At 44.6% G+C, this 60,948-nt stretch overlaps 1 pseudogene; it reads right to left on the reverse strand.

The window, feature by feature from the left end:
* Positions 1-21,775: 21,775 nt before the first annotated feature.
* Positions 21,776-60,534, reverse strand: LOC135510174 (Fc receptor-like protein 5; annotated as a pseudogene).
* Between the last annotated feature and the right edge of the window lie 414 nt (positions 60,535-60,948).

Consider the following 60,948-nt stretch of genomic DNA (forward strand, 5'->3'; position numbering starts at 1 on the left):
TTCTTTGAGCTTCACCAATTGTACATTGTACGATTTCTCTTAAATTACGATAGATATTTGAAAAACACCCTGAGGAATGATTATAAAAAATGTTTGACATGTTTCTGTGGAGATTATGGATATTATTTGGAATTTTGTCTGCGTTGACGTGACCGCTCTTTCCTGTGGATTCCTGGGCACCAAACTAACGGAGGTATTTGGATATAAAAAAATATCTTTATGGAACAAAAGGAACATTTGTTGTCTAACTGGGAGTCTCATGAGTGAAAACATCCGAAGATCATCAAAGGTAAACAATTCATTTGATTGCTTTTCTGATTTTCGTGACCAAGTTACCTGATGCTAAGTGTACATTATGTTATATAGGAAAAATTACCAAAATCAGAACATTTTATAAAACGGAAACCGAATGTCCGAAAGACTTCTTTCGATGACTTCCCGGAAGATCTGGCCCTGGTGCACGGCCCGCTGCATCGGGCAAATTTTACAAACATTCACGGACATCTAGTAAGGGACCGTACATTTGCAATATGGAGTTTCTCATCAATCATACAGCAAATACCAAAAGGTGCCCTTCATGTATGTAAACTTCCGACTTCAACTGAAACCAAACTACCTTTAGTTTCGGTAATCCTCTCAGCTCCGGCTCATTTTCAAGTTCTCTGGTGGTTACAGTCCTAACCTTGGAACGGGTAACACCATAGATAGAAGCTGTTGGTTACAGTCCTAACCTTGGAACGGGAAACACCATAGAAATAAGCTGGTGGTTACAGTCCTAACCCTGTAACGGGTAGCACCATAGAAAGAAAACAATGTTAATTTCATCTGTTCCCTTTGGTCACAATTGTTTAGACAAACAGCTCGTTTTTGAATGGTAACTGTGCTAAGGGTGGAGTTTGGGGCGAGGTGAGGAGTACTGGAAAGGTGTGACTTTCAGGTTACAATAGGCCATAAGTATACAACAGATCGCTGATTGTCCTCACTTTGATCATGCTGTAACAACAAACTGTAGCACCATGACCAGGATCTCTATTCATTCTAGATGAGCAGATCTGGGCTTTCAGGATGAACTGAAAATCTACTGGAGACATTTAAAAAATACTGGTGGACTTGGGGATTACTGTCACAGACAGGGAATACAATGCACGTTGGGGGGATTTTCACACCTACAGTAGCCAGACTATGAAGAGTCTTTTGTCCTGCTAATAGGAAACATTGTTTGATGGACTACACCTGCTACGGTACTACAGTACTACACCTGCTACAGTACTACAGTACTAAACCTGCTACAGTACTACAGTACTACACCTGCTACAGTACTACAGTACAACAGTACTACACCTGCTACAGTACTACATCTGCTACAGTACTACAGTACTACACCTGCTACAGTACTACAGTACAACAGTACTACACCTGCTACAGTACTACACCTGCTACAGTACAACAGTACTACAGTACTACACCTGCTACAGTACTACATTACTACACCTGCTACAGTACTGCAGTACTACATGTGCTACAGTACTACAGTACTACACCTGCTACAGTACTACAGTACTACACCTGCTACAGTAAAACAGTACAACAGTACTACACCTGCTACAGTACTACATCTGCTACAGTACTACAGTACTACACCTGCTACAGTACTACAGTACAACAGTACAGTACAGTACACACTGCTACAGTACAACAGTACAGTACTACACCTGCTACAGTAAAACAGTACTACACAGTACTACACCTGCTACAGTACTACAGTACTACACCTGCTACAGTACAGTACTACAGTACTACACCTGCTACAGTACTACAGTACTACACCTGCTACAGTACTACAGTACTGCACCTGCTACAGTACTACAGTACTACACCTGCTACAGTACTACAGTACTACACCTGCTACAGTACTACAGTACTACACCTGCTACAGTACTACAGTACTACACCTGCTACAGTACTACAGTACTACACCTGCTGCAGTATTACAATACTACAGTACTACACCTGCTGCAGTATTACAGTACTACAGTAGTCCAACGGCTGCAGTACTACAGTACACTTGTGAAAACTTTTCAAAATGACTCCAGTTGTCCATCATTGCTGTAAATAAAAACACAGGATCTTGTTTACATCTTGTTTACATTCTTTATTGAAACCACAACGTCACAAATCATTTGTATCTACCTTTACAATTACTTTTAGAGATTGGGATTTACAAATGTGTGCTTTTCTTGTCAATTTCCGTTAGGGCAAATCGGGTCTGTGATATAATTATGTATTTTATATAATTATCATCCAAATGTTTAAAGTGAGCGTGGATCTGTGACATAATTATGTCCTTTATATAATTATCATCCACATGTTTAAAGTCAGCGTGAGTGACAGAGAGAAACAAAATGGTGCTCCTTGGGACCCAAAAGCATAATCAGTGCTCTAACTTTGTTTGAGGTAATAATTTAGCTGTTGGAACACCAACTAATCCAGAAGTCTGCTTAAACTCTCTAGGGTATGTGGGACGGTAGCATCCCACCTCGCCAACAGCCAGTGAAACTGCAGGGCGCCAAATTCAAAGCAACAGAAATCCCATCATTTAAATTCCTCAAGCATACAAGTATTTTACACCATTGTAAAGCTACACTTGTTGTAAATCCAGCTAAAGTGTCCGATTTCAAAAAGGTTTTACGAGGAAAGCACACCAAACGATTATGTTAGGTCACAGAAAAAGTCACAGAAAAAGACAAAATGCATAAATAGAAATGCATAAATAGAGATAAAATTAATCACTAACCTTTCATAATCTTCATCAGATGACACTCATAGGACTTCATGTTACACAATACATGTATTTTTTGTTCGGTAAAGTTAATATTTACATCCATCAAATCTGAGTTTAGGCATGACACTTCTGTATCAATTGGCCAGAAGCCTGAGAAAATGCAGAGCGCCAAATTAAAATGATTTACTATGAAAATTACTATAAAATCAAACTTCCATAAAAATCACACTTGAAAACTAACAAATTAAAGCTACACTGGTTGTGAATTTAGCCAACATGTCAGAATTAAAATCAGCAAAACATATGATGCTATTATCTGAGCATAGCTCTTATAGTAAACAAGAGAGAAAACATTTCAACCCAGCAGGCGCGACACAAAACGCAGAAATAAAAATATAATTCACACCTTACCTTTGACGAGCTTCTGTTGTTGGCACTCCAATATCTCCCATAAACATCACAAATGGTTCTTTTGTTCGATTAATTCCATTGATATATATCCAAAATGTCCATTTATTTGGCGTGTTTGATCCAGAAAAACACAGTATCCAAACATGATGACAAAATATCTCAAAGGTTACCTGTAAATGTTGCCAAAAAATGTCAAACTACTTTTGTAATATAAATAAGGTATTTTTTAACGTTAATAATCGATAAAATTGAAGACTGGTTGATCTGTGTTCAATACAGGATTAAAACGAAATGTAGCATGCCTTCTGTTTGATTGAAGCGCATGTCCAGGACACGTGGAGTGCCTCGACTTCAAGATGGCCATATTTCTTCATTCCACAAAGGACCTCAACCTATTTCTCAAGACTGTTGACATCCAGTGGAAGCCATAGGAACTGGAAGCAATTTGCTGAGAAATCTGTATAAATCCATAGTGCCATTGTGTGGTAGGCTACTACACATATCATCAGACTTCTAGTCAGGTCTTGACTGATACCCAGTCTAATGTTGAATCTTATCTCTGAAATATGCTGTATGTGGAGGAAAGTTCACATAGGTTTGCTGGAGGTAGGATATATCAGGCCATCAATTGTGGAGAAAAGCACTCTCTAATTATTCTGATTATTAGTGATCAAGTTGTTAAAATGAGCCCATCTGGCATTTCTAATGGCCTTGTTATATATGATGCTCTCTCATTTCTAATGGCCTTGTTATATATGATGCTCTCCCATTTCTAATGGCCTTGTTATATATAATGCTCTCTCATTTCTAATGGCCTTGTTGTATATGATGCTCTCTCATTTCTAATGGCCTTGTTATATATGATGCTCTCTCATTTCTAATGGCCTTGTTATATATGATGCTCTATTCATTTCTAATGGCCTTGTTATATATGATGCTCTCTCATTTCTAATGGCCTTGTTATATATGATGCTCTCTCATTTCTAATGGCCTTGTTGTATATGATGCTCTCTCATTTCTAATGGCCTTGTTATATGTGATGCTCTCTCATTTCTAATGGTCTTGTTATATATGATGCTCTCTCATTGCTAACGGCCTTGTTGTATATGATGCTCTCTCATTTCTAATGGCCTTGTTATATATGATGCTCTCTCATTTCTAATGGCCTTGGTAAATATGATGCTCTCTCAGAATATCATAATGGACCTGCAACTTTGACTTCATCCACTTTTACTCTGCCTTTCTGCAGTTTCTCTTTACTTTATTAGTTTCCTCAGTCATCAAGGGAGTCTGTTTGGATGTGTCATTTTTCAACTTTACTGGATCTATGGCATCAATGGTTGCCATTGATTTACTATTAAAGTTCAACTTAATCAACTAAATCACCACAAGAAGAAGGCAGAATAGGAGGTGGAGGGAGGTAGTATGAATCCCCAGTGGTGATCAGAGATAAAGCAACATCAACGATAGAGGATATGTCAATATAAAACCCCTTGGTAATAACCAGGTCCAGAGTATGGCTGTGGTTATGGATGGGCCCAGTAGAAAGCCCCTTGGTAATAACCAGGTCCAGAGTATGGCTGTGGTTATAGTTGGGCCCAGTAGAAAGTCCCTTGGTAATAACCAGGTCCAGAGTATGGCTGTGGTTATGGGTGGGCCCAGTAGAAAGCCCCTTGGTAATAACCAGGTCCAGAGTATGGCTGTGGTTATGGGTGGGCCCAGTAGAAAGCCCCTTGGTAATAACCAGGTCCAGAGTATGGCTGTGGTTATGGGTGGGCCCAGTAGAAAGCCCCTTGGTAATAACCAGGTCCAGAGTATGGCTATGGTTATGGGTGGGCCCAGTAGAAAGCCCCTTGGTAATAACCAGGTCCAGAGTATGGCTATGGTTATGTGAGGGCCCAGTAGAAAGCCCCTTGGTAATAACCAGGTCCAGAGTATGGCTGTGGTTATGGGTGGGCCAAGTAGAAAGCCCCTTGGTAATAACCAGGTCCAGAGTATGGCTATGGTTATGGGTGGGCCCAGTAGAAAGCCCCTTGGTAATAACCAGGTCCAGAGTATGGCTGTGGTTATGGGTGGGCCCAGTAGAAAGCCCCTTGGTAATAACCAGGTCCAGAGTATGGCTTTGGTTATGGGTGGGCTATACAAGGTTATGGCCAGCACTGGTGGCTGACCTTTAAACAGTATAACATGATGCTCTGGTCTGGTGTCTGACATTTAAACAGTATAACATGATGGTCTGGTGGCTGACATTTAAACAGTATAACACGATGCTCTGGTCTGGTGGCTGACATTTAAACAGTATAACATGATGCTCTGGTCTGGTGGCTGACATTTGATGCTCTGGTCTGGTGTCTGACATTTAAACAGTATAACATGATGGTCTGGTGGCTGACATTTAAACAGTATAACACGATGCTCTGGTCTGGTGGCTGACATTTAAACAGTATAACATGATGCTCTGGTCTGGTAGCTGACATTTAAACAGTATAACGTGATGCTCTGGTCTGGTGGCTAACGTTTAAACAGTATAACATGATGCTCTGGTCTGGTGGCTAACGTTTAAACAGTATAACATGATGCTCTGGTCTGGTGGCTGACATTTAAACAGTATAACATGATGCTCAAAAGACCCAAAGTCATCAAATGAAACTTCTTTACAACTGACAGCATTAAAAATAGAGGCTGTTCAGAGCAGGAGATCTGTGGCTGATTGAGGTTAGAGCTCTTTGTGAACAACATCACCCCCCCCCGCACATATATACATATATCCGTCTGCCTCCCCCTCCTCCTCTGTGTTGCTGCAGCGACAGGGTCTATTTTAGTCTCCATGAGAACCTATTTATTCTGATTGTTGTACATTCAGAGTTCTAAACACTTAAAACACCAGTCAAACACCTGGTTGAATCAGTCATTATAATTGGACTGTATGTTGGGGTGTATACATGTATCTAACTACACATTAAACACTGAGACCTGTTGGGTGTATAAATGTATCTAACTACACATTAAACACTGAGACCTGTTGGGGTGTATACATGTATCTAACTACACATTAAACACTGAGACCTGTTGGGGTCTATAAATGTATCTAACTACACATTAAACACTGAGACCTGTTGGGGTGTATACATGTATCTAACTACACATTAAACTCTGAGACCTGTTGGGGTCTATAACTGTTCCTGTGGTGTTGGAGGTCTTCACTGCAGTAGACTGGATCAGCTCCTCTGTCCCTCACTAATCTGTCTCTCCTCTCTCTTTACCTAGTGACCCTGTTCATCAGAACGTCATGGTGTTGGAGGTCTTCACTGTAGTAGACTGGATCAGCTCCTCTGTCCCTCACTCATCTCTCTCTCCTCTCTCTTTACCTAGTGACCCTGTTCATCAGAACGTCATGGTGTTGGAGGTCTTCACTGTAGTAGACTGGATCAGCTCCTCTGTCCCTCACTCATCTCTCTCTCCTCTCTCTTTACCTAGTGACCCTGTTCATCAGAACGTCATGGTGTTGGAGGTCTTCACTGTAGTAGACTGGATCAGCTCCTCTGTCCCTCACTCATCTCTCTCTCCTCTCTCTTTACCTAGTGACCCTGTTCATCAGAACGTCATGGTGTTGGAGGTCTTCACTGTAGTAGACTGGATCAGCTCCTCTGTCCCTCACTCATCTCTCTCTCCTCTCTCTTTATCTAGTGACCCTGTTCATCAGAACGTCATGGTGGATAGAAAAAGAGGCTCTCTTCAGCAGCGGTGAATAACCACAACCCTGTCAGTCCATCTCTTCACTTCTCCTTTCTCTTATCTTTAGACGCTGCAGCCTTGACCGCCACCAACAACTTCAGCAACAGAGAGGTGTGAAGTTTCCACAACATAGTTAGAGTTAGTTTATCATAAGAACATACAGACACCACTGACTAGAACCAGCTGACAGTATCAGTTGTAAAGACTTCATTACTACTAGCAGAAGGAAAGTTGTAGTGTTGTGTCCATGATGAATGATGTAAAGGTTTCAATGTGTTTTATATTCTAAATGTGTATGTAAAATTCTAAATTATATTTTACTAGAATGTTATTGTGTGTGTTTATCTTGAGCAGCACCAGTTTATGGTGCCAACTTGCCAAATAAAGCTTCCAAGACCTGGAGGTTCCATGTGTTGTATCCTAATATGTCCACTTGTTGGCAGTGCTCCATGTGTTGTATCCTGAACTGTCCTCTAGATGGCAGTGTTCCATGTGTTGTATCCTGATTTGTCCACTAGATGGCAGTGCTTCATGGGTCCACTAGATGGCAGTGTTACATGTGTTGTAATGGTGTAAGGGAACTCCCCCCTCAAATGGACAAAAATGAATGGGAACATATTGGCACCGTATGAACCATATACACGTTGTCCAATTCGGCGTCGTTTCATTCAAAGTTGATTGCAATGCCATATGGCAAATGCCAGGTGTAACACTTTAAAAATCCAACAGGTGGCGAGCGCGCTCCACCGTGGTTTTTCATATTGCAATTGTAACACAAGTCAAGACCCAAGAGTAAAATTTTGAAAATATTTCAAAAACTTCTCACCTCCTTAAAAAAGTGCTTTCTGGACCGTTTTTCGAAATTCTTTAGATATTTTTGTCAATTACACGTATAAGAACTGTATGAATATACTTTTGTCCAATTTTATTATCATCATCATTTTTTTTTTTACTTGTGCATAAGGCATATGTTTTGTCCATTTGCAATATGATTTCATAGGAAGTCAAAAGTCAAAAAAGCAAAACATTTGAAAAAACTTATCACCTCTTACAAAAGTGCTTTTTGGACCGTTTTTCGAAATTCTTTTGATTTTTTTTGTCAATTACACATGTGTAAGAACTGTATGGATATACTTTGTCAAATTTTATTATCATTATTTATTTTTTTACTTGTACATAAGGCACATGTTTTGTCCATTTGCAATATGATTTCGTAGGAAGTCAAAAGTCAAAAAAACATTTGAAAAATGTGCTCCTGGTAACCCCTTCCAATCACCAGGTGCACGGCTGTGCATTTGCAGTATGTTTCAATGTGCATTTACCATCACAAATTTGTCATGCTCAAAAATCCTACAGAAATGCAAAATTGAACGGCCTGATGAACTCGGGATGGCCGGGCAGTGATAGTGGTTCCTCTCCATCGCTCGTTGTGTTGTTTTCATCATGTCCATTTGCTGAAGTTTTTTCACTGTTGAATCATATTGCAAATGCACGTGCATTTGCAATATGTTTCAATGGGCATTTACCATCACAAATTTGGCATGCACAAAAATATTGCAGGAATCTGAAATTGACTGGCCCGATGAACTCTGGATGGCTGGGCAGTGTTTCTGGTTCCTCTCCATCGCTCGTTGGGATTGATTTCAAAATGTCACTTTAGTGATGGTACCTTACTGTTTAAACATATTGCAAATGGACAAAAGTCACCAGCAAGTCACCGTCCATCAGTCAAGTAGATATCATTGTGACACCAAACTGATACAAACTGACACCACACCCACTTTTTCCTACCCGTTTAGGAGCCAACTATCACATACTTCAGGGTTGGCCCAAAATTCACAACGACTTCTGTTCAAACCAAAATAAAAACGTAAAACACATAGTTACATTCTAGCTGCGGGTCCAGTTCTGACATTATGTGTAGGCGTAGCTGAGGCGACCCCGAATCCCAAGTTTCGGCTGGATAGGACATTTGGTGCCCGAGCAAGACACTAATTGGTGCTGAAAATCCACTTTTTTTCCATGCCTTGCTACAGGGTCTTTGAATGAGCTATCAGACAGAAACATTGGGGTCCATCTATATTGGCCGAGGTGGTTGCAATGCACCTAGTCTTGTGACTCTGGGACATTTCTAAATGTCGTCATTTCCGTGATGTAAAAATTAATTGAAGTCATTGCAAATGTACAAGGCTGTTTCTCGGTCCGAGAACCTTCTAGAGCCACATAACTCACCACGCACTATCGACCTGAGCTCTAGAATATGTTTCTAAAGTTTCAGAACTCTAGGTCTTAACCTGTTGGAACTCTAGGGGCGCAATTTCATTTTTGGATGAAAAACGTTCCCGTTTTAAACAAGATATTTTGTCACAAAAAGATGCTCGACTATGCATATAATTGCTACTGTTCGAAAGAAAACACTCTGACGTGTCCAGAAATACAAAGATCTTCTCTGTGCGTGCCCTTTAACGTGAGCTTCAGGCAAAACCAAGATGAGATGGCATCCAGGAAATGACAAGGATTTTTGAGGCTCTGTTTGTCATGATCTCCTTATATGGCTGCGAACGCAAGAGGAATGAGTCTGCCCTTTCTGTCGTTTCCCCAAGGTGTCTGCAGCATTGTGACGTATTTGTAGGCAGATCATTGGAAGATTGACCATAAGAGACCACATTTACCACGTGTCCGCCCGGTGTCCTGCGCCGAAATTGGTGCGCAAAAGTCACCTGCCAGTATTTTTCCAAACAATACAGAGAGTAAAGCAAGCTTCCACGAACTGCATGTCAATGAAGAGATATGTGAAAAAACACCTTGAGGACTGATTCCAAACAACGTTTGCCATGTTTCGGTCGATATTATGTAGTTAATCCGGAAAAAGTTTTACGTTGTAGGTGACTGCATTTTCGGTTTGTTTCAGTAGCCAGGTGCAATGTAGAAAACGGAACGATTTCTCCTACACACAGACGCTTTCAGGAAACACTGCGCATTTGGTGTGTAACTGAGAGAATCCTCATTGAAAACATCAGAAGCTCTTCAAAGGTAAATGATTTTATTTATTTGGTTATCTGGTTTTTGTGAAAATGTTGCGTGCTACATGTTATTCAAAATGCATTGCTAGCTTTGCATACTCTTACACAAATTAGTCAATTTCTATGGTTCAAAAGCATATTTTGAAAATCTGAGATGACAGTGTTGTTAAGAAAAGGCTAAGCTTGAGAGCAGATGCATTATTTTCATTTTATTTGCGATTTTCAGAAATCGTTAACGTTACATTATGCTAATGAGCTTCAGACTATAACTGTTTACAGGGTTTTTTCATAGCCAAACGTGAACAAAACGGAGCGATTTGTCCTACACAAATAATATTTTTTTGAAAAACTGCACATTTGCTATGTAACTGAGAGTCTCCTCATTGAAAACATCCGAAGCTCTTCAAAGTTAATGATTTTATTTATTTGGTTATCTGGCTTTTGTGAAAATGTTGCGTGCTACATGCTACACAAAATGCTATGCTAGCTTTGCATACTCTTACACAAATTAGTCCATTTCTATGGTTCAAAAGCATATTTTGAAAATCTGAGATGACAGTGTAGTTAAGAAAAGGCTAAGCTTGAGAGCAAACGCATTATTTTAATTTTATTTGCGATTTTCAGAAATCGTTAACGTTGCGTTATGCTAATGAGCCTGAGGCTTTAGTCACGATCCCGGATCCGGGATGGGGAGTTTCAAGAGTTAAGGTTCTTTTTTAGTTCTAACAAAGTTAACTATTGCAGGCACTGTCTGTCTCTACGCACCCCAATGTGTCCCACATATCCTCATTGGAGTATGCTTTTACATAATCCTGTGTTTTAAGTCTTTACGTTAAGAACTGACTGATTTACACAGGGTTGAATGCACTATTTCCATCAAACTGCAGGTTGGGTATGGAAAAACATTTTAGGGTGATTTTAACAACTTCCAGTTACTTCGGGGAGCTTAGAATCAACACAGGTAGACCTCATAGTGGCCTGATGGACTGTCATCGAAGACAGGTTCATAAGGCCTTCATAACCCACATAGGCTTCAGGTTTAGAGGAGCAGGCAATGTATTCCTATGGGGAGAGATGTCATTGTAATCTGTGAGATTTACTATGGGGAGAGATGTCATTGTAATCTGAAAAACTGATTTAGTATCAAGGGTTAATGCCACATGGTGAGGCATCGGGAGGACCTCAGATTGTGCTTCTCCCCCTAACGGTTCTCTCACTGTCACCCAAAAGCAAATTACATTTAGGGCCAGGCTTCAATTTGGGCCTTCTTTTTCTCATGGTCGATGTGCTTAGACCGAGCGAGCTGCGTTGAACTCGGCACAGCCTAGAGATTATGGTAATCCCATTGCAGGCTCTGAGTGTCTTTTAGCACCGCCATCCTTGCTGTGTGTGTGTGTGTGTGTGTGTGTGTGTGTGTGTGTGTGTGTGTGTGTGTGTGTGTGTGTGTGTGTGTGTGTGTGTGTGTGTGTGTGTGTGTGTGTGTGTGTGTGTGTGTGTGTGTGTGTGTGTGTGTGTGTTTGAGAGAGAGCTTTTCTTTTACATCTGTTGGCAAAAATGACTGATTTACAGTTCAGGAGGGTTACCTAGTCACACATATGAAGTTTTAAAAATATCTGACCTTTTTAACCCTTCGAAACAGCAACTATGACACCATTTTAAGGCACAGGAAGCTGAAAGGGAACACATATCCCCCTTGGGGTAGGCACTTTTGGAATATTGAATTTTAAGTCTTTATGTTAAGAACTGACTTATTTTACAGAGGGTTGAATAAGTGTGTTATTTCAGAAAATCACAGAAAATCACAGAAATCTCGCAGAGCTCCAAAGCACACTTTAAAAAGATTCATATGAACACGCTGTTACTGGATCTGTAACTGTTTGTTTTTTTAAACTATTTTTGAACATCAACAATTTGACATTGTACGATTTCTCTTAAATGACAATGGATAAATGGCTGGTTATTTTTTTATTGACACAGTAGGTTCACTTACTTTAACGTGAAATTATTTTTCTATTTTCATTTTTGACCTTTAACCTGTTGAAACTCTGGGGGCGCTATTTCATTTTTGGATAAAAAGACATGCCCGTTTTAAGCGCAATATTTTGTCACAAAAAGATGCTCGACTATGCATATAATTGGTAGCTTTGGAAAGAAAACACTCTGACGTGTCCAGAACTGCAAAGATATTCTCTGTGCGTGCCCTAGAACGTGAGCTACAGGCAAAACCAAGATGAGACGGCATCCAGGAAATGAGCAGGATTTTTGAGGCTCTGTTTTCCATTGTCTCCTTATATGGCTGTGAATGCGAGAGGAGTGAGTCTGCCCTTTCTGTCGTTTCCCCAAGGTGTCTGCAGCATTGTGACGTATTTGTAGGCATATCATTGGAAGATTGACCATAAGAGACCACATTTACCAGGTGTCCGCCCGGTGTCCTGCGCCGAAATTGGTGCGCAAAACTCAGCTGCAAGTATTTTTCCATGGAATTCAGAGAAGAAAGCAGGCTTCCACGAACGATATATCAATGAAGAGATATGTGAAAAAACACCTTGAGGATTGATTCCAAACAACGTTTGCCATGTTTCGGTCGATATTATGGAGTTAATTCGGAAAAAGTTTGACGTTGTAGGTGACTGAATTGTCGGTTCGTTTCGGTAGCCAAATGTGATGTGCAAAACAGAGCGATTTCTCCTACACAAAGACGCTTTCAAGAAAAACTGCACATTTGCTATGTAACTGAGAGTCTCCTCATTGAAAACATCCGAAGCTCTTCAAAGGTAAATGATTTTATTTATTTGGTTATCTGGTTTTTGTGAAAATGTTGCGTGCTAAATGCTACTCAAAATGCTAAGCTAGCTTAGCATACTCTTACACAAATTAGTGAATTGCTATGGTTCAAAAGCATATTTTGAAAATCTGAGATGACAGTGTTGTTAAGAAAAGGCTAAGCTTGAGAGTAGGCGCATTATTTTCATTTTATTTGCGATTTTCAGAAATCGTTAACGTTGCGTTATGCTAATGAGCCTGAGGCTTTAGTCACGATCCCGGATCCGGGATGGGGAGTTTCAAGAGGAAAAATGGCCATAACTCAAAAAACCGTTGAGGTCTAGATGCCATCTTGTTTGGGGCCAACTGCCCATTATGCCAAACCTATGCTCACCAAGTTCCGTCTTCAAAATATTTTCAGTTTTGGAGATAAGGCCACTTCGTGATTGGTGATGTTTTGTACATTTGCAATATGATTCCATTCGCCCTCTTGTGGGATTTACCGGGACAGCGGAAAAATGACCAAAATTTGAATATTTTATAAAATGCAAACCGAAAGTCCGAGAGAGTTCGTTTGACGACTTCCTTGAAGATCCGGCCCTGCCGCACGGCCCGACACCATCCGTGAATTTTACAAACGTTTTCGGACGTCTATTAACCTCTTACACTTATGGTGGCGCTATTTCATTTTTGGAAGAAAAACGTTCCCGTTTTAAACAAGATATTTTGTCACAAAAAGATGCTCGACTATGCATATAATTGCTACTGTTCGAAAGAAAACACTCTGACGTGTCCAGAAATACAAATATCTTCTCTGTGCGTGCCCTTTAACGTGAGCTTCAGGCAAAACCAAGATGACTTGGCATCCAGGAAATGACAAGGATTTTTGAGGCTCTGTCTTTCATGATCTCCTTATATGGCTGTGAACGCAAGAGGAATGAGTCTGCCCTTTCTGTCGTTTCCCCAAGGTGTCTGCAGCATTGTGACGTATTTGTAGGCAGATCGTTGGAAGATTGACCATAAGAGACCACATTTACCACGTGTCCGCCCGGTGTCCTGCGCCGAAATTGGTGCGCAAAAGTCACCTGCCAGTATTTTTCCATGGGGCACAGAGAGAGAAGCAAGCTTCCATGAACTGCATGTCAATGAAGAGATATGTGAAAAAACACCTTGAGGATTGATTCCAAACAACGTTTGCCATGTTTCGGTCGATATTATGTAGTTAATCCGGAAAAAGTTTCACGTTGTAGGTGACTGCATTTTCGGTTCGTTTCGGTAGCCAGGCGCAATGTAGAAAACGGAACGATTTCTCCTACACACAGACGCTTTCAGGAAACACTGCGCATTTGGTATGTGGCTGGGAGTCTCCTCATTGAAAACATCAGAAGCTCTTCAAAGGTAAATGATTTTATTTATTTGGTTATCTGGCTTTTGTGAAAATGTTGCGTGCTACATGCTACACAAAATGCTATGCTAGCTTTGCATACTCTTACACAAATTAGTCAATTTCTATGGTTCAAAAGCATATTTTGAAAATCTGAGATGACAGTGTTGTTAAGAAAAGGCTAAGCTTGAGAGCAAACGCATTATTTTAATTTTATTTGCGATTTTCAGAAATCGTTAACGTTGCGTTATGCTAATGAGCCTGAGGCTTAGTCACAATCCCGGATCCGGGATGGGACCGTACATTTGCAATATGGACTTTCTCACTAACCATATGGCAAGCGTAAAAATGTTCCCTTAAGGTATGTTATACTGTACACGCTAGTATAAGATGACAGTGTTCCATGTGTTGTATCCTGATTTGTTGAGAAGATGGCAGTGCTCCATGTGTTGTATCCTGATCTGTCCACTAGATGGCAGTGTTCCATGTGTTGTAATGCTGATTTGTCCAGTAGATGACAGTGCTCCATGTGTTGTATCCTGATCTGTCCACTAGATGGCAGTGTTCCATGTGTTGTATCCTGATTTGTCCACTAGACGGCAGTGTTCCATGTGTTTATACTGTAGGTAGGGGTAAAGAGACTATGATATATAGATAATAAACAGTAGTGCAGGTTAGACCAGGTAATTTATACTGTAGGTAGGGGTAAAGAGACTATGATGTATAGATAATAAACAGTAGTACAGGTTAGACCAGGTAATTTATACTGTAGGTAGTGGTAAAGAGACTATGATATATAGATAATAAACAGTAGTACAGGTTAGACCAGGTAATTTATACTGTAGGTATGTAAGGGTTTTCCTGTGGTGAAGTAGAGGAGGACCAAAACGCGGCGTGGTTATTTTGATTCATATTTAATTAAACACAGATAAACATGAACACTACAAAACAACAAACGTGGAAAACCAAAAACAGCCCTATCTGGTGCAAAACACAGAGACAGGAACAATCACCCACAAACACACAGTGAAACCCAAGCTACCTAAGTATGATTCTCAATCAGAGACAACTAATGACACCTGCCTCTGATTGAGAAGCATACAAGGCCGAAACATAGAAAAACCCCAAAACATAGAAAAACAAACATAGACTGCCCACCCAACTTACGCCCTGACCATACTAAATAAATACAAAACAAAGGAAATAAAGGTCAGAACGTGACAGTACCCCCCCCCCCAAAGGTGCAGACTCCGGCCGCAAAACCTTGACCTATAGGGGATGGTCTGGGTGGGCGTCTGTCTGCGGTGGCGGCTCTGGCGCGGGACGCGGACCCCACTTCACCATTGTCTTTGTCCGCTTTATTGTCCGCCTCCGTGGCTTCCTAACCATGGCAACTCTTCTCAATGGACAGAGGGGCAGAAGCTCTGGACAGAGGGGCAGAAGCTCTGGACAGAGGGGCAGAAGCTCGGGGCAGAAGCTCGGGACAAAGGGGCAGCTGCTCGGGACAGAAGGGCAGAAGCTCTGGACAGAGGGGCAGAAGCTCTGGACAGGGGCAGCTGCTCGGGACGAGGGGCTCTGGCGCCTCTGGGCCGAGGGGCTCTGGCGCCTCTGGGCCGAGGGGCTCTGGCGCCTCTGAGACGGGAGACTCCGGCAGCAGCGCCGGACAGGCGGGAGACTCCGGCAGCAGCACCGGACAGGCGGGAGACTCCGGCAGCAGCGCCGGACAGGCGGGAGACTCCGGCAGCAGCGCCGGACAGGCGGGAGACTCCGGCAGCAGCGCCGGACAGGCGGGAGGCTCCGGCAGCAGCGCCGGACAGGCGGGAGGCTCCGGCAGCAGCGCCGGACAGGCGGGAGGCTCCGGCAGCAGCGCCGGACAGGCGGGAGGCTCCGGCAGCAGCGCCGGGCAGGCGGGAGACTCCGGCAGCAGCGCCGGGCAGGCGGGAGACTCCGGCAGCAGCGCCGGGCAAGCGGGAGGCTCCGGCAGCAGCGCCGGGCAGGCGGGACCACCTGTAGGGAGGAGACAGAGAGACAGCCTGGTGCGTGGGGCTGCCACAGGAACCAGGCTGGAGAGACCTTCAGGAGGCTTGGTGTTACGAGGAGGCACCTGAAGGACCGGGCTGTGGGGGAGCACTGGAGCTCTGGTGCGCAACCTTGGCACCACTTTCCCATGCTGGACAACCACTCTAGCCCGGACCCTCCAGAGTGCAGGCACAGGTTGAACCGGGCTGTGGGTAAGCACGGGAGATCTCGTGCTTACTACGCGCACCTCTCCCCTTGGCTCCACTCCCACATTTGCCTGGCACGAGCGGAGCGCAGGCAGAGGACGCACTGCACCTTCCCAGTGCCCCGGAGACACAGCACGCAGAGCCGGCGCAGGATACCCTGGACCAAAACTGCGTACCGGCGACCAGACCCGCTGAGCAGGCACCATACGCCCTGGCTCGATGCCCGCACTCGCATGACACTCTCGGGGGGCTGCCCTATAGCGCACCGGGCTATGGACACGTACTGGCGACACCGTGCGCTTAACCGCATAACACGGTGCCTGACCAGTAACACGCTGCTTATAATAAGCACGAGGAGTGAGCTCAGGTCTGCTACCTGGCTTAGCTCCACACCTCGTGTGCTCCCCCCAAAAATTTTTTGGGGCTGCCTCTCGTACCTGTTGCACTGCCGTGCTGGCTTCGCCAACCTCATTCTCCTGTAACCTTCCTTGCACTGCTCCATCGAATCCCATGCGGGCTCCGGCACTTTCCCCGGGTCGACCGCCCACCTGTCTATCTCCTCCCAAGTTGTGTAGTCCAGACTCTGCTCCCATGTCCCGAAATCCTGACCTCGCTGTTGCTGTTCCTGCTGCTGCTGCCTCTGTTCCTTCTCCTGCTGCTGCTCTTGCTGCAGCTGCTGTTGATCACGCCGCTTGGTCCTGTTGTGGTGGGTGATTCTGTAAGGGTTTTCCTGTGGTGAAGTAGAGGAGGACCAAAACGCGGCGTGGTTATTTTGATTCATATTTAATTAACACAGATAAACATGAACACTACAAAACAACAAACGTGGAAAACCAAAAACAGCCCTATCTGGTGCAAAACACAGAGACAGGAACAATCACCCACAAACACACAGTGAAACCCAAGCTACCTAAGTATGATTCTCAATCAGAGACAACTAATGACACCTGCCTCTGATTGAGAACCATACAAGGCCGAAACATAGGAATACCCCAAAACATAGAAAAACAAACATAGACTGCCCACCCAACTTACGCCCTGACCATACTAAATAAATACAAAACAAAGGAAATAAAGGTCAGAACGTGACAAGGTAGGGGTAAAGAGACTATGATATATAGATAATAAACAGTAGTACAGGTTAGACCAGGTAATATACTGTAGGTAGGGGTAAAGAGACTATGATATATAGATAATAAACAGTAGTACAGGTTAGACCAGGTAATATACTGTAGGTAGGGGTAAAGAGACTATGATATATAGATAATAAACAGTAGTACAGGTTAGACCAGGTAATTTACACTGTAGGTAGGGGTAAAGAGACTATGATATATAGATAATATACAGTAGTACAGGTTAGACCAGGTAATTTATACTGTAGGTAGGGGTAAAGTGACTATGCATATGTAATAAACAGTGAATAGCAGCAGTCCAAAAACAAATGTAAAAACAAACGTAATTGTCCAGGTTGCCGTTTTATAAATTTTTTCAGCAGTCTTATAGCTTGGGGGTAAAAGCTTTTAGGGACCCTTTTGGACCCAGACTTGGCGCTCCGGTACTGCTTGCCGTGTGGTAGCAGGGAGAACAGTCTATGACTTAATGACTAGAGCGTTGGACCTTCCTCTGACAACAGCTGGTATATAGGTCCTGGATGCAGGAAGCTTTCCCCCCAGTGATGTACTGGGCCGTACGCACTACCCTCTGTAGTGCCTTGCGATCGGAGGCCGATCAGCTGCCATACTAGGCGGTGATGCAACCGGTCAGGATGCTCTGGATGGTTAACCTGTAGAACGTTTTGAGGATCTGGGGACCCATGCCAAATATTTTCAGTCTCCTGAGGGGGAAAAGCTATTGCCGTGCCCTCTTCACGACTGTCTTGGTGTGTTTGGACCAGACAGTTTATTGGTGATGTGGACACCAAGGAACTTGAAACTCTCCACCCGCTGCACTACAGCCCCGTCAATGTTAATGGGGGCCTGTTCGGCCCTCCTTTTCCGGTAGTCTATGTTCATCTCCTTTGTCTTGATCACATTGAGAGAGGGGTTGTTGTCCTGGCACCACACTGCAGGTCTCTCCTACCTACAGGTTGTCTCATAGTTGTCGGTGATCAGGCCTACCACCGTTGTGTCGTCAGCAAACTTAATGATGGTGGTTAGGGGACCGTAAAACAGCAGCCGTTCTCCTCTCCTGGCACCGACAATAGTGTCTGCTCAGTGTTTATGGAAACAGTGTTGATTGTTGTGTTGTGACAAGGTAGGAGTGGTGTTCAACCTTGTTGTCTTCAGAGTTCCCAGTTGTCTTGAAAGCACCATAAATCCAGAGAATGATAGACTTTGATAACAAAGTTTGATGAGAAAATTTGCCCCCAAGAAGGACCGCTGTGCCACCCCCAAAAATGTTTTGTATACTGCTGCATAAATTATGTAACATGCCAGGAACTAGATATGTATACTGTAGCTAAGAAAGTCATCCTACGTGTATGTTGGGTAGAAAGCTGTTAGTAGCCCATGTTCCTCACCCAAATATTTTGATCTCTTTCTCCATCATATTTTAGCCAACTGTTCTGACTTGGTGGTGCACATGTAGCCTATATCCTGTTTAAGAGAAATACCATCATCAAATATAGTAAGATCTTTCATTGTCTGCTTATATGCCCCCCGTTTATATGCTATAGTTCTGATTTGGTGTACAGGTAGAATACTGTAAGAAAAGTTCTGAATTCTGTCGCTGTACATTTTAAAAGTGCAAATAGTTATATTGACTACGTCCGTCTCAGCTCACTCATTGTCTTAATCAAAATTACGACTGCCTCTTATCCACTCAGCCTTCCCTTATGCCATAGTTTGTTCATCTCAATTGTCAGTAGTAACCATAATGGTTTAAGCAAGTCAGCCATATCAGCTATGTTGTTTTAAAGGCAATAAAATGAGGCTGAATGGTGCTGAAAAGAAAGCTCTGCTGTTGGGACAGCTTTATGTAGGCCCTAAATAGTTTGTCATGATGTTGCCCTCTTTGAGTACATGGAGCACCATCCCCCGCTCTCTGCTTCTACAACCAGACTGCTGTGGGCAGAGTGAGGTCGTAAATTCCTAAGGAAGACCCTGCCTCATGGACACAGTTATAGAGAGTAGTTTTCATGGAGACAAAGGAAATCCTTCCACCTCACAGAACTTGAGGTAGGAACACATGTCGTGTTCCAGAGAAAGTGTAAACGATGGGTGAAGAATCCAGCTACGAACTGGTCCGTTTGGAACAACTTGGGAAGCTCAAGAGAGACGGTGTGGCCACATTACCATAATATATGGTTTATATAATAGCCTCAGATATGAGGTTTACATCTAATTGTTGTATAAGATGAATGAGTGAGTATGATACTCTTTGAATAATGGTGTAATATGATTTTGGACTGTTTAATGAAGAAAAATACAATTCCCTTTTGATATGAACTAAATCAGAGGACCGCCCCTGAGCCCAGTTAGGGCCAGACATCCTGGGACAGCCCTCTTCTCTCATTCTGGATAAAACCCCACTTTGAGAAATTATCATGGGACCATGTTTTCCTCCAGTAGGAGAGGGGCTGAAGGTTGTAGCCTATTGCTGAATCTTTTAACCACGTGGTTAAAACTCTTAGACTATCGATACCGACAAGTCTTTGATACTAATTACTAGTCTGCAACTAGGAATTCGGCATCATTGAACGTGAAGAACGACAACCGCCAAAACAGCCATTCTATAACGAATGTCACTCTGAACAATCCCCTCTAACCACAACCGAGCCGAGAGAGTCGGACAATTCTGCAAATGAAATGAACTTTTTAACAGCGATCAAGACGACACACTGAGCGTAAATAAATATATTGATTGAAATTGTTCCCGACTGAGTGAGCGTTCATGTGTAAAGGATTAGCATTTCAATTGTTATAATTATTAACTCTGTAGGGACTTCTTAATCAACTACCCATTGCCCCTTTGTCTAACAAGCTGCCATGCCGGTTCAGCCCACTAGGGCACATTCTATCATCTCATGTAACCACATTTACTGTTTGTTTATGCATTTCTGTGAATTACTTAGTTAGTAATAAATAAATTATTTAAGACAATTGATGTATGGATGACTCATAGTCAAGACTGGATTCGTGCAGATAACCAACAATTTACGACGTTTGGAATGAGACTAACGTGAGGTTAAATAAATAAATCATTAATCAGAAGACTACTAAGGTTATATTGGGAAATTACAACTTTGTTTATAATTATAATAATTATATAATAATTATAACTTTGTAATCTGAATACTTTCCTTGGTGCCCCTATTTCCTAATTAATTAATTAAGTTAATACACGATTAATTGCTTTGATCGTGTTATACTAATTACAGGGAATCTTTGATAAAACTATGTCTTCAATTTAATGAGAGTAAAGACACGACAAGTTTGTGTGCAACATTTGTCACCGTTATAGTGCAATTAATGTGTTGTTTAGTGTTGTATTGTGGCTTTGTTTGCATGAAGAAAGAAAAAATGTCCTTGATTTAAACTTTTCACTGAACAACAAGTTGTGGTAAATATTTCAATTTACAACAACTTGAGATGTGCCAAGAACATTGATCACATAAAATAAATGGGAACTGTCAGTTGCTGACTAGAGAGTTGTGAGCAAAAAATGACTGGGGGCTGTAAGGTGGAACCTGGAATGGAGCATTTAGAAGATACTCAAGGCCCTGGGGGCTGTAAGGGGAACCTGGAATGGAGCATTTAGAAGATACTCAAGGCCCTGGGGGCTGTAGGGGGAACCTGGAATGGAGCATTTAGAAGATACTCAAGGCCCTGGGGGCTGTAGGGGGAACCTGGAATGGAGCATTTAGAAGATACTCAAGGCCCTGGGGGCTGTAGGGGGAACCTGGAATGGAGCATTTAGAATATACTCAAGGCCCTGGGGGCTGTAGGGGGAACCTGGAATGGAGCATTTAGAAGATACTCAAGGCCCTGGGGGCTGTAAGGGGAACCTGGAATGGAGCATTTAGAAGATACTCAAGGCCCTGGGGGCTGTAGGGGGAACCTGGAATGGAGCATTTAGAAGATACTCAAGGCCCTGGGGGCTGTAGGGGGAACCTGGAATGGAGCATTTAGAAGATACTCAAGGCCCTGGGGGCTGTAGGGGGAACCTGGAATGGAGCATTTAGAAGATACTCAAGGCCCTGGGGCTGTAGGGGGAACCTGGAATGGAGCATTTAGAAGATACTCAAGGCCCTGGGGGCTGTATGGAATGGAGCATTTAGAAGATACTCAAGGCCCTGGGGGCTGTAGGGGGAACCTGGAATGGAGCATTTAGAAGATACTCAAGGCCCTGGGGGCTGTAGGGGAAACCTGGAATGGATAAATAAAGGAAGTGAGTGAAATTAAAAATAAAGTGGTTGTGATTCAGAACAGAACAGATTAAAAAACAGGCTACATGATTGAGGAAAATCATTTATTTAATTCTATATGCCCCAAAGACAAAATAAATATCTTACCAGGATGATTCATTAACAAATAATGGTTTTGCACAAAACAACCACAATAAAACAAAAGGACTACATTAGTTTCCCGTTAACATCAAATCAAATAATACTGAACTACTAAAGAGACCAAAATGGGAAAATAAAGTAAATAATTGTAATAATTGAATTCTCCTCTCCTGTATGTTTTCTATCTCTGTAACATGTAACGGTATAACATTATACTGAACCTGTGACAATAATGCCTGAACCACAACACCTATCAGTTGATCTGTATAGACATGAGAAGTGAAGGCATTGACAATGTATCAACCATAATGCTACACAGTATATGACCAGTATATGGCTGATGTTAAAGGACAGCTGCTGAATGAATAATACAATACACACATATTAAAACACATTCCAATCAGAATAATACATGTATCAGTTAATAGATCACATTAGATCAAATGCCACTATTCTTCCAGCAGGTGGAGCTACAATGTAACAACATACAGCATTGTGACTCACAGTTCTATATTAGAATTCCATGAGTTCCATTCTGATGGTTGTTATGGTGATCAGGTGATCTCAGCCTCACTCTTCTTCAACACGATCACCTGTTCAACACAGAAGTAGTTCATCAGTGTGGCCATGTATTTACTTATCCAATACAGAACCACTTAGAAATGTAAATCATATCAGATCATTTACTAGTAAATACTGTGCTACAGTACCAGTGGGCTATATACTAATTATACTAGTCAAAAGTTTATTTACTCTATCAGAACCAGGGGCTATTTACTCCATATCAATACCAGGGCTATTTACTCCTCATCAATACCTGGGCTATTTACTCCTTATCAATACCTGGGCAATTTACTCCTTATCAATACCTGGGCAATTTACTCCTTATCAATACCTGGGCAATTTACTCCTTATCAATACCTGGGCTATTTACTCCTTATCAATACCTAGGCTATTTACTCCTTATCAATACCTGGGCAATTTACTCCTTATCGATACCTGGGCTATTTACTCCTTATCAATACCTGGGCTATTTACTCCTTATCAATACCTGGGCTATTTACTCCTTATCAATACCTGGGCTATTTACTCCTTATCAATACCAGGGCTATTTACTCCTTATCAATACCAGGGCTATTTACTCCTTATCAATACCTGGGCTATTTACTATTTATGTCCATACCAACTCTCCCATATGTGACCGACCTGGCTCAAGTCGGTCTTTTGTAGCATAATTTGAAATGGTATTTTTTACATTGGTTAAAGTAGAGACTCAGAGCTACATAATGGTATATCATACACTACAGTTGAGGAATGATGGGAAAGTAATTCTGCTTTGAAAATGTATAAACTTATAAACTGAATTCTGAGAAAATGGCTTTGAATGTTTTGGTACTACTACTGTAGAGCCCTTCTTTGCATACACCCATTCAGCATTGTTCACACCCTCTTCAGCTTTAGCCCCACCCTCTTCAGCTTTAGCCCCACCCTCTTCAGCTTTAGACCCATCCTCTTCAGCTTTAGACCCACCCTCTTCAGCTTTAGACCCACCCTCTTCAGCTTTAGACCCACCCTCTTCAGCATTGTTCACACCCTCTTCAGTTTTAGCCCCACCCTCTTCAGTTTTACAGGTTGAACTGAGCGTTCTGAACTAACAGCAGTAGTCGAGCTGTAAAGACCTTTATTATACACAGATTCTAAATAGATATTGATAACAAATGTGTATCTGTAGTTGTGACCCAGAGATTCCTGAACATTCATTTTGGGACTGTTCTTATGTCAGAAGATTTTAGAGTGAGTTCAAATATTTTATTTTAAAATATACTATTAATGTTAATTTGAAAAGTGTGTTTTATTTTGATCCAAATTATATGATTTGTTTATTTGTTTATTTTTCATGGCAGATTCTTTGTCAAGGATTGGTAGGATGGTCAGTTTTACAAGGGTATGTTTGGCAGCATGAGTGAAGGATGATTTGTTGCGAAATAGGAAGACGATTCTAGATGTAATTTTGGATTGGAGATGTTTAATGTGAGTCTGGAAGTCAGAACCGTCCAGAGTAGTGATGCTGGAAGGGCGGGCAGGTGCGGGCAGCGATCGGTTGAAGAGCATGCATTTAGTTGAACTTTTAAGAGCAGTTGGAGGCCACGGAAGGAGAGTTGTATGGCATTGAAGCTCGTCTGGAGGTTAGTTAACACAATGTCCAATGAGGGGCCAGAAGTATACAGAATGGTGTCGTCTGCGTAGAGGTGGACCAAATCAAATCAAAGTTTATTTGTAACGTGCGCCGAATACAACAGGTGTAGGTAGACCTTACAGTGAAATGCTGAATACAACAGGTGTAGTAGACCTCACAGTGAAATGCCGAATAGAACAGGTGTAGTAGACCTCACAGTGAAATGCCGAATACAACAGGTGTGGTAGACCTCACAGTGAAATGCCGAATACAACAGGTGTAGTAGACCTCATAGTGAAATGCCGAATACAACAGGTGTGGAAGACCTCACAGTGAAATGCTGAATACAACAGGTGTGGTAGACCTCACAGTGAAATGCCGAATACAACAGGTGTGGAAGACCTCACAGTGAAATGCCGAATACAACAGGTGTAGTAGACCTCACAGTGAAATGCTGAATACAACAGGTGTAGTAGACCTTACAGTGAAATGCTGAATACAACAGGTGTAGTAGACCTCACAGTGAAATGCTGAATACAACAGGTGTAGTAGACCTCACAGTGAAATGCTGAATACAACAGGTGTAGTAGACCTCACAGTGAAATGCCGAATACAACAGGTGTGGAAGACCTCACAGTGAAATGCCAATAAAACAGGTGTAGTAGACCTCACAGTGAAATGCTGAATACAACAGGTGTAGTAGACCTCACAGTGAAATGCTGAATACAACAGGTGTGGAAGACCTCACAGTGAAATGCTGACTACAACAGGTGTAGTAGACCTCACAGTGAAATGCTGAATACAACAGTGAAATGCCGAATACAACAGGTGTGGAAGACCTCACAGTGAAATGCCGAATACAACAGGTGTGGTACCTCACAGTGAAATGCCGAATACAACAGGTGTGGAAGACCTCACAGTGAAATGCCGAATAAAACAGGTGTAGTAGACCTCACAGTGAAATGCTGAATACAACAGGTGTAGTAGACCTCACAGTGAAATGCCGAATAAAACAGGAGTGGAAGACCTCACAGTGAAATGCTGAATACAACAGGTGTAGACCTCACAGTGAAATGCCGAATACAACAGGTGTAGTAGACCTCACAGTGAAATGCCGAATACAACAGGTGTAGTAGACCTCACAGTGAAATGCCGAATAAAACAGGTGTAGTAGACCTCACAGTGAAATGCTGAATACAACAGGTGTAGTAGACCTCACAGTGAAATGCTGAATACAACAGGTGTAGTAGACCTCACAGTGAAATGCCGAATAAAACAGGTGTAGTAGACCTCACAGTGAAATGCTGAATACAACAGGTGTAGTAGACCTCACAGTGAAATGCTGAATACAACAGGTGTAGTAGACCTCACAGTGAAATGCTGAATACAACAGGTGTAGTAGACCTCACAGTGAAATGCTGAATACAACAGGTGTAGTAGACCTCACAGTGAAATGCTGAATACAACAGGTGTAGTAGACCTCACAGTGAAATGCTGAATACAACAGGTGTAGTAGACCTCACAGTGAAATGCTGAATACAACAGGTGTAGTAGACCTCACAGTGAAATGCTGAATACAACAGGTGTAGACCTCACAGTGAAATGCTGAATACAACAGGTGTAGACCTCACAGTGAAATGCCGAATACAACAGGTGTAGTAGACCTCACAGTGAAATGCTGAATACAACAGGTGTAGACCTCACAGTGAAATGCTGAATACAACAGGTGAAATGCTGAATACAACAGGTGTAGACCTCACAGTGAAATGCTGAATACAACAGGTGTAGACCTCACAGTGAAATGCCGAATACAACAGGTGTAGTAGACCTCACAGTGAAATGCTGAATACAACAGGTGTAGACCTCACAGTGAAATGACAACAGGTGTAGTAGACCTCACAGTGAAATGCTGAATACAACAGGTGTAGACCTCACAGTTAAATGCCGAATACAACAGGTGTAGTAGACCTCACAGTGAAATGCTGAATACAACAGGTGTAGACCTCACAGTGAAATGCCGAATACAACAGGTGTAGTAGACCTCACAGTGAAATGCCGAATAAAACAGGTGTAGTAGACCTCACAGTGAAATGCTGAATACAACAGGTGTAGTAGACCTTACAGTGAAATGCAATACAACAGGTGTAGTAGACCTCACAGTGAAATGCCGAATAAAACAGGTGTAGTAGACCTCACAGTGAAATGCTGAATACAACAGGTGTAGTAGACCTCACAGTGAAATGCTGAATACAACAGGTGTAGTAGACCTCACAGTGAAATGCTGAATACAACAGGTGTAGACCTCACAGTGAAATGCTGAATACAACAGGTGTAGACCTCACAGTGAAATGCCGAATACAACAGGTGGAGTAGACCTCACAGTGAAATGCTGAATACAACAGGTGGATTAGACCTCACAGTGAAATGCTGAATACAACAGGTGTAGTAGACCTCACAGTGAAATGCTGAATACAACAGGTGTAGACCTCACAGTGAAATGCCGAATACAACAGGTGGAGTAGACCTCACAGTGAAATGCTGAATACAACAGGTGTAGACCTCACAGTGAAATGAATACAACAGGTGTAGACCTCACAGTGAAATGCCGAATACAACAGGTGGAGTAGACCTCACAGTGAAATGCTGAATACAACAGGTGTAGACCTCACAGTGAAATGCCGAATACAACAGGTGTAGTAGACCTCACAGTGAAATGCCGAATACAACAGGTGTAAGACCTTACAAAATGCAATACAACAGGTGTAGTAGACCTCATAGTGAAATGCCGAATACAACAGGTGAAGACCTCACAGTGAAATGCCGAATACAACAGGTGTGGTAGACCTCACAGTGAAATGCCGAATACAACAGGTGTGGAAGACCTCACAGTGAAATGCCGAATAAAACAGGTGTAGTAGACCTCACAGTGAAATGCTGAATACAACAGGTGTAGTAGACCTCACAGTGAAATGCCGAATAAAACAGGTGTAGTAGACCTCACAGTGAAATGCTGAATACAACAGGTGTAAGACCTCACAGTGAAATGCTGAATACAACAGGTGTAGACCTCACAGTGAAATGCTGAATACAACAGGTGTAGTAGACCTCACAGTGAAATGCTGAATACAACAGGTGTAGTAGACCTCACAGTGAAATGCCGAATAAAACAGGTGTAGTAGACCTCACAGTGAAATGCTGAATACAACAGGTGTAGTAGACCTTACAGTGAAATGCTGAATACAACAGGTGTTGTAGACCTCACAGTGAAATGCCGAATACAACAGGTGTAGTAGACCTCACAGTGAAATGCTGAATACAACAGGTGTAGTAGACCTCACAGTGAAATGCCGAATACAACAGGTGTAGTAGACCTCACAGTGAAATGCTGAATACAACAGGTGTAGTAGACCTCACAGTGAAATGCCGAATACAACAGGTGTAGTAGACCTCACAGTGAAATGCTGAATACAACAGGTGTAGTAGACCTCACAGTGAAATGCCGAATACAACAGGTGTAGTAGACCTCACAGTGAAATGCCGAATAAAACAGGTGTAGTAGACCTCAAGTGAAATGCTGAATACAACAGGTGTAGTAGACCTCACAGTGAAATGCTGAATACAACAGGTGTTGTAGACCTCACAGTGAAATGCCGAATAAAACAGGTGTAGTAGACCTCACAGTGAAATGCTGAATACAACAGGTGTACACAGTGAAATGCTGAATACAACAGGTGTAGTAGACCTCACAGTGAAATGCTGAATACAACAGGTGTAGACCTCAGAAATGCTGAATACAACAGGTGAAACCTGCAGTGAAATGCCGAATACAACAGGTGTAGTAGACCTCACAGTGAAATGCTGAATACAACAGGTGTAGACCTCACAGTGAAATGCTGAATACAACAGGTGTAGTAGACCTCACAGTGAAATGCTGAATACAACAGGTGTAGACCTCACAGAATAATACAACAGGTGTAGTAGACCTCACAGTGAAATGAATACAACAGGTGCTGTGAAATGCTGAATACAACAGGTGTAGACCTCACAGTGAAATGCCGAATACAACAGGTGTAGTAGACCTCACAGTGAAATGCTGAATACAACAGGTGTAACCTCACAGTGAAATGCTGAATACAACAGGTGTAGTAGACCTCACAGTGAAATGCTGAATACAACAGGTGTAGACCTCACAGTGAAATGCCGAATACAGGTGTAGTAGACCTCACAGTGAAATGCTGAATACAACAGGTGTAGACCTCACAGTGAAATGCCGAATACAACAGGTGTAGTAGACCTCACAGTGAAATGCTGAATACAACAGGTGTAGACCTCACAGTGAAATGCCGAATACAACAGGTGTAGTAGACCTCACAGTGAAATGCTGAATACAACAGGTGTAGTAGACCTCACAGTGAAATGCTGAATACAACAGGTGTAGTAGACCTCACAGTGAAATGCCGAATACAACAGGTGTGGAAGACCTCACAGTGAAATGCCGAATACAACAGGTGTGGTAGACCTCACAGTGAAATGCCGAATACAACAGGTGTGGAAGACCTCACAGTGAAATGCCGAATAAAACAGGTGTAGTAGACCTCACAGTGAAATGCTGAATACAACAGGTGTAGTAGACCTCACAGTGAAATGCCGAATAAAACAGGTGTAGTAGACCTCACAGTGAAATGCTGAATACAACAGGTGTAGTAGACCTCACAGTGAAATGCTGAATACAACAGGTGTAGTAGACCTCACAGTGAAATGCCGAATACAACAGGTGTAGTAGACCTCACAGTGAAATGCCGAATAAAACAGGTGTAGTAGACCTCACAGTGAAATGCTGAATACAACAGGTGTAGTAGACCTTACAGTGAAATGCTGAATACAACAGGTGTTGTAGACCTCACAGTGAAATGCCGAATAAAACAGGTGTAGAGACCTCACAGTGAAATGCTGAATACAACAGGTGTAGTAGACCTCACAGTGAAATGCTGAATACAACAGGTGTAGTAGACCTCACAGTGAAATGCTGAATACAACAGGTGTAGACCTCACAGTGAAATGCTGAATACAGGTGTAGACCTCACAGTGAAATGGAATACAACAGGTGTAGTAGACCTCACAGTGAAATGCTGAATACAACAGGTGTAGACCTCACAGTGAAATGCTGAATACAACAGGTGTAGTAGACCTCACAGTGAAATGCTGAATACAACAGGTGTAGACCTACAGTGAAATGCCGAATACAACAGGTGTAGTAGACCTCATGAAATGCTGAATACAACAGGTGTAGAGTGAAATGCCGAATACAACAGGTGTAGTAGACCTCACAGTGAAATGCTGAATACAACAGGTGTAGACCTCACAGTGAAATGCCGAATACAACAGGTGTAGTAGACCTCACAGTGAAATATACAACAGGTGTAGTAGACCTTACAGTGAAATACCGAATACAACAGGTGTAGTAGACCTCATATACAACAGGTGTGGAAGACCTCACAGTGAAATAGAATACAACAGGTGTGGTAGACCTCACAGTGAAATATAATACAACAGGTGTGGAAGACCTCACAGTGAAATGCCGAATAAAACAGGTGTAGTATCACAGTGAAATGCTGAATACAACAGGTGTAGTAGACCTCACAGTGAAATGCCGAATAAAACAGGTGTAGTAGACCTCACAGTGATGAATACAACAGGTGTGGAAGACCTCACAGTGAAATGCTGAATACAACAGGTGTAGACCTCACAGTGAAATGCTGAATACAACAGGTGTAGTAGACCTCACAGTGAAATGCCGAATACAACAGGTGTAGTAGACCTCACAGTGAAATGCCGAATATATAGACCTCAGTGAAATGCTGAATACAACAGGTGTAGTAGACCTTACAGTGAAATGCTGAATACAACAGGTGTTGTAGACCTCACAGTGAAATGCTAATACAACAGGTGTAGTAGACCTCACAGTGAAATGCTGAATACAACAGGTGTAGTAGACCTCACAGTGAAATGCTATGTATAGACCTCACAGTGAAATGCCGAATAAAACAGGTGTAGTAGACCTCACAGTGAAATGCTGAATACAACAGGTGTAGTAGACCTTACAGTGAAATGCTGAATACAACAGGTGTTGTAGACCTCACAGTGAAATGCCGAATAAAACAGGTGTAGTAGACCTCACAGTGAAATGCTGAATACAGGTGTAGTAGACCTCACAGTGAAATGCTGAATACAACAGGTGTAGTAGACCTCACAGTGAAATGCTGAATACAACAGGTGTAGACCTCACAGTGAAATGCTAATACAACAGGTGTAGACCTCACAGTGAAATGCCGAATACAACAGGTGAGGTGAAATGCTGAATACAACAGGTATCACAGTGAAATGCCGAATACAACAGGTGTAGACCTCACAGTGAAATGCTGAATACAACAGGTGTAGACCTCACAGTGAAATGCCGAATACAACAGGTGTAGTAGACCTCAGGTGAAATATGAATACAACAGGTGTAGACCTCACAGTGAAATATACAACAGGTGTAGTAGACCTCACAGTGAAATGCTGAATACAACAGGTGTGGAAGACCTCACAGTGAAATGCTGAATACAACAGGTGTAGTAGACCTCACAGTGAAATGCTGAATACAACATGTGTTTTAGTGTAGTGTAGATGTTAGGTAAGTAAAGAAATAAAACAACAGTAAAAATACAGGCTATATACACAGTAGAGACTATATAGAGTAGAGAGGCTATATACAGTAGAGGGGCTATATACAGTAGAGGGGCTATATACAGTAGAGAGGCTATATACAGTAGAGAGGCTATATACAGTAGAGAGGCTATATACAGTAGAGAGGCTGTATACAGTAGAGACTATATACAGTAGAGAGGTTATATACAGTAGAGGGGCTATATCCAGTAGAGGGGCTATATACAGTTGAGGGACTATATACAGTAGAGAGGCTATATACAGTAGAGGGGATATATACAGTAGAGAGGCTATATACAGTAGAGGGGCTATATACAGTAGAGGCTATATACAGTAGAGAGGCTATATACAGTAGAGACTATATACAGTAGAGAGGCTATATACAATAGAGACTATATACAGTAGCGAGGCTATATACAGTAGAGGGGCTATATACAGTAGAGGGGCTATATACAGTAGAGGGGCTATATACAGTAGAGGGGCTATATACAGTAGAGACTATATCCATTAGAGGGGCTATATACAGTAGAGGGGCTATATACAGTAGAGGGGCTATATACAGTAGAGAGGCTATATACATTAGAGAGACTATACATTAGAGAGGCTCTATACAGTAGAGAGGCTACATACAGTAGAGAGGCTACATACAGTAGAGAGGCTACATACAGTAGAGAGGCTACATACAGTAGAGGCTATATGCAGTAGAGGCGATATACAGTATAGGGGCTATATACAGTAGAGGGGATATATACAGTAGAGACTATATACAGTAGAGGGGCTATATACAGTAGAGGGGCTATATATAGAGGGGCTATATACAGTAGAGACTATATCCATTAGAGGGGCTATATACAGTAGAGGGGCTATATACAGCAGAGAGGCTATATACAGTAGAGAGGCTATATACATTAGAGAGACTATACATTAGAGAGGCTCTATACAGTAGAGAGGCTACATACAGTAGAGAGGCTACATACAGTAGAGAGGCTACATACAGTAGAGAGGCTACATACAGTAGAGGCTATATGCAGTAGAGGCTATATACAGTATAGGGGCTATATACAGTAGAGGGGATATATACAGTAGAGACTATATACAGTAGAGGGGCAATATACAGTAGAGAGGCTATATACAGTAGAGAGGCTATATACAGTAGAGACTATATACAGTAGAGAGGCTATATACAATAGAGACTATATACAGTAGAGGCTATATACAGTAGAGGGGCTATATACAGTTATATACAGTAGAGACTATATCCATTAGAGGGGCTATATACAGTAGAGGGGCTATATACAGTATATATACAGTAGAGAGGCTATATACAGTAGAGAGGCTATATACATTAGAGAGACTATACATTAGAGAGGCTCTATACAGTAGAGAGGCTAGATACAGTAGAGAGGCTACATACAGTAAAGGCTATATGCAGTAGAGGCGATATACAGTATAGGGGCTATATACAGTAGAGGGGATATATACAGTAGAGACTATATACAGTAGAGGGGCAATATACAGTAGAGGGGCTATATACAGTAGAGGGGCAATATACAGTAGAGAGGCTATATACAGTAGAGAGGCTATATACAGTAGAGAGGCTATATACAGTAGAGAGGCTATATACAGTAGAGAGGCTATATACAGTAGAGAGTCTATATACAGTAGAGAGGTTATATACAGTAGAGGCTATATACAGTACAGACTATATAGAGTAGAGGGGCTATATACAGTAGAGAGGCTATATACAGTAGAGAGGCTATATACAGTAGAGGCTATATACAGTACAGACTATATAGAGTAGAGAGGCTATATACAGTAGAGAGGCTATATACAGTAGCGAGTCTATACACAGTAGCGAGGCTATATACAGTACAGACTATATAGAGTAGAGAGGCTATATACAGTAGAGAGGCTATATACAGTAGAGAGGCTATATACAGTAGAGAGGCTATATACAGTGGAGAGGTTATATACTGTAGAGAGGCTATATACAGTAGAGAGGCTATATACAGTAGAGAGGCTATATACAGTAGAGAGGCTATATACAGTAGAGACTATATACAGTAGAGGCTATATACAGTGGAGAGGTTATATACTGTAGAGAGGCTATATACAGTAGAGAGGCTATATACAGTAGAGAGGTTATATACTGTAGAGAGGCTATATACAGTAGAGAGGCTATATACAGTAGAGAGGCTATATACAGTAGAGAGGCTATATACAGTAGAGAGGCTATATACAGTAGAGAGGCTATATACTGTAGAGAGGCTATATACAGTAGAGAGGCTATATACAGTAGAGGCTATATACAGTAGAGAGGCTATATACAGTAGACAGGCTATATACAGTAGCGAGGCTACATACAGACACCGTTTAGTCAGGCTGATTGAGGTAGTATGTACATGTAGATATGGTTAAAGTGACTATGTATATATGATGAACAGAGAGTAACAGTAGCATAAAAGAGGGGTTGGTGGGTGGTGGGTGCGGGACACAATGCAGATCGCCCGGTTAGCCAATGTGCGGGAGCACTGGTTTGTCGGCCCAATTGAGGTAGTAACTAAATGAGTGTATAGTTAAAGTGACTATGCATATAGCCAGTTGGAAAACATGGCCAGCCGTAGAAAAATTATTGACATTCTCAAATATAGTGGATTTATCGGTGGTGACAGTGTTTCCTAGCCTCCGTGCAGTGTGCAGCTAATGTAGAAACATATCATATTTGTCTTGGTGTGTCTTCCTGGGTACAGTGGATTCTCCTAAACAGATAGTTATATTAAAACATGGTTCAATCAGAGATACAGTTATCAACACCTTACAACATGGTTCAATCAGAGATACAGTTATCAACACTTTAAAACATGGTTCAATCAGAGATACAGTTATCAACACCTTACAACATGGTTCAATCTGTCAGGATTTGGCCAGGGTTGTTCCGGGTTTTGGTCACTAGATGCCCCCATTGTGCTTTTTGACCTTATGTTTTTTCCCTTGTTCCCCATTATTATTTGCACCTGTGCCTCGTTTACCCTGATTGTATTTAAACCCTTAGTTTCCCTCAGTTCTGTGCTCTGTGTTTGTATGTTAGCACCCAGCCCTAGTGTTCTGTGTATTCTTGTCGTTTCCGGTGGATGCTCTTGTGGAATTCTGTTTTTGTTTTTGAGTATCTCGAGGCTTTTTTTGTGCTATACCTACCACCTTTTGGATTTGCCATTTTGTATTGAAGGACTTCTCCTTTTTTACTTTATTAAATACACTGTCTTAAGTACTGCTGTGTCTGCCTCATCTTCTGGGTTCTGCTGACTATTCGTGGCTCAGTTGGTTAAGTGACTGTTTCTCACTCCGGAGACCCAGATTCGTAACCGGGTCCTGACAGAAACACAGAGCCAAAAATGAACCCAGAGGCAGCCAGTTCCCAGGACCTTTTTGCCATGCTGTCCCACCACCAGGAGACTGTCCAACGCCACGAAGCCGCCCTGGTTCAGCAAGAGGCCTTAATGGCTAGACATTCTCATCTTCTGTCGGAGATGCTGACTTCCATTAAGCAAATATCTGATCGTCTTACCCCGGCAACAGTTCCCGTCCCAGTACCTCAGATTCACGTACCCATGGCAGTTAACCCCCTGGCTGAACCTCGTCTTCCACCTCCCCAACGGTTCTCAGGTGATCCAAGTGCTTGTAAAGGGTTTCTCACCCAATGTTCTCTCTCCTTTGAGCTACAACCCTCGTCGTTTCCCACCGACCGGTCTAAGATCGCTTATATCATCACCCTGCTGTCGGAAAAAGCCCTGGCCTGGGCTACTGCTGTGTGGGATGCCCATAGTTCCTGCTGTGCCAGCTACTCTGCCTTTGCTGAGGAATTCAAACGAGTGTTTCAAGGCCCAAGCAGTGGTTCTGACTCAGCCAAACAGCTCCTGACTCTCCACCAAGGTTGGCGCAGCGTGACGGACTATGCCATCCAGTTCCGCACGGTGGCAGCAGCGAGTGGTTGGAACAACGAGGCGCTCACGGTGTGCTTTCTGAAAGGCCTTTCCGACACTATCCAAGATGAACTGGCCACTCGGGAACCACCAGACAATCTCGAGTCCCTGATCAAGTTGGCCTCACGCATTGACCAGCGTCTGAGAGAGAGAACTCAACCGTAGACCTCTAGCCCCTATCAGTCCCAGCTCCGAGTCCCCACCTTTATCCTCGCTGGCTCCATCGGAACCCATGCAGATTGGACGCATCTCCCAAGCTGAGAGAGACCGCCGGATGAGGGAGCGACGCTGTCTATATTGCGGCAAACCGGGCCATTTCCGTTCCACGTGTCCCGGGCTCCAGGGAAACGCTCTGTCCCGTACAGACAAGGGGGGAACTGTAACGGGAAACATAACCTCCTCCCATCCGTCCAACTCCCGTCTGCTCATTCCAGTCACCCTCTCCTGGGACAACCACAAGCTTCACCTTCAAGCCTTGGTAGACTCTGGAGCCGCAGGTAACTTCATGGATGGTGTCTGGGCGAAGGAGAATGGCGTTCCCTCTGAACCTCTAAGTGAACCCATGAGGGTCACTACATTGGATGGAAGCCCTTTGGGATCTGGACTTGTCACTCATGTCACTACCTCCTTGCGACTTTCAGTTTCACAACACCAGGAATTGATGAACTTTCATTTGATCTCCTGTTCCGAGTTCCCTCTCGTCCTTGGATACCCCTGGCTTCACAGCCATAACCCTCACATCGACTGGTCTGTGGGCACTATCAAGCAGTGGGGTCCTACGTGCCAAGCTACTTGTATTTTCCAGAATTCTACTGTTCTACTCCCGAGTCTTTAGAATCCATCGACCTGACCCGAGTTCCCGAGTGTTACCATGACCTCAAACTGGTGTTTAGCAAACAGAGGGCCACCATGCTACCACCCCATAGACCTTACGATTGCCCCATCGACCTGTTTCCGGGGACTTGCCCCCCAGGGGTCGGATCTTTTCCTATCTCCACCCGAACGAGCTGCTATGGATACCTACATCAAGGACGCTCTGGAAGCAGGCCTCATGCGTCCATCCACCTCCCCGGCGGGAGCAGGGTTTTTCTTTGTGGCCAAGAAAGACGGTGGATTACGTCCTTGCATCGACTACTGGGGACTCAATGCCATAACCGTCCGTAACCGTTACCCGCTACCCCTTATGGCCACAGCCTTCGAGCTGCTCCAGGAAGCAGTTGTTTTCACTAAGCTTGACCTGCGGAACGCATACCATCTTGTGCGGATCAGACCTGGTGACGAGTGGAAGACCGCTTTCAACACGCCTACTGGTCACTATGAATACTTGGTGATGCCCTTCGGCCTGACCAACGCCCCAGCGGTGTTCCAAGCGCTCATAAACGATGTGCTTAGGGATATGCTTAACATATTTGTGTTCGTTTACTTGGATGACATCCTCATCTTTTCGAGCTCCCTTCAAGAACACACTAAGCATGTCAGACAAGTACTCAAACGCCTCCTGGACAGCCATCTGTACGTTAAGCCGGAAAATGTGAATTCCATTCATCCCGAGTACAATTCCTGGGATTTGTAGTGGAACCCGGTCGAGTCCAAATGGACCCCAGGAAGGTAGGGGCGGTAGCGGATTGGCCCACCCCCAAATCCGTTAAGGAAGTTCAGCGTTTCCTGGGCTTCACAAACTTTTACCGCAAGTTCATCAAGAACTTCAGCTTGGTGGCAGCCCCTCTCTCAGCTTTAACCAAGGGTGGCAATGCAAGGTTTTTGTGGGGAAGAGAAGCTGAGACGGCCTTCCAAGGACTCAAGCAGCGCGTTCTCTCTGCTCCCATCCTGATACTACCGACTACGGATGAACCATTTGTGGTGGAGGTAGACGCATCAGAGGTTGGTGTTGGAGCTGTCCTGTCTCAGAGGGGTGAAGACAAGAAGCTTCATCCGTGCGCTTTCTTCTCACACACCGGCTTACCCCGACTGAGAGGAACTACGATGTGGGGATCGTGAACTCCTAGCGGTTAAGATGGCATTGAAGGAATGGAGACACTGGCTCGTGGGGGCTTCTCACCCGTTTCAAGTGCTTACGGACCACAAAAATCTGGAGTATATCCAGCAGGCGAAGCGGTTGAACTCTAGACAAGCTAGATGGTCTCTTTTCTTCAATCGATTCCAGTTTATCCTCACCTATCGGCCCGGGTCGAAGAATCTCAAACCGGATGCCCTGTCCCGAGTCTACGCTCCTGCCATTCGAGATGACACGGACATGCCTGTCCTTCCTGCTGCTAAGATTGTGGCTCCGATCTCGTGGCAAGTTGAGGATACCGTGAGACGTGCTCAAGCTAGCGAACCGGACCCGAAAGGAGGTCCTGCCAATCGGTTGTTTGTCCCCAAGGCAGTGAGGACTCAGGTCCTTCTGTGGGGGCACTCCTCTCGCCTCATCTGTCATCCGGGCGTAGGTCGCACCACCTTGGAGTTCATCCAGCGTAAGTTCTGGTGGCCTACCATAAGAGAAGACGTTGCCACTTTCATCAATGCCTGTCCCGTGTGCTGCCAGGGCAAATCTTCTCACCTCCGCCCTCAAGGACTCCTTCACCCTTTACCTGTTCCCCACAGACCCTGGTCCCATATCTCATTGGACTTTATTACTGGACTTCCTCCATCCCATGGCAATACTACTATCCTAGTCATAATCGACAGGTTTTCAAAGGCGGCCAGGTTCGTCCCTCTGACTAAGTTACCTTCTGCCAAGGAAACGGCTGAGATGGTAATTAATCATGTGTTCCGAGTCTTCGGCATTCCTCAAGATATGGTTTCTGACAGAGGTCCCCAGTTCGCCTCAAGGTTTTGAATGGCCTTCTGCCAACTCATGGGGGCTTCTGCCAGTCTATCTTCAGGGTACCATCCGGAGTCCAACGGCCAAACAGAGAGGATGAATCAAGAGCTGGAAACCACCCTCCGATGTATGACTCGTGACAACCCATCCACATGGTCATCCTTTATTGTTTGGGCCGAATACGCGCACAACACCTTGCGCTCCTCCTCCACTGGTATGTCCCCGCACGAGTGTCAGTTTGGCTATGCTCCTCCATTGTTCCCGGACCAGGAGGCAGAAGTCAGAGTGCCTTCAGCCTTGAAGTTCGTCAGACGCTGTCGGCTTATGTGGAGGAAGACCCGTCTTAATCTTATGCGTTCCTCACAGAGGTACCAACAACAAGCCAACAGACGTCGCCGTCCCGGGCCTACCCTGCGCCCCGGCCAGAGAGTCTGGCTCTCCACAAGAGACTTACCTCTACGGGTGGAGTCTCGCAAGCTGTCCCAAAAATACATCGGTCCCTTCAAGGTTGCCAGGAGAGTTAACCCAGTTTCTTATCGCCTACACTTACCCAGATCCCTTAAGATTAATCCCACATTTCACATTTCATTGTTAAAACCTGTTGTTTTTTCTCCCCTTGTCCCGGCAGACAGACCTCCCCCTCCGCCTGGTGTCATTGGAGGCCAGCCGGCTTATACCGTCCATCGGATACTGGATTCCCGCCGGGTGCAGCGGTCCTGGCAGTATCTGGTGGACTGGGAAGGCTACGGTCCCGAGGAGCGCTCCTGGGTTCCTGCCAAAGACATCCTGGACCCTGACCTCATTCGTCAGTTCAGGGCCCTCCACCCTGAGAGAGCTGGTAGGAACGTCAGGAGCCGTTCCTAGGGGGATTCTGTCAGGATTTGGCCAGGGTTGTTCCGGGTTTTGGTCACTAGATGCCCCCATTGTGCTTTTTGACCTTATGTTTTTTCCCTTGTTCCCCATTATTATTTGCACCTGTGCCTCGTTTCTCCTGATTGTATTTAAACCCTTAGTTTCCCTCAGTTCTGTGCTCTGTGTTTGTATGTTAGCACCCAGCCCTAGTGTTCTGTGTATTCTTGTCGTTTCCGGTGGATGCTCTTGTGGAATTCTGTTTTTGTTTTTGAGTATCTCTTGAGGCTTTTTTGTGCTATACCTACCACCTTTTGGATTTGCCATTTTGTATTGAAGGACTTCTCCTTTTTTACTTTATTAAATACACCGTCTTAAGTACTGCTGTGTCTGCCTCATCTTCTGGGGTCTGCTGACTATTCGTGGCTCAGTTGGTTAAGTGACTGTTTCTCACTCCGGAGACCCAGGTTCGTAACCGGGTCCTGACACAATCAGAGCTACAGTTATCAACACTTTACAACATGGTTCAATCAGAGCTACAGTTATCAACACATTACAACATCACTCAGTCAGAACTACTGCAGTATTGTCAGTCTTTGTGATATATTTCTGATTTACAACAGGTATTCAGTTGGATTGAGATGATCCTGTATAAACTCAGGTTCTCACCTTGAGTCCTGCTCCTGCAGCCTTTCACCAGCAGTATGATGGTCACCAGCAGGTAGGGAGACCCCACCAGTAGACTACACAGCAGCCTGGGTAGAGACATGGACAACACTGGGACTGCTGGAGGTGGAATGGGAGTTGGAACTGCAGTTGGAGGAAGAATGACAGCTGGAGAGAGACATGGAAACACAGTATATTGTCATGGTTACAGCCAATACAGTGTAAGAACATCAGTACATATTGAAGCATTAGGGGGCCAAGATCGTATACCTGAATGATGATTGGCTGGAAGCCGTTTACCACAGGTGTGACGGAACATTTATCTTTCTAATTACGTTGTAGTAGCCCAGTAAGGAAACCTTTGTGGCTGTTTTTACACACAACGCCTGGATAACTTTTCATGTTCAAAATTGTGCTCTCTCCTCAAACAGTAGCATGGCATTCTTTTGCTGTAATAGCTACTGTAAATTGGACAGTGCAGATAGATTAACAAGAATTTAAGCTTTCTGCCCATATCAGATATGTCTATGTGCTGGGAAATGTTCTTGTTATTTACAACCTCGTGCTAATCACATTAGCCTACGTTAGCTCAACCAAGTTTTTAACCGTGGTATATTAGAGCAGTAAAAATAAATGTTTTGTTGTGGTATACAGCTTCCAGTCAATCAGCATTCAGGGTTGGAACCAGTTTATAATGCAGGTTTTGTGGGAGAAAGATGTACATATCGGGAGAAACATAATACTGTACCACAAGAGAAAGATACACTTAGAGTGCATTTGCCATTCTGGTAAAATGCATTGTCTATTGTATAGGACAGGAGGCCATGAGAGTATAGGACAGCCGAACAAGGTCAGAGGGACACACAAAGGAGGGGGTCAGCCAAATGACCAACTGATGGACTATAGACATAGGGCATATATTTTTAGGACATGAAGAGAAGAGACACATAGTCTACTAGTCCTAATAAGAACAGACATACCGAAGAACACCGCTGGTTGAGCTCACACTGCCCTACCCTGTGCTCTGACCTCTTTCTCCCCTCTCTCTCCAGATGAAATCTCGCTTCTTGTGACGGCCGGCCGCCCAACAACCTGCCCGCTTGACCCTATCCCCTCCTCTCTTCTCCAGACCATTTCCGGAGACCTTCTCCCTTACCTCACCTCGCTCATCAACTCATCCCTGACCGCTGGCTACGTCCCTCCCGTCTTCAAGAGAGCGAGAGTTGCACCCCTTCTGAAAAAACCTACACTCGATCCCTCCGATGTCAACAACTACAGACCAGTATCCCTTCTTTCTTTTCTCTCCAAAACTCTTGAACGTGCCGTCCTTGGCCAGCTCTCCCGCTATCTCTCTCAGAATGACCTTCTTGATCCAAATCAGTCAGGTTTCAAGACTAGTCATTCAACTGAGACTGCTCTTCTCTGTATCACGGAGGCGCTCCGCACTGCTAAAGCTAACTCTCTCTCCTCTGCTCTCATCCTTCTAGACCTATCGGCTGCCTTCGATACTGTAAACCATCAGATCCTCCTCTCCACCCTCTCCGAGTTGGGCATCTCCGGCGCGGCCCACGCTTGGATTGCGTCCCTACCTGACAGGTCGCTCCTACCAGGTGGCGTGGCGAGAATCTGTCTCCTCGCCACGCGCTCTCACCACTGGTGTCCCCCAGGGCTCTGTTCTAGGCCCTCTCCTATTCTCGCTATACACCAAGTCACTTGGCTCTGTCATAACCTCACATGGTCTCTCCTATCATTGCTATGCAGACGACACACAATTAATCTTCTCCTTTCCCCCTTCTGATGACCAGGTGGCGAATCGCATCTCTGCATGTCTGGCAGACATATCAGTGTGGATGACGGATCACCACCTCAAGCTGAACCTCGGCAAGACGGAGCTGCTCTTCCTCCCGGGGAAGGACTGCCCGTTCCATGATCTCGCCATCACGGTTGACAACTCCATTGTGTCCTCCTCCCAGAGCGCCAAGAACCTTGGCGTGATCCTGGACAACACCCTGTCGTTCTCAACCAACATCATGGCGGTGGCCCGTTCCTGTAGGTTCATGCTCTACAACATCCGCAGAGTACGACCCTGCCTCACTCAGGAAGCGGCGCAGGTCCTAATCCAGGCACTTGTCATCTCCCGTCTGGATTACTGCAACTCGCTGTTGGCTGGGCTCCCTGCCTGTGCCATTAAACCCCTACAACTCATCCAGAACGCCGCAGCCCGTCTGGTGTTCAACCTTCCCAAGTTCTCTCACGTCACCCCGCTCCTCCGCTCTCTCCACTGGCTTCCAGTTGAAGCTCGCATCCGCTACAAGACCATGGTGCTTGCCTACGGAGCTGTGAGGGGAACGGCACCGCAGTACCTCCAGGCTCTGATCAGGCCCTACACCCAAGCAAGGGCACTGCGTTCATCCACCTCTGGCCTGCTCGCCTCCCTACCATTGAGGAAGTACAGTTCCCGCTCAGCCCAGTCAAAACTGTTCGCTGCTCTGGCCCCCCAATGGTGGAACAAACTCCCTCACGACGCCAGGACAGCGGAGTCAATCACCACCTTCCGGAGACACCTGAAACCCCACCTCTTCAAGGAATACCTAGGATAGGATAAGTAATCCTTCTCACCCCCCCCCCTTAATGATTTAGATGCACTATTGTAAAGTGGCTGTTCCACTGGATGTCAGAAGGTGAATTCACCAATTTGTAAGTTGCTCTGGATAAGAGCGTCTGCTAAATGACTTAAATGTAATGTAAATGTAACACACCAGGCTTAACATAAGGGGCCCATAAGATAAGATGGGCATGTATTATTTTTGGCACATGAAGAGGTCCTGTCACCATTATAACTTGACTGAAAACCACCCAGTTTATAATGCAGGTTTCAGCACCTCTTAACAGTGTAAAGAAGAACCACCCAGTTTATAATGCAGGTTTCAGCACCTCTTAACAGTGTAAAGAAGAACCACCCAGTTTATAATGCAGGTTTCAACACCTCTTAACAGTGTAAAGAAGAACCACCCAGTTTATAATGCAGGTTTCAGCACCTCTTAACAGTGTAAAGAAGAACCACCCAGTTTATAATGCAGGTTTCAGCACCTCTTAACAGTGTAAAGATGAACCACCCAGTTTATAATGCAGGTTTCAGCACCTCTTAACAGTGTAAAGAAGAACCACCCAGTTTATAATGCAGGTTTCAGCACCTCTTAACAGTGTATAATGATTTCAGAACCACCCAGTTTATAATGCAGGTTTCAGCACCTCTTAACAGTGTAAAGAAGAACCACCCAGTTTATAATGCAGGTTTCAGCACCTCTTAACAGTGTAAAGAAGAACCACCCTGTCAGGATTTGGCCAGGGTTGTTCCGGGTTTTGGTCACTAGATGCCCCCATTGTGCTTTTTGACCTTATGTTTTTTCCCTTTATTCCCATTATTATTTGCACCTGTGCCTCGTTTCCCCTGATTGTATTTAAACCCTTAGTTTCCCTCAGTTCTGTGCTCTGTGTTTGTATGTTAGCACCCAGCCCTAGTGTTCTGTGTATTCTTGTCGATTCCGGTGGACGCTCTTGTGGAATTCTGTTTTTGTTTTTTGAGTATCTCTTGAGGCTTTTTTGTGCTATACCTACCACCTTTTGGATTTGCCATTTTGTATTGAAGGACTTCTCCTTTTTACTTTATTAAATACACCGTCTTAAGTACTGCTGTGTCTGCCTCATCTTCTGGGTTCTGCTGACTATTTGTGGCTCAGTTGGTTAAGTGACTGTTTCTCACTCCGGAGACCCAGGTTCGTAACTGGGTCCTGACAGAAACACAGAGCCAAAAATGAACCCAGAGTCAGCCAGTTCCCAGGACCTTTTGCCATGCTGTCCCACCACCAGGAGACTGTCCAACGCCACGAAGCCGCCCTGGTTCAGCAAGAGGCCTTAATGGCTAGACATTCTCATCTTCTGTCGGAGATGCTGACTTCCATTAAGCAAATATCTGATCGTCTTACCCCGGCAACAGTTCCCGTCCCTGTACCTCAGATTCACGTACCCATGGCAGTTAACCCCCTGGCTGAACCTCGTCTTCCACCTCCCCAACGGTTCTCAGGTGATCCAAGTGCTTGTAAAGGGTTTCTCACCCAATGTTCTCTCTCCTTTGAGCTACAACCCTCGTCGTTTCCCACCGACCGGTCTAAGATCGCTTATATCATCACCCTGCTGTCGGAAAAAGCCCTGGCCTGGGCTACTGCTGTGTGGGATGCCCATAGTTCCTGCTGTGCCAGCTACTCTGCCTTTGCTGAGGAATTCAAACGAGTGTTTCAAGGCCCAAGTAGTGGTTCTGACTCAGCCAAACAGCTCCTGACTCTCCACCAAGGTTGGCGCAGCGTGACGGACTATGCCATCCAGTTCCGCACGGTGGCAGCAGCGAGTGGTTGGAACAACGAGGCGCTCACGGTGTGCTTTCTGAAAGGCCTTTCCGACACTATCCAAGATGAACTGGCCACTCGGGAACCACCGGACAATCTCGAGTCCCTGATCAAGTTGGCCTCACGCATTGACCAGCGTCTGAGAGAGAGAGAACTCAACCGTAGTCCCAGCTCTGAGTCCCCACCTTTATCCTCGCTGGCTCCACCGGAACCCATGCAGATTGGACGCATCTCCCAGGCTGAGAGAGACTGCCGGATGAGGGAGCGACGCTGTCTATATTGCGGCAAACCGGGCCATTTCCGTTCCACGTGTCCCGGGCTCCAGGCAAACGCTCTGTCCCGTACAGACCGGGGGAACTGTAACGGGAAACATAACCTCCTCCCATCCGTCCAACTCCCGTCTGCTCATTCCAGTCAACCTCTCCTGGGACAACCACAAGCTTCACCTTCAAGCCTTGGTAGACTCTGGAGCCGCAGGTAACTTCATGGATGGTGTCTGGGCGAAGGAGAATGGCGTTCCCTCTGAACCTCTAAGTGAACCCATGAGGGTCACTACATTGGATGGAAGCCCTTTGGGATCTGGACTTGTCACTCATGTCACTACCTCCTTGCGACTTTCCGTTTCACAACACCAGGAATTGATGAACTTTCATTTGATCTCCTGTTCCGAGTTCCCACTCGTCCTTGGATACCCCTGGCTTCACAGCCATAACCCTCACATCGACTGGTCTGTGGGCACTATCAAGCAGTGGGGTCCTACGTGCCAAGCTACTTGTATTTTCCAGAATTCCCCGAGTTCTACTCCCGAGTCTTTAGAATCCATCGACCTGACCCGAGTTCCCGAGTGTTACCATGACCTCAAACTGGTGTTTAGCAAACAGAGGGCCACCATGCTACCACCCCATAGACCTTACGATTGCCCCATCGACCTGTTTCCGGGCACTTGCCCCCCAGGGGTCGGATCTTTTCCCTATCTCCACCCGAACGAGCTGCTATGGATACCTACATCAAGGACGCTCTGGAAGCAGGCCTCATGCGTCCATCCACCTCCCCGGCGGGAGCAGGGTTTTTTCTTTGTGGCCAAGAAAGACGGTGGATTACGTCCTTGCATCGACTACCGGGGACTCAATGCCATAACCATCCGTAACCGTTACCCGCTACCCCTCATGGCCACAGCCTTCGAGCTGCTCCAGGAAGCAGTTGTTTTCACTAAGCTTGACCTGCGGAACGCATACCATCTTGTGCGGATCAGACCTGGTGACGAGTGGAAGACCGCTTTCAACACGCCTACTGGTCACTATGAATACTTGGTGATGCCCTTCGGCCTGACCAACGCCCCAGCGGTGTTCCAAGCGCTCATAAACGATGTGCTTAGGGATATGCTTAACATATTTGTGTTCGTTTACTTGGATGACATCCTCATCTTTTCGAGCTCCCTTCAAGAACACACTAAGCATGTCAGACAAGTACTCAAACGCCTCCTGGACAGCCATCTGTACGTTAAGCCGGAAAATGTGAATTCCATTCATCCCGAGTACAATTTCTGGGATTTGTAGTGGAACCCGGTCGAGTCCAAATGGACCCCAGGAAGGTAGGGGCGGTAGCGGATTGGCCCACCCCCAAATCCGTTAAGGAAGTTCAGCGTTTCCTGGGCTTCACAAACTTTTACCGCAAGTTCATCAAGAACTTCAGCTTGGTGGCAGCCCCTCTCTCAGCTTTAACCAAGGGTGGCAATGCAAGGTTTTTGTGGGGAAGAGAAGCTGAGAAGGCCTTCTAAGGACTTAAGCAGCGCGTTCTCTCTGCTCCCATCCTGATACTACCGACTACGGATGAACCATTTGTGGTGGAGGTAGACGCATCAGAGGTTGGCGTTGGAGCTGTCCTGTCTCAGAGGGGTGAAGACAAGAAGCTTCATCCGTGCGCTTTCTTCTCACACCGGCTTACCCCGACTGAGAGGAACTACGATGTGGGGGATCGTGAACTCCTAGCGGTTAAGATGGCATTGAAGGAATGGAGACACTGGCTCGAGGGGGCTTCTCACCCGTTTCAAGTGCTTACGGACCACAAAAATCTGGAGTATATCCAGCAGGCGAAGCGGTTGAACTCTAGACAAGCTAGATGGTCTCTTTTCTTCAATCGATTCCAGTTTATCCTCACCTATCGGCCCGGGTCGAAGAATCTCAAACCGGATGCCCTGTCCCGAGTCTACGCTCCTGCCATTCGAGATGACACGGACATGCCTGTCCTTCCTGCTGCTAAGATTGTGGCTCCGATCTCGTGGCAAGTTGAGGATACCGTGAGACGTGCTCAAGCTAGCGAACCGGCCCCGAAAGGAGGTCCTGCCAATCGGTTGTTTGTCCCCAAGGCAGTGAGGACTCAGGTCCTTCTGTGGGGGCACTACTCTCGCCTCACCTGTCATCCGGGCGTAGGTCGCACCTTGGAGTTCATCCAGCGTAAGTTCTGGTGGCCTACCATAAGAGAAGACGTTGCCACTTTCGTCAATGCCTGCCCCGTGTGCTGCCAGTGCAAATCTTCTCACCTCCGCCCTCAAGGACTCCTTCACCCTTTACCTGTTCCCCACAGACCCTGGTCCCATATCTCATTGGACTTTATTACTGGACTTCCTCCATCCCATGGCAATACTACTATCCTAGTCATAATCGACAGGTTTTCAAAGGCGGCCAGGTTCGTCCCTCTGACTAAGTTACCTTCTGCCAAGGAAACGGCTGAGTTGGTTATTAATCATGTGTTCCGAGTCTTCGGCATTCCTCAAGATATGGTTTCTGACAGAGGTCCCCAGTTCGCCTCAAGGTTTTGGAAGGCCTTCTGCCAACTCATGGGGGCTTCTGCCAGTCTATCTTCAGGGTACCATCCGGAGTCCAACGGCCAAACAGAGAGGATGAATCAAGAGCTGGAAACCACCCTCCGATGTATGACTCGTGACAACCCGTCCACATGGTCATCCTTTATTGTTTGGGCCGAATACGCGCACAACACCTTGCGCTCCTCCTCCACTGGTATGTCCCCGCACGAGTGTCAGTTTGGCTATGCTCCTCCATTGTTCCCGGACCAGGAGGCAGAAGTCAGAGTGCCTTCAGCCTTGAAGTTCGTCAGACGCTGTCGGCTTATGTGGAGGAAGACCCGTCTTAATCTTATGCGTTCCTCACAGAGGTACCAACAACAAGCCAACAGACGTCGCCGTCCCGGGCCTACCCTGCGCCCCGGCCAGAGAGTCTGGCTCTCCACAAGAGACTTACCACTACGGGTGGAGTCTCGCAAGCTGTCCCAGAAATACATCGGTCCCTTCAAGGTTGCCAGGAGAGTTAACCCAGTTTCTTATCGCCTACACTTACCCAGATCCCTTAAGATTAATCCCACATTTCACATTTCATTGTTAAAACCTGTTGTTTTTCTCCCCTTGTCCCGGCAGACAGACCTCCCCCTCCGCCTCGTGTCATTGGAGGCCAGCCGGCTTATACCGTCCATCGGATACTGGATTCCCGCCGGGTGCAGCGGTCCTGGCAGTATCTGGTGGACTGGGAAGGCTACGGTCCCGAGGAGCGCTCCTGGGTTCCTGCCAAAGACATCCGGGACCCTGACCTCATTCGTCAGTTCAGGGCCCTCCACCCTGAGAGAGCTGGTAGGAACGCCAGGAGCCGTTCCTAGGGGGGATTCTGTCAGGATTTGGCCAGGGTTGTTCCGGGTTTTGGTCACTAGATGCCCCCATTGTGCTTTTTGACCTTATGTTTTTTCCCTTTATTCCCATTATTATTTGCACCTGTGCCTCGTTTCTCCTGATTGTATTTAAACCCTTAGTTTCCCTCAGTTCTGTGCTCTGTGTTTGTATGTTAGCACCCAGCCCTAGTGTTCTGTGTATTCTTGTCGATTCCGGTGGACGCTCTTGTGGAATTCTGTTTTTGTTTTTTGAGTATCTCTTGAGGCTTTTTTGTGCTATACCTACCACCTTTTGGATTTGCCATTTTGTATTGAAGGACTTCTCCTTTTTACTTTATTAAATACACCGTCTTAAGTACTGCTGTGTCTGCCTCATCTTCTGGGTTCTGCTGACTATTCGTGGCTCAGTTGGTTAAGTGACTGTTTCTCACTCCGGAGACCCAGGTTCGTAACCGGGTCCTGACACACCCAGTTTATAATGCAGGTTTCAGCACCTCTTAACAGTGTAAAGAAGAACCACCCAGTTTATAATGCAGGTTTCAGCACCTCTTAACAGTGTAAAGAAGAACCACCCAGTTTATAATGCAGGTTTCAGCACCTCTTAACAGTGTAAAGAAGAACCACCCAGTTTATAATGCAGGTTTCAGCACCTCTTAACAGTGTAAAGAAGAACCAGATAATCTGAAAGTCAAAGTTTCTCATATTCTCACCTGTCATGGTCATCCAGCTCTCTGGTGATTCTCCTTCAGAGTTGTTACACTTGTAGAGTCCTTCATCTGACTTGGATACTGCAGGGATGGTCATCTCTCCTGTAGTCTCATTCCTGATGAGGGATCCATCTTTGTAGAAACCAGCTGTGAGGTCAGAGGGAGTTACCTGATATCTGCAGCGCAGAGTCACAGAATCTCCCTCAGTCACAGGAAGGGCAGGGCTCTCCAGGATCACAGCACCAGCTGTATATAATATATAAACATCATATATAAACAGGGCTCTCCAGGATCACAGCACCAGCTGTATATAATATATAAACATCATATATAAACAGGGCTCTCCAGGATCACAGCACCAGCTGTATATAATATATAAACATCATATATAAACAGGGCTCTCCAGGATCACAGCTCCAGCTGTATATAATATATAAACAGGTCTCTCCAGGATCACAGCTCCAGCTGTATATAATATATAAACATCATATATAAACAGGGCTCTCCAGGATCACAGCTCCAGTTGTATATAATATATAAACATCATATATAAACAGGGCTCTCCAGGATCACAGCTCCAGCTGTATATAATATATAAACATCATATATAAACAGGGCTCTCCAGGGTCACAGCTCCAGCTGTATATAATATATAAACATCATATATAAACAGGTCTCTCCAGGATCACAGCTCCAGCTGTATATAATATATAAACATCATATATAAACAGGGCTCTCCAGGATCACAGCTCCAGCTGTATATAATATATAAACAGGGCTCTCCAGGATCACAGCACCAGCTGTATATAATATATAAACATCATATATAAACAGGGCTCTCCAGGATCACTGCTCCAGCTGTATATAATATATACATTTACATTTACATTTAAGTCATTTAGCAGACGCTCTTATCCAGAGCGACTTACACAACAGTAGGGATATTGGGACACAGACAGCGAATCAACAGTAGGCAGTAGGAATATTGGGACACAGACAGCGAGTCAACAGTAGGTAGTAGGAATATTGGGACACAGACAGTGAGTCAACAGTAGGAATATTGGGACACAGGCAGCGAGTCAACAGTAGGGATATTGGGACACAGACAGCGAGTCAACAGTAGGCAGTAGAACTATTGGGACACAGACAGTGAGTCAACGGTAGGGTTATTGGGACACAGACAGCGAGTCAACAGTAGGGATATTGGGACACAGACAGCGAGTCAACAGCAGGAATATTGGGACACAGACAGCAAGTCAACAGTAGGCAGTAGAACTATTGGGACACAGACAGCGAGTCAACAGTAGGGATATTGGGACACAGACAGCAAGTTAACAGCAGGAATATTGGGACACAGACAGCAAGTCAACAGTAGGGATATTGGGACACAGACAGCGAGTCAACAGTAGGAATATTGGGACACAGACAGCTAGTCAACAGTAGGGATATTGGGACACAGACAGCGAGTCAACAGTAGCAATATTGGGACACAGGCAGCGAGTCAACAGTAGGAATATTGGGACACAGACAGCGAGTCAACAGTAGGAATATTGGGACACAGACAGCTAGTCAACAGTAGGGATATTGGGACACAGACAGCGAGTCAACAGTAGGCAGTAGGAATATTGGAACACAGGCAGCGAGTCAACAGTAGAGATATTGGGACACAGACAGCGAGTCAACAGTAGGGATATTGGGACACAGACAGCGAGTCAACAGTAGGGACATTGGGACACAGACAGCGAGTCAACAGTAGGGATATTGGGACACAGACAGCGAGTCAACAGTAGGGATATTGGGACACAGACAGCGAGTCAACAGTAGGGATATTGGGACACAGGCAGTGACTCAACAGCTGGTATATTGGGACACAGACAGCGAGTCAACAGTAGGGATATTGGGACACAGACAGCGAGTCAACAGTAGGGATATTGGGACACAGACAGCGAGTCAACAGAATGTAGTAGGAATATTGGGACACAGGCAGCGAGTCAACAGTAGGGATATTGGGACACAGACAGCGAGTCAACAGCAGGAATATTGGGACACAGGCAGCGAGTCAACAGTAGGGATATTGGGACACAGACAGCGAGTCAACAGCAGGAATATTGGGACACAGACAGCGAGTCAACAGTAGGGATATTGGGACACAGACAGTGACTCAACAGCTGGAATATTGGGACACAGACAGCAAGTCAACAGTAGGCAGTAGGAATATTGGGACACAGGCAGTGAGTCAACAGTAGGAATATTGGGACACAGGCAGCGAGTCAACAGTAGGGATATTGGGACACAGACAGCGAGTCAACAGTAGGAATATTGGGACACAGACAGCAAGTCAACAGTAGGGATATTGGGACACAGACAGCGAGTCAACAGTAGGGATATTGGGACACAGACAGCGAGTCAACAGTAGGCAGTAGGAATATTGGGACACAGGCAGCGAGTCAACAGTAGGAATATTGGGACACAGACAGCGAGTCAACAGTAGGGATATTGGGACACAGACAGCGAGTCAACAGTAGGGATATTGGGACACAGACAGCGAGTCAACAGTAGGGATATTGGGACACAGACAGTGAGTCAACAGTAGGGATATTGGGACACAGACAGTGACTCAACAGCTGGTATATTGGGACACAGACAGCGAGTCAACAGTAGGGATATTGGGACACAGACAGCGAGTCAACAGTAGGAATATTGGGACACAGACAGCGAGTCAACAGTAGGGATATTGGGACACAGACAGCGAGTCAACAGTAGGAATATTGGGACACAGACAGCGAGTCAACAGCTGGTATATTGGGACACAGACAGCGAGTCAACAGTAGGGATATTGGGACACAGACAGCGAGTCAACAGTAGGGATATTGGGACACAGACAGCGAGTCAACAGAAGGTAGTAGGAATATTGGGACACAGACAGCGAGTCAACAGTAGGGATATTGGGACACAGACAGCGAGTAAACAGTAGGGATATTGGGACACAGACAGCGAGTCAACAGAAGGTAGTAGGAATATTGGGACACAGGCAGCGAGTCAACAGTAGGGATATTGGGACACAGACAGCGAGTCAACAGCAGGAATATTGGGACACAGGCAGCGAGTCAACAGCAGGAATATTGGGACACAGACAGCGAGTCAACAGAAGGGATATTGGGACACAGACAGCGATATATAAACATCATATATAAACAGGTCTCTCCAGGATCACAGCTCCAGCTGTATATAATATGTAAACATCATATATAAACAGGGCTCTCCAGGATCACAGCTCCAGCTGTATATAATATATAAACATCATATATAAACAGGGCTCTCCAGGATCACAGCTCCAGCTGTATATAATATATAAACAGGGCTCTCCAGGATCACAGCACCAGCTGTATATAATATATAAACATCATATATAAACAGGGCTCTCCAGGATCACTGCTCCAGCTGTATATAATATATACATTTACATTTACATTTAAGTCATTTAGCAGACGCTCTTATCCAGAGCGACTTACACAACAGTAGGGATATTGGGACACAGACAGCGAATCAACAGTAGGCAGTAGGAATATTGGGACACAGACAGCGAGTCAACAGTAGGTAGTAGGAATATTGGGACACAGACAGTGAGTCAACAGTAGGAATATTGGGACACAGGCAGCGAGTCAACAGTAGGGATATTGGGACACAGACAGCGAGTCAACAGTAGGCAGTAGAACTATTGGGACACAGACAGTGAGTCAACGGTAGGGTTATTGGGACACAGACAGCGAGTCAACAGTAGGGATATTGGGACACAGACAGCGAGTCAACAGCAGGAATATTGGGACACAGACAGCAAGTCAACAGTAGGCAGTAGAACTATTGGGACACAGACAGCGAGTCAACAGTAGGGATATTGGGACACAGACAGCAAGTTAACAGCAGGAATATTGGGACACAGACAGCAAGTCAACAGTAGGGATATTGGGACACAGACAGCGAGTCAACAGTAGGAATATTGGGACACAGACAGCTAGTCAACAGTAGGGATATTGGGACACAGACAGCGAGTCAACAGTAGCAATATTGGGACACAGGCAGCGAGTCAACAGTAGGAATATTGGGACACAGACAGCGAGTCAACAGTAGGAATATTGGGACACAGACAGCTAGTCAACAGTAGGGATATTGGGACACAGACAGCGAGTCAACAGTAGGCAGTAGGAATATTGGAACACAGGCAGCGAGTCAACAGTAGAGATATTGGGACACAGACAGCGAGTCAACAGTAGGGATATTGGGACACAGACAGCGAGTCAACAGTAGGGACATTGGGACACAGACAGCGAGTCAACAGTAGGGATATTGGGACACAGACAGCGAGTCAACAGTAGGGATATTGGGACACAGACAGCGAGTCAACAGTAGGGATATTGGGACACAGGCAGTGACTCAACAGCTGGTATATTGGGACACAGACAGCGAGTCAACAGTAGGGATATTGGGACACAGACAGCGAGTCAACAGTAGGGATATTGGGACACAGACAGCGAGTCAACAGAATGTAGTAGGAATATTGGGACACAGGCAGCGAGTCAACAGTAGGGATATTGGGACACAGACAGCGAGTCAACAGCAGGAATATTGGGACACAGGCAGCGAGTCAACAGTAGGGATATTGGGACACAGACAGCGAGTCAACAGCAGGAATATTGGGACACAGACAGCGAGTCAACAGTAGGGATATTGGGACACAGACAGTGACTCAACAGCTGGAATATTGGGACACAGACAGCAAGTCAACAGTAGGCAGTAGGAATATTGGGACACAGGCAGTGAGTCAACAGTAGGAATATTGGGACACAGGCAGCGAGTCAACAGTAGGGATATTGGGACACAGACAGCGAGTCAACAGTAGGAATATTGGGACACAGACAGCAAGTCAACAGTAGGGATATTGGGACACAGACAGCGAGTCAACAGTAGGGATATTGGGACACAGACAGCGAGTCAACAGTAGGCAGTAGGAATATTGGGACACAGGCAGCGAGTCAACAGTAGGAATATTGGGACACAGACAGCGAGTCAACAGTAGGGATATTGGGACACAGACAGCGAGTCAACAGTAGGGATATTGGGACACAGACAGCGAGTCAACAGTAGGGATATTGGGACACAGACAGTGAGTCAACAGTAGGGATATTGGGACACAGACAGTGACTCAACAGCTGGTATATTGGGACACAGACAGCGAGTCAACAGTAGGGATATTGGGACACAGACAGCGAGTCAACAGTAGGAATATTGGGACACAGACAGCGAGTCAACAGTAGGGATATTGGGACACAGACAGCGAGTCAACAGTAGGAATATTGGGACACAGGCAGTGACTCAACAGCTGGTATATTGGGACACAGACAGCGAGTCAACAGTAGGGATATTGGGACACAGACAGCGAGTCAACAGTAGGGATATTGGGACACAGACAGCGAGTCAACAGTAGGGATATTGGGACACAGACAGCGAGTCAACAGAAGGTAGTAGGAATATTGGGACACAGACAGCGAGTCAACAGTAGGGATATTGGGACACAGACAGCGAGTAAACAGTAGGGATATTGGGACACAGACAGCGAGTCAACAGAAGGTAGTAGGAATATTGGGACACAGGCAGCGAGTCAACAGTAGGGATATTGGGACACAGACAGCGAGTCAACAGCAGGAATATTGGGACACAGGCAGCGAGTCAACAGCAGGAATATTGGGACACAGACAGCGAGTCAACAGAAGGGATATTGGGACACAGACAGCGATATATAAACATCATATATAAACAGGTCTCTCCAGGATCACAGCTCCAGCTGTATATAATATATAAACATCATATATAAACAGGGCTCTCCAGGATCACAGCTCCAGCTGTATATAATATATAAACAGGTCTCTCCAGGATCACAGCACCAGCTGTATATAATATATAAACATCATATATAAACAGGGCTCTCCAGGATCACAGCTCCAGCTGTATATAATATATAAACAGGTCTCTCCAGGATCACAGCTCCAGCTGTATATAATATATAAACATCATATATAAACAGGGCTCTCCAGGATCACAGCTCCAGCTGTATATAATATATAAACATCATATATAAACAGGGCTCTCCAGGATCACAGCTCCAACTGTATATAATATATAAACATCATATATAAACAGGTCTCTCCAGGATCACATCTCCAGCTGTATATAATATATAAACATCATATATAAACAGGGCTCTCCAGGATCACTGCTCCAGCTGTATATAATATATAAACATCATATATAAACAGGTCTCTCCAGGATCACAGCTCCAGCTGTATATAATATATAAACATCATATATAAACAGGGCTCTCCAGGATCACAGCTCCAACTGTATATAATATATAAACATCACATATAAACATAACATCAGCTATCTGAAACCAGATGAACCACTTAACACTATAATGTCAGTAGATGGTGTTTGTGGACATACCATATACGGTGATGTTGACAGCGTTGCTGTGTTCTCCAGACCCAGACTCACACCAGTACACTCCACTGTGTGATGGTATTAGTGACACGATGCATGAAGACCCTTCCGGTTTCCCCATTTTCTTCCACAATATGAATGCTCCCCAGAGACTGTGTTTCTCTTCAGTCTCCATCCAGCAGAGTTCCCCTGAACCTCACAGCTCAGAGTGACAGACTCATATTTAAAGAACTGAGATCTGTCAGGACTGACTCTCAGAGAGGCTGAAAGAGAGATTTGACATAGAGAAAGAGAACGAGAGAGAGAGACATAGAAACATTGAGAAATGGTTTGATGAAGAATACACAAACATAAGTAAGAAATTGAGAAACCTGTCACACTAAAAACTCAGGACCAGAAAAACTGAGCCTTCACCACGGTGAATCACTAAAACAATATAAAAATATACATTGGAAAAACAGCACATCAGAAATCTGTTCAATGTAATTGAAGAATCCATAGAATCTCACCACTTCTGGGCAAATTGGAAAACACTAAACAAACAAACAACAACACAAAGAGATGTTTGGATTAAACCACGTCTCCAATGTTTTTGTCTCTATAATAAAGATCAAACTACAAAAACATACAGATGATCAAATACAAATCAGCTATTAAAGAACCTGGATTATCCAAATACATTGGACCAAAAACACACACCCACACAAATTGATGTCACAAGGATGACCCCAGGGCCCACAAGAAATGCAGTTGCCCAGGACGTCACCTCTACATGTTCATCACAACAGCCATCGGGAAGGCTACATGTAGTCTCTGGGATGCAGAGAGCTGAAGGGCGATTTTAAGTTCTACGATGCCACTGAAAGTCTTTCACAGTTAATCAAGAATGCTACGATTTAATAACAGTGAATCAAGACCTGTAAGACGTGTGAGAGACAAACTGGCGGCCATAAGAGAGGTCTGGGAGCAGTGGGTGGAGCCATAAGAGAGGTCTGGGAGCAGGGGTGGAGCCAAAGAGAGGTCTGGGAGCAACAGTACCCAGGAGACCTGGGTTAATCGTGTTATGTATTGCTGTAATATCATTGATTTATGTGATTGTTTTTGTGATACTGGAGATTCCGGACTGTGGTCCGTAGTTGGAGGTTCCGGTCTGTGAACTGTCGCCGGACGCTCTGGACTGGGTACTGTCGCCGGACGCTCTGGACTGGGTACTGTCGCCGGACGCTCTGGACTGGGTACTGTCGCCGGACGCTCTGGACTGGGTACTGTCGCCGGACGCTCTGGACTGGGTACTGTCGCCGGACGCTCTGGACTGGGTACTGTCGCCGCGCGGACGCTCTGGACTGGGTACTGTCGCCGCGCGGACGCTCTGGACTGGGTACTGTCGCCGCGCGGATGCTCTGGACTGGGTACTGTCGCCGGACGCTCTGGACTGGGTACTGTCGCCGGACGCTCTGGACTGGGTACTGTCGCCGCGCGGACGCTCTGGACTGGGTACTGTCGCCGGACGCTCTGGACTGGGTACTGTCGCCGGACGCTCTGGACTGGGTACTGTCGCCGGACGCTCTGGACTGGGTACTGTCGCCGGACGCTCTGGACTGGGTACTGTCGCCGGACGCTCTGGACTGGGTACTGTCGCCGGACGCTCTGGACTGGGTACTGCCTCCGGACGCTCTGGACTGGGTACTGTCGCCGGACGCTCTGGACTGGGTACTGTCGCCAGACGCTCTGGACTGCCGAGGCGCGGATCCTGGAGACGCACCGGAGGCGTGGTACGTGGTGCCGGAACGGGTGGTACCGGGCTGAGGACACGCACCTCAGGGCAAGTGCGGGGAGGAGGAACAGGACGTACTGGACTCTGGAGGCGCACTGGAGGTCTGGATTGTAGAGCTGACACAACCCGTCCTGGCTGGATGTTTATTTTCACCCTACAAATGTGAGGAGCTGGAATAGAACTCACAGGGCTAGAATAGCTCACTGGAGACACCGTGCACTCCACCGCATAACACGGTGCCTGACCAGTAACGCTCTCCCCATGGTAAGCACGAGGAGTTGGCTCAGGTCTCCTACCTGACTCAGCCAATCTCCTTGTGTGCCCACCCCAAAATAATTATTGGGGCTGCCTCTCGGGCTCCTGTGCTAGCCATGTACCCTCATATCTTCGCCGTTCCTCCTGCGCTGTTTCCACCTGCTTCTATGGCAGGGTCTTGTCCCCTGCCATTACTTCCTCCCAGGTCCAGGATGTCCTCCACTCATCTTTCTCCCGGGCCCAGAATGTCCACTCCTCTTTATCACGCTGCTTGGTCCTTTTAGGGTGGGTTATTCTGTCACGTTCGTCGTAGTGAGGAGACCAAGGCGCAGCGTGATATGAATACATTCCTCTTTAATAAATGAAGAACACTTAAACATACTAACAAAATAACAAATTGAACGTGAAGCTACTCAAACGAGTGCTGATATGCAACTACACATAGATAATAATCCACAAAACCTAAATGGGAAATGACAACCTAAATAGGATCCCCAATCAGAGACAACGATAAACAGCTGCCTCTCATTGGGAACCAATTCAGGCCACCATAGACCTACATTACCTAGACATACAAAATCCCCATAGATAAACAAAAACCCCTAGACAAGTCAAAAACACACATACCCACCCCCGTCACACCCTGACCTGACCAAAATAATACAGAAAATATAGAATACTAAGGTCAGGACATCGCTCTTTCATCTCGTAATCTACCCTTTGATGTGTTCTACCAGTCTGCACCAGATTCAATATGAGACCCTTTGATGTGTTCTACCAGTCTACACCAGATTCAATATGAGACCCTTTGATTAGTTCTACCAGTCTACACCAGATTCAATATGAAACCCTTTGATGTGTTCTGCCAGTCTACACCAGATTCAATATGAAAACCTTTGATGTGTTCTACCAGTCTACACCAGATTCAATATGAGACCCTTTGATTAGTTCTACCATTCTGCACCAGATTCAATATGGAGAAACAACGAGCTTGTGTCTGTTACATGGAGTCTATAGAGAAACAACTAACTTGTGTCTGTTACATGGTGTCTATAGAGAAACAACTAACTTGTGTCTGTTACATGATGTCTATAGTAACAACTAACTTGTGTCTGTTACATGGTGTCTATAGTAACAACTAGCTTGTGTCTGTTGCATGGTGTCTAGAGAGAAACAACTAGCTCTGCAGGACACACACACAACAGATTTTCAGAGAAATTATACTATTATAGAACAGGTGATGACTACAGAGAAATGTTACTATTATAGAACAGGTGATGAACATAGATAAATGTTACTATTATAGAACAGGTGATGAATATAGATAAATGTTACTATTATAGAACAGGTGATGAATATAGATAAATGTTACTATTATAGAACAGGTGATGAATATAGATAAATGTTACTATTATAGAACAGGTGATGAATATAGAGAAATGTTACTATTATAGAACAGGTGATGAATATAGAGAAATGTTACTATTATAGAACAGGTGATGAATATAGAGAAATGTACTCACCTCCACCTTGTCCGAGGCTACAGTATACCAGTGTACTCAACAGCACTGAAACACACAGAGAACTATCACTGTGGAACATGATGTAAACATTGAAACACAGAGAGAACTATCACTATGGTACATGAAGTAAATACTGAGCTGAACCACAGATATTAATTTAATTAAGAGTCTGTTGAATCGTGTTTCAATCTAAATTAACATAATATAAAAATAAACTCAGCAAAAATGAAAGGTCCTCTCACTGTCAACTGTGTTTATTTTCAGCAATCTTAACATGTGTAAATATTTGTATGAACTTAACAAGATTCAACAACAGACATAAACTGAACAAGTTCCACAGACATGTGACTAACAGAAATTGAATAATGTGTCCCTGAACAAAGGGGGGTCAATACTAACAGTCAGTATCTGGTGTGGCCACCAGCTGCATTAAGTACCGCAGTGCATCTCCTCCTCGTGGACTGCACCAGATTTGCTAGTTCTTGCTGTGAGATGTTACCCCACTCTTCCACCAAGGCACCTGCAAGTTCCCGGACATTTCTGGGGGAATGGCCCACACCCTCTGATCCAACAGGTCCCAGACGTGCTCAATGGAATTGAGATCCGGGATCTTCGCTGGCCATGGCAGAACACTGACCTTCCTGTCTTGCAGGAAGTCACGCACAGAACGAGCAGTATGGCTGGTGGAAGGGTGTCATGACTTCCGCCGAAATTGGTCCCTCTACGTTCGGCGGTCGACGTCACCGGCTTTCTAGTCGCCACCGATGTTTCGTTTGGTTTTGTCTTCATTATTGATTTATTGTTGATTATTGATTTCTATTCCATTAATGATGTTCCTTATTTAACCCTCTGGCTTCTGTTTTGTGTTATTTGTATTATTTGTCATGTCTCGTTGTTCTTGCTTTTCTTTTATGTATTGTTGAGTAAATCTTGGATTATTACTCAGAACTCCTGTCCTGCGCCCAACTCTGCCTTTATTCAATTTTACCAACGGCCTCACAAAGGGTACCACATGAGGGAGGAGGATGTCTTCCCTGTAACGCACAGCGTTGAGATTGCCTGTAATTATAACAAGCTCAGTCCGATGATGCTGTGACACACTGCCCCAGACCAGGACGGACCCTCCACCTCCAAAACGATCCTGCTCCAGAGTACAGGCCTTGGTGTAACAATAATTCCTAAGAGATAAACGTGCATCCGATCATGGTGAGACAAAACCGCGAGTCATCAGTGAAGAGCACTTTTTGCCAGTCCTGTCTGGTCCAGCAACGGTGGGTTTGTGCCCTTAGGCGACGTTGTTGCCGGTGATGTGTGGTGAGGACCTGCCTTACAACAGGCCTACAAGCCCTCAGTCCAGCCTCTCTGTCTATTGCGGACAGTCTGAGCACTGTTGGAGGGATTGTGTGTTCCTGGTGTAACTCAAGCAGTTGTTGTTGCCATCCTGTACCTGTCCCGCAGGTGTGATGTTCGGATGTACCGATCCTGTGCAGGTGTTGTTACACATGGTCTGTAGCGCTGTCTTTGGTGTCTCACAGTACCGACATTGCAATTTATTACCCTGGCCACATCTGCAGTCCTCATGCCACCTTGCAGCATGTCTAAGGCACGTTCACGCAGATGAGAAAGGACCCTGGGCATCTTTTGTTTAGTGTTTTTCAGTGTCAGTAGAAATGCCTCTTTAGTGTCCTAAGTTTTCATAACTGTGACCTTAATTGCCCATCGTCTCCAAGCTGTTAGTGTCTAAAGACCGTTCCACAAAGTCCTGAAAAAGGGACGTTTCTTTTTTGCGTCAGTTTAAAAGTGATCTTTTTTTATGGTGTAGGACTTCCGGCGGAAGAAAGTGCATTTTGCTCATCGAGTGTCTCAGGACTCGTCTGAATTTAACAAATACAAATGATTGGAAGTATGAAGGTAGTTTACAAAAAATAGGGAGTTAAAAACAAATAAAAATCTCCTGAGCTGATCTTATATCTCCAAAACATTATTCATCTTTATTTATTATTTTTTATTATTATAAAAATATTTGTAAAAAGTTAGAGACAGGGGTCCTAAAATTAAAAAAATTAAAAAATTAAATTAAAAATGAAATAGCTTAATGATCCATTTGTTAGCTTAGTAGAACCCTCCCCTTAAAGTGTATAGACATTAAACGATATAGATATTAAAACATACAGATATTAAACTATATAGATATTAAACTATATAGATATTAAACCATATAGATATTAAACTATATAGACATGAAACCATATAGATATTAAACTATATAGACATTAAACTATACAGATATTAAACTATATAGATATTAAACTATACATATATTAAACCATATAGATATTAAACTATATAGATATGAAACCATATAGATATTAAACCATACAGATATTGAAGTATATAGATATTAAACTATACAGATATTAAACCATATAGATATTAAACCATATAGATATTAAACCATATAGATATTAAACTATATAGACATTAAACTATACAGATATTAAACCATATAGATATTAAATCATATAGATATTAAACTATACATATATTAAACCATATAGATATTAAACTATATAGATAGATAATATTACTCACAGAGCATTCTTTTACTCTCACAGAGCAGAAAACAGGTCCAGTCCATCTCAACGTGTAACAATCTAAACTCTAATGACTTGTCGCCTGCCCATCCCCCCACCCCACCCCCACCTCTCCTCTCCACCCATCTGTACTTCCTGTCTGCTGAGAAGGACTGAGAGGTGTGAAAGATGTGTGTAGCAGAAGGAGGGGGCCTGGAGAGAAGAGAGACAGAGAGAGAAGGGTGACAGAGAGCGAGAGAGAAAGAGAAAGAGAGAGAGAGAGACAGAGTGGGAGGGGAGAAAGAGATAGAGGGATATATAGGAGACAGAAAGAAACATAGAAAAGAGAGAGAGAGAGACAGCCAGACAGACATACAATGAGAGAGAGATAGAGAAAGGGATATGTAGAAGAGAGGAACAGAGAGATAGAGATAGATACAAAGAAAGGGGAGAGAGAGAGGTAGATATATACAGAGAGACAAACACCAAATTGAGACTGCATGCAGAATTCTGC

The sequence above is a fragment of the Oncorhynchus masou genome, chromosome 23 (assembly GCF_036934945.1).
Source record: "Oncorhynchus masou masou isolate Uvic2021 chromosome 23, UVic_Omas_1.1, whole genome shotgun sequence".
NCBI classification, from domain to species: Eukaryota; Metazoa; Chordata; class Actinopteri; order Salmoniformes; family Salmonidae; genus Oncorhynchus; species Oncorhynchus masou.